Genomic DNA, 72,089 nt, shown 5'->3' with positions numbered 1-72,089 from the left:
GTGATGCATGCATGTATATCACCAGGTAGCAAATATTCCAGGAGTTAGGATTCTTGAGATAGTTCCTGTGGCCATGTATGTGATAACCTGCACTAGAAGAGTGCTGGAGAGGGAATGTTTTGAGCCAAGCAATGCCACCCTCTGGGGTGTTTTCCAACACCACAGCTGACACTATGGGTAATAAAATATTTGATAGTTGCTCTTTGCAGAGGCCATAGTAACTAGAGGTTTATTTTTAGATATAGTGCAAACTGGACCCTTTTTCCTGAAGTTCACACCTTAGTTTCCAAAACAAGAGAAAAATACCTATGAATCTGTTGGTCAAGTAAGTTGTTCTTACTGAGTAGCTCTAAGAGCTGCAAAAAATTCCTTTCTAGCCTATACTAGAGTAGTTATTTCTCTGAAGTTTGGTATGGATAACCACTTGAATATTTAAAATGAATTTGATGACACAATAAGCCATGTATACAAGGGTCACCTGCTGTTCAAAGGAAGAAAAACCCATTCAATCTCACTGGAAGATAACCATTTTGAACCAGTTAAGACCTGCATAGGCAGGGGCTTTAAAGAGAAAAAAAGAAACCAATCCCCAAGCTTTAGGAACTAAAGGAAGAAACTGCTTTTTCTAGGCCCCTGAAGCAAGACTGTCATAGGCCCAAAGTACCCCTCTACTGTCTTTAAATAATAGAATTTACTTGTGAGAGACACTGTTTCCACTGGAGTGCAGATCCATGTTCCTTTCAGACATCACCAGTGAAACCAAGTCCAAAACTGATTGTTGAAGGTAACATTTTTCAGGAATGAATTATTAGGCCGTTCACAAGTCCCACGTTGCAGTTTAGGAGTCTGTTAAAGCAAACTTAGTAGATATAGCTCAGAGGACTTACCTCCTCTGAGGACACTGGGCAGCAAATATATCCCACCTTGGTAATTAAATAAAATGACAGAAATCATGGACTGATACTCAGAACACAGGAAGGAACTTGATATTTTTTATTTTTCCCTCAGTACTATTTTTGCATATCCTACATAGGTTTTTGCTTTCTAATAAATATCCAGGAAAATAATTCAAAGCACTAGAGAGCTATCGATAATCTGTTTCAAACTACATTATAATAATTCAAAGTAGAGTGAAAATAATTCCAAAATTTCTCTTAGTTCTTTCTCCTGGATGTTTTTATACAGGTATATTTGAAAATTGTTGTGATATTTTATTCTGCTGTTTAACAACTTTACATGTCAATGTTCACATGGAGAAACAATGTCATTCATATATATGTTAAATTAGCTAACTTCCCTTTTATGGATCTTGGTGACACTAGAATGAGGCCAAAATCAGTGCTTCCCTAAGTTTCTTAAGCTATGCAACACACTTATGAAATTCCCTGATAGATGTTGCTAGTGATAAGAGAAACACATTTGATTCTTCTGTGCAGCTTCCACCTGGAATCCACAAGAAATGGTGTGCAATAAAGGTACCAGAAAGTACTGTGAAACCTGAATTAAGGGGCTGAAGACCCACAGGACCATACTGGCAAAATGGACAGGAGCACTTTCACGTGTTGCTGTAACAAATTACACAAAAGAAATGCTGCTGGAAACTTAGCATCATTGTTATATATGTGAGAATTTATACTCTGGAAGTTTGTCAGTCCAGGCTTTTCCTCTGCCTCCATCACATGGAGTCTTTCTAATTCTCAACAAGCTTATACATCAAAGTGATGATGTAAAGATATATTTACAAGCTCCTCTAGATAAATAATCAGAAAAAATTGCTATTTTGAATGTAAAAAGGATACTTTGTGGTCTTCATTGCTATCCACTGAATGCTGTGTTAATCTGGTGAATTTTTTTGCCTTTGTGTTGCTTGCACAGAAAATTGTAATTTCAAGATCACGAAGCTTCTGCTCTCGTTATAAATTGGGCCAAAGAGAAGAAAGAAGGGACAAATACTTTAAAGTGATGTTATAATAGGACTATCAACTTTAAAAAACAGAGGGATTCAAAGCCAACTGTTCTCTATTTAAATCCCAGTGCAAATCTAATCTAATCTAAAGAGGCTTTAGGGCCTTGACTTGCATCTTGTTGTTGTTATTGCATACATGTTTAGTCATTAGTAATCTGTGGATATATAGAAGTAGAAACAAACTGGTACTTCTGAAGTTTTCCTGCTCCTAATGCTTCATGGCAGGTGTGCCAGATTTAACTACAAGAGCAATTGCTGGAAAAACATTTGGTGTGGCTTTGTCACAGAGATACTGAAGATGGAAGCGCTGAGTTTCTCCTGAGGATTTCAGGAGAAATAATACACTCTTCATCTTTTTTGACAGAGATAGAATGAGGACACCTGTAGTGGAGCTTTTCAGAGAAGCCACATAAGTTTACAATGAGACTGTTAAAGGGTGCTGAACAGCAGACCTTCCCAGCAGCACTGGAGTGAAGGAACATACGTGTCATGTCACTAAAGAACACGAAACAACACGAGCGCACACACTGCTGCTCTCAAGGTGAAAAAAATGGAAGCTTATTTTCTCACTCCAGCATTTATAGTTTTTTAAAAGACAGTGGATTGGAAGGTGAAAGTGCCACCTCTCCAATGACACTGGACAAACTAACAGTCTATCAAATTTCTCTTCTTCCATAAAAGAAGGCAAAACAATAAATTATTTACAGAAAGTGTATGAGAAAGTTTGCTACAGGAATGTAAACATCAGAAAACTTTAAAAATCTTTAAAAATCAGAGCAACAGTGTAAGAAATGCACCATTTGCAAGTGAAACTGGACATTTAAAAACCTTCCGTACTGCAGGCTTGTTGCAGACATTTTTTCATAGAAATCCTTTCTTTGGGATTTGTTCATCTTCTGGGAAGCTGAGGCCCCAGAAGAAGAACAAATCCCAAAGAAAGGATTTCTATGAAAAAATGTCTGCGACACAGGCTTCCTTACATGTGAATCTGCCACATTAAAGGCAATCCAATTGCAGATGACGGTGACGTGGACAGCTGGGAAGGAATCCCACAGGAGGAGCACAGCCAAGGACGGCTTCTGAACAGCAGTGTAAACAAAGGTTCATTTCTGTAAGACTACTACTACTAGGAAATATTTATACTGTGATACGGGCTCTAAAGGCCAGGATTAAATATGAGTCTTGTTTGTGCCAGGCACTGTGTGTAAACATCTATGAGAGACAGTCCCTACTCTGAAAAAGCTTCCAGGCTAAATGCAGAAAGGTTAGGCTGCTTCACTTCCTACTATTGTTAGAATCACATTTCTATTTATCTTGGTCAAGATTATGAAGGGAGGGGGAATAAATTGCCAACTTCCTTTTTTTCCCACTCCCTCCCCCTGCCAAGATCTGTTATTTGCAAGTTTCTTTTTTCACTTCATGCTCTTTGCCATCATCCAAGTGGAACTGTGATACTGAAAGCTTTGCTATCCATGTGCAAACGGCCAGGGAATTTTCATGGCCACACATATTGGTGGGCAATGCAAGCAATAACAAACATGAAGGTAAAAGTGGCTTTTGAGTGAAAAGATCAAGCAGCCCCAAAACCTTGAAATGTAGCTTGAAACAGATTATCGATAGCTCTCTAGTGACACTTCGAGGCCGTTTTCATGTACTGAAACTAAAATACTTTTCACTCTTTCAAGTGGCTGTTTTGAGCGCTGGCAGCAATTTCCAGCATGGAAGTAAATGTGGGTTTTTGGAAAGGAGGGAAGGTGCCCGTTTTAGGGAGAATATTTGCATTTAGATATATGATTTTTCTTTGGGGGTCTATTAATTCTTTATCAAAAGCTATCCTTCAGCTTGATTAAATATTGGTATGGTAAAGTACAGAAAAGAAGATTCTTTATTGATTTTCTTTTCTATTAAGAAAGTACCTTAATCAGAATTTTCCCATTATAATTTGTGATTCCTAAGAGTTTTAGTAAGAAGTTCTCTATCCAAATTGTATTTCAAAACTACAGATATAGGAAGAAAATGTATGTCTTCCAGTTTACTTAGAATGGAACTACTGGAAAATTGGTTCAGATCCATCATCTGGAATGCTGTGAGTCCTCATGGACCAGCAGATTTAATGAATGTGTATATTGTTCATTAAATAGAAGAAAAACCTGTTTATTATTTCATATTTGTTTTCACATGGCATTGAAAAAAGTGGTTTGTAAAATTGATTGTGTTCACTGTGATTTCTAGAATATTATGCCAAAGTTATCAGAGGCCCTTACCTGAAAATTGCAAGTTAAAAAAATTTGCCAACTTGTCCTCTCACACACACAGGAATGGTAGTGCAGGGATTGCCTGATGACATTTTCACCATCATGTTGCATAAATCAGCTAAAGTGGTAAAAATGCTTGTGGTTTGGCTATATTTATAGTCTCTGTATTGCTAGCCACATGGGAGAGCTATGGGAGGGAATTTCCCTAAAATTGTTTTAGCCAACATAACCACTGGTACATCAAGCATTTGTTGCTACTGAGAGTGTTAAACTTGGAAAACTCTCTCTACAACATGTCGAGGGAGGGGGAAATAGTTAAGAGAATTACATTAAAAAGTACTAGTCAAAGGATTCCACACAGCCTTAGAAAATTAGCTGAACAATTTCTGAGTCATTAGTGAGAGCTTTTGACAACAAAAATGAAATAGGATAATCTGGAAAACTAGATAAGGGTAAATCCAATACCTGCTTTAGGTATGGTTTCACAAAAGATTTGGGTAAAAAAAGATAAAGGAAAAAGAAAAAAAAAAAGGTTGAGGAGTGTGAAAACAAAGAGAGAGGGGCTGGCAGAGGACAGAGAGATGTGTGTTGAGTGGAACCACAACACGATGAAACAAGGACTAGGGAAGTTACAGATGAAGCAGCTAACAAAGATAACTGAACATACACTCGAGAAAAATGTATTTTTAGGTGGATAAAATAATTAGAAATAGACAAGATCAGCTTCACAATGAAAAACCATGTTAATTGCATCTCTTCTGACCGTGTACCCAGTTTAGTAGTTCAGTGGGAGTTAGGAGCTGTAATAGATGTTGACTTCAGTAATATTTTTGATGCTCTCGTGTGCAACATTCTCATAAACACAGCAATGGAAATAAGAACTAGGAAAATAGGTGTTGAGAAAAGTCAGCTAAAAAAATAACCTCAATGTATAACCGTCAATTGTTTGCTGCTATATTGGGAGGACTGGAAGTGCATATAAAGGGAATTTAGAATACTTATAACACACATGAGAGAGACAGTCCAAAATCAAGCAGAAGTTCAGCAAAGTGCTGTGCTTCAGGAAAAGAAATTTAACTCAGAAACAGAAAATGGGGACTGCATAGGCAACAGGAATCTGAGGGTTAAGGTGGTTCACAGGAAATATCACTCAAGCATTAGTCCTCTTTTGAGTGTAATGGCAAGGGCCCAACAAGGTTGTTTTGAGCATCTTTTGAGAAAGATGTACTTAAAGAACAGTTCTAATTTTTCCTGTGAATGCATGATACCAACCACATTAGAGTCTATGTCTTAGACTGAATAGTTAACATGTAATGAAATATCATATTATTAATATTAAAAGTGATTGATTTATTTCCAAAATCTGTTTTTGCATAGAGACCTTACTGATAACTGCATTAAGAATAATATGTAGCTCTGTTAGTGCATGTGTATTTTTATTTAGTTGGATGTTTATACATATGTATCTCATGACATAAATTGTGGACAACTGTTATTGTACCCTCCCTTTCCTGTACTACTTTTACTGAAGCACAAGACAAAGTTTTCCCTGATCTCTCAAGACCTTTTGGAAATCACTACATTGAATTAAAATTATAAAGCAAAGATATATAGGTAGGGAAAGGAGCTTAAGCTAAACATTTTGACTGCCACTGGTATTAAGACAGGATAAATACAGATTGTACCTTTCACATTATCTGTTTTAACCTCAAACCTCCACAGGGTTTCCACACCTTTCCTACTGTGTAACCTGTTAGCCCATTGAACTAGACTTGTAGTCAGAAATCCCTTCCTAAAACCTAAGTAAAATCCTCTTTCTCACAAACTATACTGATTATTTTTGGTGCTCCCTCCAGCTGGCACAGAGAACTGATTTCTCTTTATAATAAAATTTCATGTGATGAAAAAGCCAACTAAACTCCTAGCCCTCCAAACTTCTTGTTTGTAGCATACAAACCCAACTCTTTTCTATGTAATTCCTGTGTATTGCCTTCCTTAAAATCTACAGACTAATCTAAATTTTTCTAAATCTATAGAAAAAAACCTGAAAGCAAAACAACACTGAAGTATTGCTGTGCTGGTTTCATAAGACAGAGCTAGTTTTCCAAGAGGAGTGTCCCTGTCCTTTAGCATCAGCCATTAAACCACGTGATTTTTTTTTGTGGTGACCAAAGGTAAAAAGACAGTCTGCTAAATTTAGCAGTTTACATATCTGCAAGTATAGATATATATTATAACCTATGGTGGACCTGCAGCAAACATGTTACATACCTAAATAGTGTTGTAGAGTGTTGCTGTACACAGTGGCAAACATGTCCATAACATGCTGCCCCATAGAACAGACTAATAAGAAATAACAAGAATAATAAGATTAATAAAAAATAATAAGAAATAAAAAGAATAACAATTCTAAACAAAGAGGAATGCTCATCAATCTTCACTGAGTCCTCCTTTTTAGGTCTGATCTTCAGGTGCTAAAATCAAGCCCACATTTTCATAGTCTGTAGCCACTTTTCTATATACACAGCATGTATGTAGTGTGTATATATAAAGCACATATAAACTTAGTCTGCAGCCAGCTTGCTTACCCCACTGTACTAACTGGATTTGAAAAGACTGTGAGTTTCAGGCTACATATTGTTAGGTGTCTCATCACTATTTTATTTTCTTTATTATGTTTACCCTGAACAGGCACTACTTCATTGTGTGTTTTCTCGTAGTACATACACTTTAACACTCTCCTCCAAGTGTGACTGGGCTTATTTCAAGGGGAATTCAGGCACCTTCTCCTATGCATGTATTTTCATTGATCACTGAAGTGCCAGCAGGGTGAGTGGTAAATTTCCAGCATTCCGGTAATCACTGTGGTCTGATCTAGGCAGACACTGAGATCCCCTGATCTCAGACTGCTATCTGTCTCAGCATTTCAGAACAAATTTGGTTTTCCCCTTTTTTGCTTTTTAAAATATCAAAATTTCTGATTTATTCACTAAAATGACATGCAGAAATTGACTTAAGGATGTTTGTTATGAGCCCAGTTTCTTCTTAAAACAAGGAAACACAAAGTACAAAGCTAAGGTTGAGAAACTGTCAAAAATAAAGTTACATACGGAAACTTAATTTTAGTTTTTTTAACAAACACAGTTTTCATGGAAACTTTAAGAATTTCATCCTAAACATGGAGGTCTCTTTGTAAAGACACCTGCCACAGCCAGCACGTGGATTTTGGTAGTACCTACCCCTCCTGTGCCTGTAACCATCAGAGACATGTTATTTATGAAGTAGATCAGCAAAGAAAAGAGAAATGCAGTGTTCTTCAGAACAAAGCAGAATGAGGCTGGTGTCTCTTACATCCCTATAATTCAGGTAACAAAGCAGGAATGAAGGAGAGACAGGACTCTTGTGTTCCCAAAGCACTGAAGTGGAGTCCTAGGGAAATGTGCTCTTCCACTGTCGCTGACGCTGTTTTGCCACACACCTCGGGCAAATGATTAGTCCAATGTTTTAGAAGTGTTCTGAGAGGGGTGTTTTCCAGATTATATATTTGCCACTCTAACCAAACCAAATAGGAACAGTCAGTCCTTCAGTATTTAAGATTTTTACACAAGAATGAGGAATACAGCAGCAATCCATTTAGAAATTTGGGGGTTAATGTCTCTGCGCTGAAGTTCTATAATAGGGGACATAACAGGATTCCTTGACTTCACACATGGATTTGATGTCTAGGGTCCCTTTATAATGTCTTAGAAAGTAAACTACCTGGGAAAGACATTCCAGTGCCCTGCTCCTAGCTGCCCTGTTTAGCCAGGGGCAAAAAAAAGGGGGGAAAGGAAGGATGTGAGGGATTTTCGACATATGTTTTTATGTACTTATTTTTACAATAGCTGAGAGCTAGCATACTCTTGGGAACTGCTGGCAAGCTTCCATGCCTGGCTGAAGAGATTTGAACACCCATCTCACAGAAGAGTCCTTCCTCTGCTCTCCAGTGCATTCATTCTTGCAGGAGGGAAAGAGTAGGAAAGGGAGAGTTCAGTATTTCTTTCACTGAGGACATCCCAGTGTGCTCCAAATTATTAGATACTTAGTGGACCAGAGAATGAACTACCTTGAGTCTTACTTTTTCCTAGATTTAAGTAGTTGATTTTAAAAGCTTAATCTTTTTCTAAACACGAGCTTTTGTCAAAGTGTGTTGTAAGCTTTATAAGAACATAAAGAGGGTGTGAAGTCTTAGTACTGTTGTAGTAACCTCAGATTCTGTGGTTTTCTGATTTTTAAGTGGTTACTTGTCAGCTACTCTTTTTAGCCTAGGTTTTGTGTGTTATTTATCTTTTTAGGATAAAAAAAGGGCATGAAACAGTCTGACCATACATATGCAAAAATTGTCATTGTACTGACCGAGGTAAGATCATCAGGTCTGATGCGTAAACTGGTAAGAACTGGGAAAGGAAGCTGGCAGTACATAGATATACTGAAGCAATGGTGTATATTTTGTCTTTTTCAACTCCTTTGCTCTTAGCAGCTGGGGTTCTTGACAAATGTATCCATAACTGAGATGTCATTAAAGATATTCTTAGTAAATGAATCCCTGGCAAACTCATTTTAAACAAGGGTTTAAAAATTAAATTAAGAAAAAGGGAGAGGAGAAAATGAAAGAGGTCTACAGAGTATGCAGAAAAAATGACAAGTTGATTTAAAACTGCTTAACCAATTTTCTTCAACCTAAGATTGTTTTCTTGAAGAGGCTATATTGCAAGCCAACACAAAGATTTCTGTCTTGCCATTTTTGACTTAAACAGCTACAGAAGATTTTGATAACAACATATGGAATATATTTTTTTCACATTCATTTAGCTGAAAGAATTTTGTTCTAACTTGTCTGATATAATCCAAGAGTAAAACCAAATATGGAAATCCCAAGTCCCAGAAGAATGTGAGAAATTAATGAGAGCTGCTAAGCTGAAGCTAAAACGAAAGTTGGCACTGAGCTTTACCTAAACAGTCATGAGGAGGGATTTTTAATAGCAGCCATCTTGGGTACTTTGTTAAGGAAGGATAAAACACCAAAACCAAACAAACCCACAAAAATCCTCCCTGGTCACTCATGGATCTTTTAAAGGGCAGTATCAGCTAGCTTTCTTTTTGAATTTGAGATGTTCCACCGGGCCTTTAAAGAAATATCACTTCTACTATATACTTAAGACCCTCTTATTAAAATTACTAGAGAGATTTCTCCGCCTAAATTAAGGTGCAAACAAGATCATACTCTGAATTCAAGAGTATGTAATTTTTTTTAACAGTAAATGAGATGTAGAAAGGGAGAGAGAGAAAGAAATAGGAAAAAGTATCTGTCTAGAAATGGGAAAAGGGGTCTAGAGGAGGAAAGAAAGAGAGTGACAGAGAGACAGATTAAGTACAGAAAAATATCACCCCTCCATGGATCCTGACAGCATCCATTTGGTCTTCTTCTTCTGATCTTCCCCGCTGTGAGGGTCTGAGCTTTCCCAAAGTGATGGCTGCAGTCTAGATCCAGTGAAAGAAGCCCACAAAGCACAGGGTCCACTCAGTTTGTATTTGCCCAGGCAGGAATACCCAGGTACCTCCTTGGTGATCTATTGTGTGAGTCATTAACAGTCCAGTCTCTCACAGATATTGATATATAACCCTGTTTGTCTTGCAGGAGATGACTATTGGCATATGGCGCAAGTGAACGTCAGCCATAACTTTGAAACCAGTATTAAGCAAGCATTATGGTGAAGGGTGGCAATTGTGTATGGGAACTGTCAGAACAGAAATTGGTGAAGGCATTCGCCAGGCCGCTGGTGCATTTAAGTCCATTAAAACCATGGCCTTATGCAATGCCAGAGTCTCCTCATCGTTTGTACACAACAAAGGTTGTATTTATAAATTTGCCCTGTGTGTTGTTTCGCTGGGTTGCCAGTTTCACCATGTCAGTTATACAGTCCATGGTGAGAGCAGAACTTTGCCTGTGTGAAGCAAACTTTTCCTCTCTACTGAAGAATGTGAGGTGGGGATGCTCCCTTGCATCAGTCCCAGTGCTTTCAGGAAGGGTTGAAGGGGGATGCAAGTGCCCAGGGTGCTGCACCCGCATGTTGGGTAACCATGAGGACAGTGTTGTAGGCAGCACCTGTGACAAATGTTCCCCCAGCCCATGGGGACAATCATGAGCAGACAGACAGGGATGTGAAGACACCAATTGCCACAGCAACGCTGACATGCACTGCAGGAGCTGCTTTGGTGGCTGGAGGAGGTGAGGCTCCAGCTGCCCTGGACAGGTCTTCTCCTGGCCACCACCCCAGCCATGAGTTACAGCCCAAGGTTCCCCCAGCTGCACACCAGACCGTGCAGCCCTGGGTGGTGACTGCTCTTGGACTCTGCTCAGAAAAACCTCCTCGGGGATGCTGAGTGCTGCCAGCAGTGTAATGCAGTCTGGCTCCTTGCAGTTGGGGAGCAAAGTCAGCTGGATTTTGGCCAAGCCTTTCATAGGAGCCCAGTAGGGGAGTAAGGGTTCCCTCTGCAGAAACATTCTCTGTGGCTTGCTTGTAATTTGATCTACAGCTGTCGAGAGTGAATGTTGCCTATACTCACCAAGTTTCATAAAATAGCATGTATAAGGATGTCCCTTGTTAAGGAACACCCATTAAGTGCATTAAATAATGGAATGAATCACAATTCTTAGGCAGAGAGCATTACACTAAATCCCTAGCATAAAATATTTTGTGTACCAATTGATTTTATCTGGCTGTGCTTTACTCAGCTTTTGCTGTGATGCCCTGAAATAAACAGCAAGGCTTCAATTTTGCCCACTGTCATACCCAAATTCTGCATGTTTGTTTCATGGGACCCATCTAAGTGACTTCAGTGCCAGTGCACAGAGCTACTTCATGTGACAGGAGCAAAAGCTTGTTCTCATCTACCTCACTGTGGTGGTAAACGCTGATTTAAATGCAGTTAATGATACAAATAATGGACAGACTAGTTGCTTTTCCTTAACTTGTTCAGGTAATAAAACTAATTTCCAAGCTCTAAAGGCATCAGTGAACATTCAGAAGAGTCGATTTATCAGTAACAGGCAGACAAAGCCTTCTGTATCCCTTTCAAACAAATATTCCTTCACAAAATTAAATAAGTATATGAACTGCTATGGAATATGTCTGCACAAAGAAAACCACAGGTCATAAGATAGTTTCTGCTGATTTTTCTCCTTTACCCCTTCAGGTTTTCTCTGTTGTCAGCAATTTTAAACCCTAAAAAAAAACTCATAAGATTATAAATGATTCAGAAAACCTCACTACAGCTTCTAATTTTTACCAAACTGACCATACAAATTGTCTAGCATGGAAGTGAAACAGCTGCATTGCAAATGTCATGTCATGCTATTGTACAAATTAGGAAGCATTATCAGAAAGAGATTTTAGTCTTGTTTCAACTAAAATTATATTTTTTTCTCCAAAATTTGTGTTCTTCTGTTTATAAATTCAATGAAGCACCTTTTGTAATTGGTTATATGTGTTCAAACCAAAAGGCAAAAGCACTAGGGTAATAGCATTACCCTAGTGTGGTATGCTGTCCTTTTATATGGGAAAAGCTGTCTCTGTCTTCTTGAGATGTTTCCATTTTGACTTTCAAAAACCACCAAACACAATTATTTTAAACAATAAAGCACTTCAGACATATTTCAAGCAGGGAAACCATTAAATTAAAATTCTCAGAATGGCAGGTCATTTTTTGAAGTGAAGATCATTAAATTTAATTGTCCCTTACAAGAACTGGGCAAACCAACCTCCTAGGATTAAAAAAAAAAAAAAAAAAAAGATCCAGCTGCTGTGCTTGAGGAAGATATAACTATTCACATTATTTATTTTTTATTGCACAGCAGTAAAGTATTCTGTGTAGTGTTTTAGACAACTGTATTAAATATAACACTCTCTGACCATTTCTGAAATAGAGACGCTGTCATTTTCATTCAAAATAATTTAAGCAATGTAGATCTGAGTTAATAGAAAAATTTTTCAGGATCATAACACCTATAATAATTGTCTTTCACAGAACCAGTATTTTATTTCATAAGGGCTTTGTAGCTGACGTGCTCAGCACAACAAAAGGAGTTGGTGAGAGGTTTCAAAGATACTGTGAGCAAAAGAAGAGCCACGGTCAGCAACCCATCAGGCGAGCAATCCCTGGCTACTGCAGGCCTTGTGTCCCCCTCACAGTGGGGTCTGCCCAGCTGCTCACTGCATTGCTGCTCCAGCAAGGGTATCGCCCCTCCAGAAATGAGCTTTGCTCACAAATTCATAGAGCATCTTAGACTGGCACACACAAGACCCCCTGCACAGTATTTGGGTTGCCCTAGGAAAAACAGCTGCCCACAGCTTTTTACATCATTCTTCAGAAAGGCTCTGTCTCTTTGTACTTGCAGAAGGTTAGCAGTCCCATGCACAATCCCTGGCCTACTATCCTGATTTTTTTAACACCCCTACATCTCATAGGGCTAGAGAGGAAAAAGAAGGATCCCAAAGTTTTCCTGTTATCCACAGAGAAGTAGAGGAAAATACTTATGTGATGCTTAGTGCCTGATCCCTCTCAGTAGGGTCAGTGGAGTGGTGAAAAAGCCTTTGCTGTACTAAAGAACGGGGCAGACCCCACCTCCTGGGCGCTCAGGGTTAGCCCTGCTCCTGGGACCACAGTGCTCTCAGGATGTGAGGTGATCAGCCTGGGGCTGAGGGTTCAAAAAGCAAAAGGCCTCTGCATGTCCTGGTGTCAAGGTGAGCTCTAGCCCTGAAGAACAGAGCGCTGCTTTCTGACCCAGCATGGTGTGCTCAAATGCTTCTTTGCCCTTCCTCTTCCTCAAGTGATCAGCCTCCTTACTTCGCCCCCTCAGCATGGGTGGCAGAGGCTGGGGGTAAAAGGGGTGAGCATGGGGGATTCCATTGGATGATCTGTTCCTAGCCCACAGGAAGAACAGCTAGTTCACTCCTGCTCCTACCACACCTCAGTGCCTCCTCAAAGACCACCCTTCACCCATGACTTATTTGATCTCAGAGACAAGTTCCACATTTCCAGCTTTTATCCCTCCTAGGTCAGGGCTTGGAAGCAGCTCCTCTCCACCCAGTTTGTCAGCCCACCCCAATGTCTATGGCAAGTGACCATGTTCTAGAGGCAGGGCATGAAAGGGTGGTGTCTTCAATCTGCATGGGATAAAAGGGAGGGATAGACCTAAGGGCCTTCCCAAACAGCAGTTAGTCCCAAGGAGACACACTGTGAAACGTAAAAATACTCTATTGTTGTCAAGTGCAAACAAATTTTATTGGCCTCACACAGAGAGGCTGCTGGCAAGGAGTAAGCTCTGAAAGCTAGTCCATGCTTCATAGCCTTTCAGGGACTGCCTTCCCCACTGGGACACTAAAAGAAGAGAAAATATGTATGCACAAGCCAGGCTTTCTAACTAGTCTCAGCCTACTCTGCAATGTTCACAACCAGAAAATATTTCCAGATAGGCCACCCTTGTTTATTGGGGCCATTTGGATACCCTTGGAGTCCAAGCAGATTAAATGCATGTGGAGATCCTTCTCAGGCCATGGCATAGCTGGGTTACTCTGAGAAAAGCAAACATAACACAAGCAGGCTATGTTCTGGCCTGACCCATAAAAACACCTGAAAGACAGCAAGGCCCCCATCCTTCTGAGGACCACACATCCTTAGAAACAGAGTAAACAAAGGCAAGTGCCAATAGCCCTTCCCACCATGCAGTTCTGAGGCACAAACCCAGACAATAGGCTGTCTGTCCATGCACTCATTAAAAAGCATCTGTTATTTCAGGCTATAAAAACACAGACAGGGCACTCTGCTCCTGGAGATGAAAGCAGGCAGAAGGCAGGAAGAGAAGAACTTTATATCCCACAGTGATCCTCTAGCACCCTTCTTCCACACCCACGAGCTCCTTTGTTCCTCAGGGCTACTGGCTCCTCTGCCTCGAAGAAGGGGCACACACTAGCAGCATTCAGGAAGCTGCAGCCTCTCCCAGCAGTGCCTGCAGAACCACAGACACTCCCACTGCTTGCCAGCTCCAAAAAGAACATGCTGGGAATCTCTGGCAGGGTAAGCCCTCCTCCTCATAGCAAAGCTTTGGCACTCTGCCCTCAAAACACCCCTCTTACCACCCCCATCCTCCCCCCCTAGATACCAAGGGGTCACAATATTCCCACTTAACCCAGAGTGGCCTGGAGAAAGTGATTGTAGACACATGTAACACCTACAACAGCTCTGCAGGCAACATGTGAATTGCTCAGTGTAAAAGAAAGTGAACAGGCGAGGTCTGAGCTGCTCCTACCCTTGCTCTGTTCATTCAACTGAAATGGGAATAGCTAGAAAGGATAGCACAGAAATGTTTTTGAGGGATAGTATAAAGACAGCTTGTCCCTCTCTTCATATTGTGTGACCTAGAAAGGAAAGAGAAGCGACTCCTTTCTTTGGCTGTTGCAATTATACAGCTTGAAGCAGTCAGGCTGTCTACCTTCCTGCAGGAGATGTGACAGCTCCCAGCGCCAGAGAGCTGCATTCCTCTACTTTGAAGAGCAGATTTATAATCCATGAGCTGCAAAATCTAAAGGGAGTCATAAAGGTTTTCTCAAATAATAAAAAAGGAAACAACCGCTACAGCCTCAATTATGGAGCCTTTGGATCTGTTTTTAGCATTTTCACATGAAAAAAACCATCAGCTGAAGCAGAAAAAGATGACATGGGCCAGATGTTACCATGCATTATAGAAGATTTCTGTCACTGCCCAGGATCAGGCTGTCTTGGACTTCAGCAGATGTAGCCTTTGGTCAGGGAGGATTCCTCTTGCTTCTTCCTCACCACACCCTCAACAGAGCCAGTGTGGCAAAGGCAGGCTGGAGCTGCAGCCAGCCACTTCAAAGGAGCCAGCCTCACTCAGAACTTGCCTCTGGTGGCCCAAAACAAGGAAGAGCCCAAAGACACCCATTTTACCTTTCTTCCTTAATCGCTCCATTTTGTACAAGTCACATTAATGGATCTCTTTGAGTTCAGCCTACAGTTTTTCTTCATAGAAATAATGGAATTGCAGTTTTAATTTTTTCCTTCCAAAACAGTGTTGAAAATTCATCAGAGAGTCACAAAATCTTCTCTCAATCTGTTTTCCTTGTAAGGGCAAAAGGCTTTAAAAAAATGGGAGCTGAAATGTAAGAACTGGAAACATTCTGGCTGAAACTAGCATCTCATTATTAGAGTACATGTGCAGTGTGAGGGCCTCCCAAAGCTCGTTTCTGTAAGTGTTTAGCCTACCTTTTAAATTAATGACATGACAGACTTTAAGCTTGGCCTTTTCTTAATGATCAGGCAAGAGATTTATATCTTGATTTTCCTAATTAAAAGATGACTGTAGGGAAGTTCTTCCAGCCTCATCATATGCATAAGGTACAAAGTAAGCATTTCTCTTTGCCCTGCTCCACCATTCCATGACATCAAGCTCCTCTTTGGTCCCTGAAGATTTCTCTCCCTCTTCTCCCCAGAACTTGCATGGAAAGAATGGACAGTGAGAAAAGACAGGTCCTTCCAGTTGGCTCCCTCCTGTTCCTTCCTCAAAGCACATGAAATACACAAGGCTCCAACAGCTTCACCATCTGCCCTGGTTGCCCACAGCCAGAGAGGAAAGCTGCAGTAACCCAGACACTGAGACGCTGTCAGGTAGGCACTGCTGTGTGGATAGCCAGAACTTTCCACACAAAACCACATGTGCTTTCACACAGAGTCCACAGAGACACCCCATACAATCTTCTTGCCCAAATCCTGCGTGTCAGGAACACTGTTCTTCATAACTGTGATTTGTCCAGAAAATTAGATAGAAATATTCATAAATCTCAAATAGTAAACAAGGCGTCTTAAATTGTACCTAAACAAACATTCTTTTTTTTTTTTCCTGGAAATACTATAGTTCTACTACAGATTCCTTATCAAAAGCTCAATCAAAAGAAGTAAAAGGACAATATATTTTTATTTTCTGCTTTCCCAGCTTGTTAGCTGTTTTCTTTTTATTAGCTTAGACAATTTTGCTTGACCTGAAAACTAGTCCCAGCAGCATGCCATCCCAGGACTACCTCCATTGCAGCTGGTTTTAGGTACTCATTTGGTTGGGGAAGGGGAAAGTAATTAAATCTTTAAGTATTTATTCCCAGCTGCTACCAAGAGCCTGTCTTTGTCATTTAAGCTAAAAGGAAGCAGCCACAAATTAAATCTGTCTTTCCAGAGGAAGAAGACTAGACTTTCATGACAATTGCTTGCAGTCTTCATAAGAAAATCTAAAAAATAATGTACCATCTGGGTGTTCATCTATAATATAAGGACTGGTAAGTCTGTAGTACAGTGGGGATAAAGTGTGTGTGTGTGGTCCCTGGGCAAGCCTTCTTAAATGGAGATGTGTCTAGGATTTGAAAGATGAAATGTAATATCCTAAAATTTGTATGGCTAAAGAAGAAAACATAGATGTAGCTGCCTTGTAGATATTTTCCAACCTCAATGGGACCTAGAAATGTTTTTTGGGCATTTCTACAGAACCTATTGTTTCATGCAGGTATGATACAACCTCTCTGTGGCCTGTTCCCTCCCTGGAAGTTGGAAGTGGTCTCTTTTCCCCATGGTGGAGTGTTTGCTGGGCTGGTTTCCTGTTGGTGCCTTTATGAATGCAGCATGTTGGCTGGTCTGTCTGTCTGCAGTGATGGCTTGAGGCTGTCCTTCGTGTGTGTCCCCTGCAGCTGTTAAACTGATGGCTTTAACACAATGCTGAGCAAAGGGGAGGAGAGCCCTCCAAAGTGCTTGTTGTGCAATCCTACAGTGAAGGAAATGAGGTTCTCTGGTTTCTCCTGCCCAACACCTCAAAAGGGAATGGATCCTGTCTTTGCAGTTGTTTTGTCCATAAGGAAAGCCTGTCTCTCCCTACGAACAGTCCTCTCTTCCTTGATCCACCAAGACAGAGCAACCTGATTTTCTGCCTTTTGTTACACTTCATTGCTGTGGATGTCTCTCAGGGGGCATCAGGATGCCTCTCAGGAACATCTTAATTCTTTAGGTGTCAGTGACTGTGCCTCACCTCTCAGGTGAGCCCTGCACAGTGTCGGATTTTGGGGCTGTTTAGATGGTCTGGAAAAAGCCCAAAGATGGCCTTGGGCCGCCTGGGTTCGAAAGGACGAGAAGAAACTTCAGATCTGTTCTCGGTCTCGGTGTTTATTAATTGCTTATCTAAAAGATTTTCTCTTGGCCTGACAGAGTTCTGCTCAGCAGTCAGCCATGGGCACACACTGAGAGCCCCTGGGGCAGCCACCTATCTTTATACTTGGAGTTACGTATACAATATTTATCATTTTTCTCCAATACCCTCTACCCTTATTAACCAGTATTCCCCTAGTAAGGTCCAATCCCGGAGTGCCAACATCACCACAGAAGATGGAGGCCTAGAGGAAGAAGAAGAAGGAGAAGGGCACGCCCCAATTCCTCCATCTTACTTCTCTAGACCCCCCTGTACAGAAATCTTAAACCCTTTGTGTCACACTCCAATTAACTTATCCCTTCACCGTTCACCCCGGTGAAATCCTCCTATCCTCATACTGATGTCATCTCCCCTGTGGGATCAAAGTCCAGCCACCAGACATTTCTGGCAACATTCCAGGACTCCCGAGCCCCCCAGGGGTGGTCTTGTTCACTCTGCCCCCCAGTTCTGAGAGGCTGAGATCCCACATCTCCCCCTTCTGTTTGCACCAAAATGATCTCTTTCGTTTTTATGTGAAAACCCCCCAAAGTCCTTAGTTTCTTTTTATTTCTCTTCCGGGTCGTTTTTTGCAGTCTGAGTCTCGACTTCTGTCTGAGTACTCGTCTCTTTGTTTCTCAGATCAGCGTTCTCGTGTTCTCGCGTTCGGAATGGCTTCACGTGCCGCGCCGACACCCACTTCAGACCTCGATCTGTGGAAATACAAGCAAAACCCTTGCCCCAAGTGATTAGTTTGAAAGGACCCTCTATTTGTCCTGTCTCTGGGTTTCTGATCAAAACTAAAGGATTTTCCCTTAGCTTTGCCTGTGTGTTGTTTAGAAAATGTCTCACGATCGGTGGATCAGGTTCCGAGGATGAGCTTTCATCATCTTCATGAAATTCCGAAGTGGATGGATAATCCCTTTGTCGTGTTAACATTGTCTTCTTTGAAGTGCTTTTCTTTTTATATATTGTTGGAAAAAATTGCTGCATTGTTGCAGTCTCGCCCCCCAGTTCTGAGAGGCTGAGATCCCACAGCACAGGACCAAGCTAATACAAGAATATAAGGAAAAGCATAATAGAGATTCTTACATATTTAGGCAACTTTACCTGCTCATAATCTCTTCTCCTCCCTCCAGATGTTATTTTCATCCTTGCATGGACTTCTGCTGTGAGTTTCCTCCTGCTGAAATAGATCCTCTCAAACTTGGGATCTTAAGGCATAAATTTGCTGATATTTGTGGAAGTTGTGGGGCTGAAACTGGTGCTGGGTTGGCTCCATGCTGCCAAGCCACTGCATTCCCCACCCAGCAGCCAGAAGAGCTCCAACCCTGCATCCCAGGGAAGATTACCACCCTCCCCATTCCATTGGGAGTATAATATTGTTTGGTATGTAGCCATAAAGGAGAACCTGAGCCCTAAGAGCGTGAGAGGGACTGAACGATTCCCTTCACACTTTACCTCAGCTGTGTTATCTAATTACTATTTCACTCACATAGTGCTGTTTATTAGACTGGGGCTGAGTAGATGCAACTAAAATCAAAATTTGGCTCTTATTAAATTCTTTCTGCAGTCAAGAGAGATAGTTTGTGGTCCCAGATGATTGAGAAGGAATGATCATGGAAACAAAAGAGTAAAGCTGGGTCATAAAATAGCCCAAAAACCTTCTATAGTTTTTCTTGGGTCATTCAAGGACAGGAGGATGATGTGCATAAAGAAAAATTGATAGAGACCTAGATAAAAGAAAGAGGGAATTTAGTCCAACCTGCATCTCAAACTTGTTATCCTGGAAGCAAATTGAAAATATATGTAGTCTACACCTCTATATGTTTTGATTGAAATGTTTGCACTACTCACTGTAACAAAATGCACCTTTGTGTAACTCTGCAAATGAGGTCTCAATTTTTTTCTCTGTTGCTACTTTAACCTCATTACTTCTGTCCTGTTTTCATTAACTGATGGTAGGAATTTGATTGTAGCCTGATTTTTCAGTCTCTCTGCCACCATAACAATAACTGAAAGGAGGGACCTCTCCAGGTCACCCTGTCCCCATAGGTGTTGGCTTGTTTTCTTTGGAGCACCTCATCTGCATCCGCTGCTCAGACCTTGCAGGCTTTCTGCAAGACCTTTCAAACCTCAGCAAATGGCATTGTCTGTAATGACAAACTGGTGAAGTTTTGGATAGAAATAACTTCCACTTTCACTGAGCTGCTAAAGCCTGTCTCGCTGGCAACAGAGGTCTGCCTTTGCTAATGGACCTGAGTGGCTGCACTGGCGAGTGCTATGAAAATCCCATGGGATGAAGAGGAATAGAGGAACAGCTTTTTATACAGAATATTTGTTCATTTGGGGTGTCAATTAGTGTAGTACTCTGGCTGCTTCAGGCTGAAAGAGAAATGGGCTCACTGCTTTCAGTACTGAGGTGGCCAAACACCTCCTTCAGCAATGGTTTTGTAGAACATTTGTACATTTAAAATTTACCTTGCCTCTGGCTGTTTGGCAAATTCCATGGTGGAAACCAGAAGTCCATAAAAAAGAGAATTTTACAGGAAAAACCCCATGTGTATTAGTTAGGTCTTTTTATTTTATATATTTAAGAGGTTTATTACTTCTTCTGGGAACATTTGGTGCCCACAGAAAGTTGTATTTCTCTAGTTATCTACCCCAGCCTAATTTATCTGGGTAATTAATTTTGGGAGGCTAGAAAGCCCCTTGGGGAGCTGCTGCTTTTGCTGTTGGGCACATGAATAATGATATCTTCAGCTTTGGACTAAGGTGCCTAAAGAAGGACCTTCCACAGAATAGAAGTACTAAAGTCCAGTTCTGGAGCTACTGCTAAAGATGACCAAGTTTAAGACATAGTCCTGTTTCCCAGTTCCAGTTGTTTCACAGGTCTGCATCCCAGTCTCAGACTTGCTTTTGTGGATGTGATTCTCTGAGCTCCCAGAGACCATATACAGACATCTGAAATTCCTCCTAAAGCCATGTTTTCTCGTGGCAGTGTTAAGCTCTCAGAGACCTCTTGTTGGCAAGATACTGCAAGCTCAGGTCAAGGCTAGAATTGAGGTCCCTGAGTGAGGCTCTGATTGCTCTCTGTATAAGGTTCTTACTACCTTAAGAGAAGGGAGGGGAGCCTAGAAGTTAGGGCACTACATGACCCTACACCAATATATTACCTTCTTTTTTGCCAGATGTCCAATAAAATAGTCTGTGGAATGATATCCTCATAGATCAGTTTTAAAATTAAATGAAAATCTCATGTTCTAAAAAAGAAAAATGCTGACCTATTACCTACTACTGCAGAAATAAGAACCACACAGTGTTATAGCTAGGGCATATATATGATACTCTATCAGAAGAATTTTAGATTCAGCAAAAAAAACCCAAAAATAGATATTGCTGGAAACACTTTGAGTGTTCCCAAAGAAATAAACTTTCATAATTATACTTTATCTAAATCCTGTCAGTCAGAGAAGAATAATTTTTGAGGTAGGGTAAAATACTGATCTGCATGAGCTGTTTCTGATTCCCTCTTGTCCCCAGAGAAGCACAGGTAATACACAATTACAGGTACTCTTCCATGCTGAAAGTTCAGTGTTAGATTACTGGTTGAGAAAGTGGGAGAAAAAACCAAGCAGACTTTAGCAAGATTCACATGGTGAAACTAGAGTCAACTGAAATACCTCCAGTCTTTGCAGACATTTTCCTTCTGGAGCACTATTGTTACAAGAGTGTTTTTTAGTTTACCAAAAGGCAGATTGTTTGCCTTTCCCTTTTAAAAATATGCTCAGATTTTTTTCTTCCATTCGCAATTCCTAGTTGCATATTTTGCTGTGTTCTTTTTTAGCTGCTACTTTATTGTTAAGCCTAAAAGACTAGAAATTATCAACCACAAGACAAAACTGTGTTAGTATTGATCAGGTCACCCTGTCTATTTAAAACAGACCAAATGGGCTGTAAGGGACATCTCTGCCACTCTGATAATCAGAAGCTTCTGTAAACAAAATTATTTTTGCTATAACTATCAAAACATTAATTCAGGAAAGCTGGAACTGAATAAGTGGAGTTAACGTGTATTTGCCCTCCTCTTTACACATACATATATTTACAGAAAGTTTCTGTCTCTTCTGGTTGTGAAGATAACCTTTCAAGTATAAACTGAGAGGAATGCTGGCTTGAGTCTGGAGCCAAACACATGGAAACAATAACACTAGACATAAGCTGCCTTCATTCATCTCAGTGGGATTCTAGCAATGAAGGCTCCTTGTGACAATGTAAAAGCCAGACCTGTTAACTCTTTCAGTGCTACATTTTGGTAGTGGAAAGTTTCATGTAGCTGATGTATCCATCACAGCCCAATTGCATTTTCCTTTGAAAGGATATGCAATGTAATATGACTATGTATTTGAAATATGTACATAACCCATCTCTATTTTTGTCTTGACCAAACTGTACTTTGACTGTTTTTATAGCTGATGTTCCGAAGATCAGATTCTGCTCTGTACAAAATGAGATATAAAATCCTTTCTTGAATAAGTTTTCTTTTTCAAGAAATGTTTTTTTCCCCAAGGTTTTCATTTTGTTTTCTTTTTTCCCTTCCCTCTCACCCAAAAGGCAGTTGTGGCTGAGCAATCCAAAGACTAAACTTAAACCATCTTAAAAGCATATGGACAGATCATCTGCCCAATGTCTGTCTGCCCCCTGTTTTTATGCAGAAAGCAGTGTGTCAGTTCCTACAGAGGGTGAACATGGTGTGCTCACTCTATCAGCAAGCAGGCTTGGTCAAAGGAAGACTTACAGGCTTCACTAGCAGGATCTGCAGGATCTGATATCAGTCTGCCTTAAACCCTGCTGAGTAGGGCCTTTGGCTGCAGTTACCAAGCTGGGAAAAGTGAAGTGTGACAAACCTCGAGGCTGAGCAGGAAGCTCCTATGTCAGAAGAGAAATGTAGGTCAATGTGCTTTGCAAAAGAAAATCTCTGCTTTCAATTAAGTGCAGCATAAGGAGAAGCAACTGTCAATTGTCCCATCTCTGCTGCTCCCAAGCAGGCATCTGCTCTTTCCCTCTCTCTCTGCCACAACTGGAAGCAAGGGCCATGGTAGGAGTCAATAGTGGTTCTCCTTATCACCTTGCTCCAGTTTGTACTGAGATTGACAGGAAAGAAATGTATTTACTAATATTATCATTTAATGTTATTTACTTTCTGTTGCTATCTCTGTCCTCCTTCCTCTGTCCCTTGCTAGGGAAACAAAATTTAAAAGAGAACCTGATAGCATCGCTCCAAGGACTGGGCTGGGTAAGAACATCAGAGTGATACAAGAACTTGGAATAGTTAATGCTACAGCAGGATAAAAAAATGCACCCTGGATTTCTAAACTATACTGACTCCCTAGTGCTGAGGAATCAATCCTGTATGGTGTTTTGCAGTTTGTTCCTAAGAAATCATTAATAATCTTTTGTTTCTTTCTTGGCTATTTGTTCCAGTTGCATAAAATGTTCCATCCAACTCAGTCCCACTGGAAAATGAGGAGAGGTTTGGGTTTTTTATTTCAGTGGATTTGTGATCAAGCTTATAATTGAGATAAAGACTATATGAAAGTTGTCTGAGCAAAAGTATTGACTTTTGCTAAACCTCATGAAGCTGAACAAGTTGTCATAAGAATAAGAAAATTTGAAGTTTCTTAGTCTTATCAGAGATGTCTGGTACAAAAGGTCTTGTTTCCAAAATCTGTGAGTTTTTTAGAAATTTTTGTTCAGGAAAACTGCATTTTCTCCTCATCAAACTGTTTAACATAATTCCTAAAATGATTATACATAAATGTTGTGGCATCCTCTTTCTCCAGCTGCAAGCCGCTGTGTTTCAGAAAGTGTTTAGGTCTGTAGCAAGCATTTATAGAAGAAGTTTACTTTCTTAGAAGTATCACTTATCTAATTGTTTTTCCAAGCATGAAACATAATCATGGTCATTGTTTAGTTATGGGTTTGTGGTTTTGTGAAGGCTGCTGTTGGTGGGCCTGAAGGAGGTTCTTCACTTTGGGAGATTTAGAAGATTTCCCCTTCTCTTCTTTTGGCTTTCAGCCTTGATACATTACCTGCTGAAGATACAGCCCTGAATCCAGTTTAGCATGCTGCTTTAAAAAGTGAATGTCTGGATGACTGGGGAAGACCAGGGAGGTTGGAATGGGGTGTGATGCCTTCCTACACTCAGGCAAGTAAAATCCTAACCCTCCAGCAAGTCACTCAGAGCTCTTATCTACATGAGGGCTCTTCAGTACCTGGTGTGAAATATGTAAGATGTGCTCAGCCTAACTCTCAGGGGAAATATGTTTCTCTGAGAAACACATGCTCCTTCTCACTCCCTCCCTCAAGACAGATGGGCAGGGGGATGGAAGGTTTTACTTCCAGCTGTGATTTCTGTTTGGGAATCTGATGGGTGGGTCATCCTCTTCTTGGGCTGCCAGGGGGCTGATTGCTCACATGCAAACCCCCACAGAGGAGCAGCACCTTTGTGAAATAAACTGAAGCACCTCAAGGTAACTGGTGTTGAGCACAGCCTGTTGGAAGCAGAACACAGGTATACTGATGCACAATATGGACTTGTATCTGTTATTTTCTTTCAAATACCTCCTAGATGGAGAACAGAAATTGTAATTTCACAAACATTAAAACCACATTGTTCATTCAAATAGGTAAATGCAGGCACAAATACCAATCCTAGTGTCACAGACTTATTAGCTTTGCACCGTGTATAAACACAGTTTCTTACGTTTGCAAGTAATATTGAATCCCCTGTGCTCCAGTTCCACTACTATAATTACCACTATACACCTGGATAGAATGCCAGTACTGACACTGTTGGGGAGGTTCAGGTCTGTTAAGCTGTCCATCAGTAAGTGATTTTCTCATTAATTCTGGGTGCTGCTGTAAAGAGCCAGATCAATGCGTTTGTTCCATTTCAATTTTCTTTTGTTTTGTACTTTCTCAAATCTTTTAATGGCTTATAGGAAGTTAAACTACAAACTTGTCCATCTAAAATGTGTACTATAATAATGCAGTCCTGGCTGAAATAACCATCTTCAGTTTGTGCTGGGAGAGCAGCATACGTGTACACACGCATGCAAGTATATGGATGACTAAAATCTCATCCATAATACTGGTTTTACAATTGCTGTGATGGGAATAACAAAAACTCCAATGTCCCTCTAGACCTTTAAATGAGGAGAATGCAACAATGTGGTGTTTTCCTTCCCTATCTCCACCCTTGCTTGCAAATGTGATTTGTCTTCAGCAGCAAAACACTTACCACTTTGTCTGGGTGGAAGAAATTTAAAGCTCTGGAAGTTTCAGGGGTTTTTTTTATTTCACAAGGATGAACATCTGAGGGAAGTACCTTACCTTCCCACGTAACCAGGTCTGGCTAAATTAATTTCTTCTTCCTCTCTCCAGCTTAGCTGCTTGGGTTTCTGTCCTTTTTCCAGCACTGACGTCGATATTTTTACCCTGAAACCCAAGCTCTTGTGGTTGAATGATCATTACTCTTTTGTTTGTATATACATTAATTTGTGATTCTCTTGAGCATTTTTTCATGCTCATAATTTTGGTCTCTCTCACTATGGGGCTTTCAGCTAATGCATTGCAAAGAAACAGTATTACCTCAGACTAAAAGAACTGGGGTTTACAAAGCTCCCAGGCCACTAGATGCTCCCTTAGCAAAACTGAATTAAACAAAATTGTATTTCATAGGGTCAATGTTTGTTAGCTCAAGGCCTGGTCATTACACAGTATAGGAACAGCCATTCATTCTTATAATTCTGGGCAGAAAAGAGGATTTTGTTAACTGAACCACCTTGGAAAAGGATATCTTGACTGTGTTTCTGCATATTTTCTTCTCTGCAGTATCCGTGCCCTGGTGCTGTCCACCTGGTGAACCTGGCTATCTCACATCAAAGCTGGCAGACAGCACAGAGCAGTTCCTGGGGCTGCTGTGCATGTGTGTGGTGATGCACAAGCAGAAAGTGCTCTGATGCAGGACATGGTGATAGCTCTGGGACAGCCTTGGGAACACTTGGGTCCTCTCATGAGAATGCTGCGAGCTCACAAGGCTGGTGGCAATGCTTAAGGGGTGTTTTTCTCCTGTAGGTACAGGCTAGACGAAACTGGGAGAACAAAAATATTATAGAGGCAGGTTGTTTACTTTCAACCCATTTATGGTTTGCTTCTCTGAGCTGCTCTGCTAAACGCTGGTTTTACCACCTTGAAACACTGCTGTAAAAGTCAAAAACTCTGTTGCATGGTTAAAAACTGACCTCCCTGTCCCTGCACCCAAGGTTATGGCATTGCTGCAGCTAAGGGAGACAGCAGGAGCAGGACTGAGGGCAGTGTGCTCTGGGGCACCCTGGCTGCCTGGTTGACAGCCCGAAAGCTGCCCACAGCTGGGCTGCCTGTGTGTGCCTGAGAGCACCTGGGGGCACCTGGCGGGGTGCAAGGGGGTTTTGACACAGGGAGTCCCACCAGTGCTGGGGATGACTTCTGCTGTGCATGAGACCAGGCTTACCCAGGCAGAATCCTTGGGGTGAAAGGAAAACACACTCCTATTTTTGTTTTGTTTTAGTTAGAGAGCACTTTGGAAAGGTGACACTCCTTTAGTCATCCCGAGTTGTCTCTTGGAGCTCCTGGCACTCTGCTGGGGGCAAGCACATCCACTGAGTGCATGTTGCTTTGCAGATGGATTGCTGCCCACCAGGGTGTGTTGGGGGACACCTGAGGGAAAAGAGTGGCTCCAGGACCTTCTGCAGACATTACTGCCACGGGTAATATTCCCTTCCTCATGAAATTAAAAGCAGATAGATGTAGAAATGGGGTGCAGTATATTAACTGCAGTTTTTCATAGTAAACAGGCACTTCCAACCCCTTGTGTTAATGATGAATTGTGAGTGAGTGTCTTCAATTTACAGGGCAGACCTTGGCTGTGTGGATATGGCTGGGATTAATGAAAAAGCGTTGGCAATCCAGAGGTTGGTCAGCTGCAATACACACATCCTGGGGCTCAAAAGAAGCTGGGCTTTGATCCAGAAGCTTATATCTATCTCCCTGTGACAAACAGAATGAGGACACTCTAATGGAGGAGACTTTAGTCTGCCTCAGACTTCTTCATTTTCAGCTAAATCAGAGGCACACACAGTTTGAAATGCCAAAGTAAGTAAAACTTCATAGTTACTGCTATCTTTAAAATTCTCTTCTCATATCTTTGCAGAGATAGGGAATGTTTCCTGTCACCTCCATGCAGACAGCTTTTATGTAGGGGAAAAAAGTTAAAGAAGCAGTAAAAATAATCCTCTGTTGGGATCTGCATACAACAGAGTTTGTGACTACAGTTTAAACTTTTATTTTTTTCTGTTTACATAAGTAAAAGGAGAACTGTGACAAGCTCTTTAAAGCATGAATATTGTGTGCTCCTGGGATTCTGTAAAGACCTATTGAAGTTGTAAGCTTTTCTCCAAGCTCAGTATTATTCCATAAAGACTATGGATGGCATTCTTGTTACTGAGGGGAGAAGCTGTGATAATCTATTACGTTTTCTCATTTTGAAAAGAAAATAGTGAATCAATTCTGTTACATCTTTGGATCAGTTTGAAAGCTGGTCAATGGTAATGGCTCTTTCCTTGCAGTTATGTGCCCAAGCACATTATAATGTCAAGTAACAGGCAGTGGACTTCAAAGGTGTTCTTCTAGATTTAAGAAGTATAGAAGTGTATAAGAAGTGGATTTTGCTTATTAAATTTAATACCAATAAATCAGTAGCTCCTCATCCAGTTTCATATGTCGCCCTTGGTTTTCGCTTAAAGATCTCCATACATAATTTGATCACTGCCTTTATGAGGTGTAAAAGCCTGCTTTTGAATTCAACACTTGTAGATGTCAAATGCTCGGCCTTGTCAATGCACATGGCTCACCACTGCAGTCCCTGTTTGGCAGATGAGACAATCACAGTCCACGTGGCCACAGGCACAGGTAAATTCAGCAGCTCAGTGAGAGCCTGGTGGCTTCAGAGCTCACCAGGGCAACTTGGATTTCAAGCTTACCCCCAAAGAAACCCTACAGTGTTTAGTAGACTAGCATAAAAGGGAGGAAATAAATCTATTCCAGCTCTAATGAGAGAGCTGAGATCAACATCCACCTTGCCAAATTTAAAGGTTTGAAACACCTAAATACTGGCATGATACAGGCAAGTTGCGACGTGCTTCTTACTCCTTTTTTGGGGAATAATTTTACTCTGAGCATCCCTAGAAAGTGGAACCTAGATAAGGTAATGGCTTTTCCAAGGCATAGGTTTATGGTTATCATTAAGCTACTCAGCAGTGTTGAATGCTGGGCAATTCTGCCTCAGCAGAAATGGGGTAGTTAGGATTTATTTTTTTTCTGGAATAAATTTAGGAATTGAAACTTAAACCAACTATTTATATACAAAGAAGCAGAATGGTAATTTTTGCAAATGCTCATCTCAGTTTCCCATCTTGCAGAAATACGTGCAGCAGTTTAATGCATGTGGACTCAGCAGAGTTCCCTGCTCAGCCTCAAAACTGAGGCTACTCATGTCTCAGCAATTAGCTGTATTCCTGCAGAACACACTGTCAGGCGTTCAGAGCCACTGTGCCAGACTGTCCTGAGGGAAGGAGACAAAACATAAGGGGACAGAGCTAGAACGACCATGCTGCCAAACTTTTCATCTTCTAGAATATGTTTGGTTTCAGGACATTCACCCATCATAGGTGCCTGAAGGAACAGACCTGCAACCCTACATATTCAGGGGTTAAATCCTCAGAACAGATTGCTAAAACATGTTCTTCATTTGGCCTTAATTATGCAGGAAGGTCAATGTAATCATAGTTATTATTTACACATCTCCTGGCTTCTGCTCAAATCCATCTTTTTTGCTACTTCCTGGAAGAAGTTAAAGTATTTTAATTTCTTGGTAGGGTGATGTTGTGTTAGTACATTCAGTAAGAATGGATGTTCAGGTTGCTGCCAGTGCTATTTTGGATACGTGTATTGCTGAAGCATCCCTTACTGTAATACCATTTCCCCTCCCATCCCAAAATTGGGTAGGCTACTTCCAGAAGTACCACTATTGCATTCCTATGAAAAGCATGATAATGATCCAAATACTTCTTTTGCAGTTACTGTTTTCCAGACCCTAAGAGGAGGATGAGATTTATATGTGACCTCTTCCCCTTTGGCTAGAAAAACAACATGATCTATTTCAGCATTATAAACCCCAAAGTCCCATTGCACTGAGAAATATTAAATCCATCCCATAAATTATCTTTAGGATAAATGAATGCAGTTTGAGCAGATCTTGGAAGACTATTCAGGATTCTCCCAGAGAGCTAATTTCAAAGGAGTTCTGCTCTTCCACTGATAGTCCTGTCTATTTCTACAAGGTGGTTAATTTCAAGTGTAACTGTAAAAGTATCTACCTATCCATGAAAACATTCATTTGCCTCTACATGGAAAGATCCTACGCTGGCACAGATTTTTAGCTCTCAGATAATGAGTTTACATAACATCTAGAAATCATGTCATATTTATGCACATGCCTCCCTTCCACTCCAGAGGCAGGCCGGGTCGACAGCATCTGGAGGACTGGTGGAATTGTATGCAGTTAAAAAAGACAGCAACCTGGAAATGAGGTGCAGCTCACAGATATTCCCATATAGCCACTACCCCTGTACCCACATCTTGCATATAATACTGCATTATATTTGCCCTTGTGCAGATCCTCATATGACAAATGTGTCCTGTTCTTAACTGAGAGAACAGAAAAAGGAATGATCCCAGAACTGAGATAAGTGTACAGTCTTCAGCACCAGAACTAGGACGGTTCACAGGTTTTTCTTGAGTTTTGTTTTTGGATCTTTTTAAAACATCCAAAGCATATTTTTCCTTGACAATAGAAATTATAAAAGCAGTACTCACCACTAATTCAAGTTTACTTCTACATTCAACATTTACTTAAAGGTAGTTATGTTGTTGGAAAGAATTTTTAAAAAGAAAAGATTTTTCAAATTATGTATTTGATTATTCTGCATAGTTTTAGCTTTTGGAAGTGCTCAAAATGGTTTCAGTTGATACTAAGTGACATATTTTGGGAATAAGATCTGAAAAACTTAATCTTATTCTAACTCTGAATGACCTACTTTACAGCTGGAACCAGGATTTAAAAAAAAGTTAAAAATCTGGAAAGAGTTGACAAGTTTAAGAGCTTAAGCAAGGACTATGAGAGTGGATAAGTCGAGCATGTCATGGTACCAACAATGAGAAATGTGGAGCAGTTTTGCTGTGTGCAGAGGACTGAAATCTGTAACTTGTTGCATGTCTAAACAGTCCACTTGAAAAAGCAAATGAAAGGTTTGCTGAGATAGCAGAAAGCCTGAAAAGAATTGGCTCCAAAGCAGGAAGAAACTGCAAAGCATTTTTGATTTTACAAAGAAAAATGAAAGAAAACCAAAAACTTTTTGAAACACAGAATTCTGGGCTCTGTTCTTCAACTGAGAATTATCAACAGAGATACTGGAAAGCTGCATTTGCACCGTGTGGTGTGTTCTGCAAATTATTATCAGGCAGAAATCATCACATAAAGAACACATGCATTCATATGTGAAGCACTTTCACAGCAGTGGAAAGTGTTTCACGTATGAATGTGTTTCACGTGTCCTTTTCCTCTCAAGAACAAACACTATAACAACAAAAAGAAACAAAATTGTGAAGATCATCATTTGGCCTAAAAAGTAAAGCTCCCATTTTATGGCTACCATTTTATTTCATAAAAGCAAACTTCCTCCTGCTAACACAGATGAAGTGGTGGAGAATTGTACAACTTTTCCACTAAGTCTCTTATTCCAAGCTCAGTGAATGAACTTGATCAAGGATGTGCTGCTTCAGTAGTGCCACAGCATGGCTATCAGAACAGATGTATTTGTGTGTGTGTACATACAGACACACACAGAGCTATGTGAAGCTACAGAAAACTTGGTGTCTTCCAAAAATGTACAAATCCTCTTTTCCCATGCAAGGCTGTAGAAGGTAATAAACACCACGTGCTAAGTTACCAGGCTATAAAAAAGGATATTGTGGGCTTTTGGCACAGATCAACAGAGAGCCTCAGGTAGATTGGTAAAGCATTGAATGCAAAAGGTTTTGAAAAACAAAACCTCCAGGCAACAGAGAAAAAAAAAGAAGGAAAGGAGTATTTTTTAGGATTGTGCCAGGACCTTAGCATTTGCTAACATAAATTGATTTTGAAGAGGGAAAAACGTGTTTTCTGAATAGAGGGAAAAGTTATATGTAGGACTTCGGTATTTTGAAAGCCTTCAGTTATTTGCCAAGCCTGGAATGAGAAGAGAACCCATCAGTAATGGAAAGAATGATGTTGTCCATAGATATCTATGTGAAATGCTAGCATAAAATCACACAGGGATCATTCTTTCTTAAAGCAGAGGGTATATTTTTCTCTAGGCTGAGGAGCATTTCTTCAGTACCTACCTAGATCAAGTTTGTGTGTAAAACAGACCAAAGATGAGCTCGAGGTGTTCTTCACAACCAACACACATTTGCACCCTTACAGCCTTGTTTCAGTACAACAAGAAAATATTATCTGTACATGCAAGCTGTTGCAGGCACTGAGTGTTTTCTGGGAAAAAAACAGTCCCATGAGAGCATCTCATAAGATATTTGCATCCAAATACAGTCTTGTGTAAAGAAAGATCTTATTTTGCTAGAAAAAAGAGCAGGTTATTGCACATTCGGCTAAACAAGACCATTGATGATGGATTGGTAAGATAATTAAAGCTTTTATCCAGGCCTTTAAAACCCTGACCTACTGTAGCCTACAGAGAAACAGTGAGCACAAAGATTCTCACTGAATCCAAGATCAAGCAGTCTCAGACACCCACAGGATTTTCACATGGAAGAGAAAGTCTTCGTGGAATAATCCTGAGCTAATACACAGAGGCCAGAAGTGACACCTAGAAAGAAATGCATCTGATGGAGCTGAATTAGTGCTCAATGCATGGGGGAGGGAGCCAAAGGCACTCAACCCATGTATGTGGCAGAGTATTCTTTGCCCCCTGACAGTTCTGAACAATGCAGCTTCACTGTCTTCTGTGGAAAACAACACACCCACACTCTGCTACCAAAGCAAAGACCTGTGTATTTGAGGGCAGTAAATAGCTATTTAGTGAGCAGATGTATCAATATATTTTTTTGTGTTCTGAACAGTCTGTAGCAACAGAATGGTTTCAACAGGCCTGATGTCAGTATGGCTGGGTTTATAGGCATCAGCTGAGAATTTTCCATAATGACTGTCATTCAATGCACTTTTACCACAACTTCCCAAATGAGGTATTTCCTCATCGTGTCTGTTTGACCTTTTAAAAGATGTGTCTCTGCAGTTTCTGTATTACACAGACACTTAATTTTGAATTATTTGTCCCTTTTTCATGAATAGTTACTTTGAAATATTGTGATCAGTTAATGCAGAACATCCTGTATGTTAAAGTAATACATATACCCTTAGGGGGAATTCAACCTGAGCATCAGATTGGTAAGATAATTGGCAGATGCTTTAATTGAATTGTTCCTCTGTCTTAATACTACATGAGGTTTATAATTTTCTGTTCTTTTTTTTTTTTTTTCAAAAAAGTGTTTTCTTCACCATGGCCATTCCTAGGATGAAAAATGAAAAGGGGATTATTGAGTTTATCAACAGAGCTTCTACAACAATTTTCAGAAACTGATTTTTAAAAGTGTCTGTTTAAGCTTTTTAAGACTTATCCTTCTGATTTCAAACATGAACTGAAAGATCCTACCAGCTGTGCAATGGAGAGCAAACAGAGATGTGCAGCTACAGCACTGCATGGGGACAGTGTTTTTTCAGCTAAATACAGATCAGCCTGATGCAGAACATGGTTCTGCATCAAACAAGTCCTGTCCTTCAGCAGAACTTAATTCAGGGGAACATTTTCCAATATGATTATGCTGCACCTAGCTCCAAATATAGCTCAGGAATTCCTCATCCTCACTCTAGAATGAGATGCTTATGTGCCCTAAATTTTTTTTCTTGAACTCGAGACTCTTTAATAACTACAGGTTTCCAGTCCTATCCCTTCTCAACATCTAGTTTTTTACTTTTTTAAAATTCAAAACTTGAGTACCTACTTTCAGAAGGTCCAAAGTAAAGAAATTGAAGGGAAAAGAAGCATCTCTTTCTATCTCCCCAGGAGAGCTTGAGAAATATTTCAAAAACAAACATCAACTTTTATTAAGGCCTCCTTTAAGAAACTCCGTGTTCAGAGGGCATCCAGTGGAATTGCCTCACTTGTATCACAGAAAAGTTGGGAACAACACTTCAGAATCTGCATTCCTCTGGACAATCAAAATTGAGGTACAGTCTAAATTCACATGCTAAAATTCACAACACTTAGATTCAGTTTACCCATGTAACCCTCAGCTACCCCATGCAGAGCACAGTTTCTTGTCTGCTGAACAGAAAAGAGAAGTTTACCTGAAATAAATATACATAGTTAAAAAAAGAAAGTCTTAAATTCTTTTTGGTAGATTTTCATAGGGAATTATTTCACTAGAGCATTCCAAAGGATGGATCCAAACCACACAAATAGATTGCCATACCATTTTAGCTCTTTTGGTCTGCTATTTTAATATGAGTTTTCCAGAAAATTTTGGGTCATGGAGAGAAGAGTTCAGTTTGCCTCTACCAGGCCTTTTAAAATCTCCAAAATGCATTCCTACTCCTGTGTATAATGTGTTTCCATTTCAAGAAAATGACAGTGGGACAGTGGGCTGGAAGTGCTGCTTTTTTAAAATTTTTTTTTATAATGAGGGTGAAGTTAACAAGAACTGGCTTATTTCTCAGTATGCTTTCTCAGTTTTTGAGCATCTTGGTATTAAAGGAAAAGGTCAGCATGAATGTATGTGTTGCTAATATTTTTTACCCTGTGCAATGCATGCTCTTTCAATGTCTGTCATGTCATGAGTGCTGCCATTTTCCCTGGATCTTTATCTATTTTCTGCTTCAGATCACAAAAAGGACACACAGTGGTGGTATGAAAACTTAAGAGCTGGGATGGAAGGGAAAATAAAACAGTAAAAGAATGTCTTCAATTTGCACTGGCTTAGTCTTACTGATTGTTGCCTCTGATTTTATCAGTAAGAGGAAGCAATAGAGGTCAGTTCAGAAGGGCTCATTCAGAAGTACACAACGTGCCAGCTTATCCAAAGAAGTTCTACAAAGAAACGATTTAAAGAAGGAACTTTACATTGATAAGTAAATAGTTCCACATAGTCTCCATGACTATTACATTTGGATTTTATGATGAATCAGGAAAAACTGAGCAGTAAAAGTAGGGATAGGGGAAAAAACCCATAAAAGCAGCTGCAAGAAGCCTAGGACAACAAACATTTGAAGGACACATCCAAGTATCTTTGGCACTCACACACTGAACACCCCACCCCTTGCAGAACTCACCAAGCTGAGAAACTCCAAAAGAATTTACAAACAAACCCTCCATCCACAACAAAACTTCAGGCAGAAGTGAAACAGTAAACAGGACTACACATAGTAGCAGGACCACAAGTTTGTGTTTATAACAGCTCTTCAGCTCCTCACAGGTGATGTGCAGCAGCATTTCCCTGATTACCACCTGGAGAACTGACAAAATGAAGAAGAGCTGAAATAGTGAAAAGATCAAACAAGACAAATTATTTTGCAGTAGACCTTTTTTTTTTTTTTTTTTTTTTTTTTTTTTTTTTTTTTTTTAAGGAGGTAAGGTTTTACCCTGATAAAGTAGTCATGTTTTTATCACAGATTTGACAAGATGCCCTTGCTAGAGCAGTGGCCTAGGAACTTAGTGGGAGTTAAACAACAAATGTTCAAGTCTGCTTTAAAATGGAAATAATAAATTGGAAAGGAGAATATCCTTTTAAAAATCAGGTGGTATTTTCCAGTAGTATTATTAAGAAGGACTCATTTACTCCCTATTTGAACATTAATACTGAAAAGACTGGCCACCTTCAGTATGGAATATTTCCATAACACTTTTAAACTGATGTAATTTGTACCCTGGGAAGTGAGCCCTATGTGTAACAAGGAGAAGGAACACCAAAGAGAAACTATTAAGGTTTTCTTTCAGTACTGGTACCACATTAGGTAACCTTTGCCTCTTCCCATTTACCATCCACACTACAGTGGTGGCAGCCTTTAAGAGAATGAGTGCACAGAACCTTTTTGCTGGGTCCTTCCAAGTCCCAGAACAATTCTCCAAAGCAGCTTATTATGTCACCTTTGACTGCGTTACTGGCACAGGCTGAGGAAGTGTAAGGGCAAGAAAAAGAGCAGAAATAAAGAAAACAGTGCTGGAGCTGACACTATGGAGATGAGTGCTCTCAGTCTCTGGGACTGGGGTCTTATTCCAGCAGGGTGAGATGGGGATACTCTGAACACATTTTAGCCTTGAGAAACACACTTCAAATTCCTTAAACGGGGCAACAGTGATTTTAATGACCATTCAGGAGTTCAGGAAAAAGACTGCAGGATTTTACCACATATTTTCTGAGCTTCTTTGCAAAGAAATCAGAAGCATGTTAGTTAAGTGCTTGGTAATGAGGCTTTTGGCTCTGTTCTTTTGCTGAACAGTTTCTCTATGGCCTAGCACATCTTTTATATGAGCTGTGTTTAGATTAACAAAGAACTATCACATGCAGGCAGCCCTTGTTTACGGCATTTCATTGCAAAGGAGCAGAGCTGACTGAGGTCATACCTCCTCTGTTTGTCCTGGAGGGCAATGTCCCCACCAGGGCGAGAGCCTCCCATATAACTTCCTGCACAGGGAGGAGGGAAGAGGTGGAGCCCCTGATTCCTCTTTTGCTGGCTCCTACCCCCTCAGAGGCAGCAGTTCATGCTTCCCAGAAATGACTCCAGGTTCTGGTTGGGCACAAAAAGCTGCTCATGTCCACAGGCTCAAACAGCACAAGGACTACATCCAGAACTAAGCTGCTCTCTGCTCTATAAAGAGAAGTGATCCACCAAAAGAAAGGGAACAGAGGAGTGCGCCCTCCCCAGCCTGCAACATCTGAAACTCTGTAAACATCTTTACCCAAAGGCCCTTCTTGCAGGGTTCTGTGCTCCTGGTAGCCAGGAAATCCCATGGTTGGGCTTGCACAGGCAGGACTCACTTGTTTTTAAGCAAGCAGAGATGAGATTGCTGCGGGGGAGAAGGAGGCAACACCGGTGGAGTGAGATCTCCAGGACTAAAAGCGAAAGTCCCATTGTTGCACCCTCTGATAAGACCAGCAGCAGCAAGATTTCCTTTCTATTTCCTTTCTATCCTGTGTAACTCAGCCTTAACTGAATTAACTGTTTCAGTGTTAACATTGGAGTTCAATGCCTGCTGCTGGAATTCATTCAGCCAGCACTGTTACACTTATACACAAGCTGAGCCTACCTGAGACCTAATATTAAATTAAACCCGAGCTGAACTCTGTCCTGTCAAGACTGCTGCTGAGAGCTGAGCGAGGTCGTTTCAAGGCAGTTTCAAGGCAGCGTGTTGGAAGAGACGCGCCTTTGTTTGCGGTCTGTCTCAGTGCTTGTCCCTGCAGGAGCTGCCCCAGCCATCCATCAAGGTTTGTGTCACTCTGGGCTTCAAAGAGCCCGTGCAGCCGTGCTATCGTGCCCTGCTGCTCCTCTGTGGCATGCCCAGGCCTGCTCAGCACACGCTGCCAATGGGCCCGGTGGGGACAAGCCAAGGCCTGCGCTGCAGCTCTCCTCGCCCGCCTTCCGGAGACAGCTTGGCAATCTGAGCAAGGAAAACAAACAGCAAACTCCTACCAAAGGGGATTTGTAACAGTACTGGAAATACTTTTGGCGTTTAAAATAGAAATTTGTAAAGGAATCTTTCATGTCATCGTGTAGACAAGATTTACCTTGATAGGCAAATATGTAATAGGTAGTCATTGTTGCTGTCACATAAAGGCTTAACTCATGCTTCAAAATTTCAGTTCATCAATTTAGCAACTACAAGATGTCAGGCTCTCCATAGTAACTTTCATTGGGGACATTAATTTGCAGAAATGCTGTTCATCTGCCTCTCAACACCAAATCCCAAGCAGCTCTTCCCCTTTAGGAACTCAAAATAACTCATAGTTTGAATTTACCTCATGTTTTAAGCCTTAAGGCACCATCCATCTGAGAACAGGAAATACTAGTAAGGTAAACAGAACAGAAAACACTTTTGTCAGACTTTACAGATACCAAGGGCTGGATTTTTCCTTTCTGCAAGCCTATTTCTCTCTAATACAACAAACATAGCTTTAGGCAGAGGCATGTAGAATGGTTTCCAAACTAAATAAGTTTCAGAGGTTATGTGAGCCTTAGAAATGTCTCTCAAATGCAGTCCAGGCTAAGCAACACCTGCCTGTGAAAAGCAAACAAGAGAAAGTCTAAATTAGGCTGAACAGAGACCTGGATTACGCCCCTTGGACTGCTTCTGAAAGCTGAGCAAGTGCAAGTGCAAGTGCACTTCCCTTGGGGCTGCAGAGAAGCACAGCCTTGCTGGGATGCCACTTCATCCCAAAAGTCAAGCACAATTCCTTACTTCTGCAAAATACTAAGCTCTGACTGTTTTGTTTTTGCTCTGTGTGTGCATGGTGTCATGGACTCCTGCTGGTTGTGGATAGAGAGATTGAGCATCTGTGTATTATTCCCATGTTGCTAATGGTCTAGACCAACACTTGGTTTGAGGAAAATCTACCATCTTTAGTGATTTTTATGTTTCTCTCAGGTGGAAGAAGCATGTAAAATTCTGCAGGGCAATTCTAGAAACATTCTGCTTTTTTCTTTAGGAAAAAAAATTTTAAAAAGGAGACAAAAGGCTTTTTTAATGTTCAGGTGCATAGCACAATTTTTTGGACTGGTAACATATGTATCTGCAGGTACAGAAGCACTGGCTATTCATGGATTCCTTTTGTGTTATCATTCACTGAACAGAGAATGAAAAAACAGTGCGAAAAATAGCAGGGGAAGGGGACGAAGGAGGGAAGGGAAACAACACAAAAGCCCTGCACAGTAAGTAGGGAGACATGGCCCTTTCACTCACATAATGAAAAGGTTAACATGAAGACTATTAGCACAGAAAGGTTCCATTTAAAAATCCATGGTGTTTAAGTATTGTTCTTCCAATCTCAGCTGTCAGAAATCTCCCTCATAATTACATTCTCCACAGAAAGGTACTAAGCAGAAACTTTAGAAGTATGTTGCTATTGTGTTTGAAAACCTTCCTGACCAAACAAGGTCTCAGTCAGCCACACAACAGCATGGCTTTCTGACTCATAACCCTTCTCTGATCATAACTAACTCTGATCTTCCCTCCACTCCAAGCCCAAATGTCAATTTGCCTGTCTTCAATTGCTCACTAGCCTGAAAAAGACTGCTTTTAAAATACTGAGTCAATTTTGTTCTAGGCTTAATACCGCAGCACGATACAATCTGCAATGATACAGATTTTTTCCCTCCACTAGCCAAGTCTCTGGGGCATTTTATGGAATCAAATATTGCTAAAAAGCATCACATAAAGAAAGTTTTAAAAATAGATTTAAAAAACAAAAGAACAATTCAGCATATGCATTACCCATGTGGAGATGGTTTGGCAAATGCGACATGGAATTGCTTAAAGTTTGCCCACAACTTTTTTCTTTTCTTTCCTTTTTGGGGGGCTTTTTTTTTGGTTTTTTTTTTTTTTGGTTGGTTAATTGGTTAGGTTTTTGGTTATTTCTACTTATGGCAACATGGCCATAGAAAACATTAGGCCTAGACTGTTATTAATACAAGTTTGTAATCTAGGAAGTTATTCTTTATTTCTGCCTGCTAGTATCCAGCTGAAATAGGTTGTTTTTTGCCAGGTCATCTGTCTAAAATGAATGCCATTTCAAAGATGTGGTATTTTCTAAGGTAAGGTGGAAAGAATTGAACACTTCACTAAATTTACTGCTGAGCGTGGTATATAACATATTTTAAAAATAAGCTCATATAATTCCCTGTTGTGTGTACTCTTCCAGAGATGATATGACTAAACAAAATGACACAAGTGAGGCAGAAAAAGAGATAAAGATTTTGAAGGTTTCTTTTTTCTAGCAAAAAGTAGCAAACCTGTCACTTAGAAGACAACATTTTCAAATGGCTGCATCCATTCATATTTTTAGTTAGCTAAAGAAACATTTTCAAAAGTGAAAAGTTATCTCATTAAAAAATTATTAACAGAGAGCTGGCTAAATCAAGACACAGCCATAGAGGGGGAAGAGAGTGCAGCTACCCTCTTGCCATGGGATGGGGAATTTGGTGGGGCTGAGGAAACAAGGGTGATTGCTGCATTTCACCAAATCCCCCCCTCTGCAAATACATCATTCATGTTAGTGCTTCAACCATATCCAAGCACAGATGTTTACATTTGCATTTACAATTCTATTTGTTGAAGTCAACTTTTATACATTTGGAGTAAATTATAATACGACCAAATATGGTCACACATTAATCTCCATGTTCTATGTCTTCACCTCACAAGTAGATAATTATTACAAATTACCCTTAAAAAAAATCCCATGGTTGAGAACTATATTGATAATAGGTATGTTTTCTGCTGATATTTTCTAGATATTATCTTACAGGCTGTATGTTTGCAACATCTATTAACCATAAATAATAACCCTTTCTAATATGGTTCATTTACAGATTTCTAAATCACATTGAAAACCTGGCTAAGAACAGCCACATCAGCCATCTTCAACCACTAGCATAGATATATGTACACAAGTAAGCAATTCTATGCTCTGAGCAAAAGAAATTCTGAATTCACTTTCAGATTTTCTTTCCTCCCCACACATTCATGTTCCCAAAATGCAACTCATCGAAAGAATGTGAAGCTGCAAGCACATGAATTGTATTTTCTGTGGGGCTTGCAAACACATAAAAGCAAACCATGTTATAAACTCAACTTTTTTTGGCCACAATTACAAGTTCATTTTGAAGAAGATTTGCTAAAAAGGAACGACTTGTGCCTGAATCCATGGTTCAGTCATGAAAAGGAAAATGCAGCAATTCTTCCTCAAGACTGTTAAGATCACCAAAAGCATCTCTGAAGTTCTAGGTGCTCTAAGGGGGCATATATGATTCACTGAAAGATTAAATAAGTTAATTTTCACAGCAACCATTCAATCCTCTGCCCAAACATTCTTCCCCAATACTCACAGAGGTCAGGCATAGACCATGACCCTTTTACAGCACACAAAGGTTGCAGAGGGAATGTTCAAAATATTATATAAAGCACCTTTCCTCTTGGAGTGGGTTGTACTTTTTTGGTGGTTTCATTTGGGGTTTTTTTGAGGGGGAGCAATGTCTTTGGTTTTGTTTGTTTTGTGTGTGTGTTTTTGGGTTTCTTGGTCTGCTTCTTTGGGTTCTTTTTCAGAAAAAGTGAGCTGAGAAGTAGCATAAGACAAAAGGAAGGCAAACAGACCATTTGGCCAGAGCATGGCCCTACAGCATTTGCACCTTACCTACCTCCATTCAAATGAAAGAAAGAAGCAACCCTTCATCACATGGGTATGTCTGAAGAGGTTCTCAGTCTAGCAGAAAAATGTCATAGAGTCCACTGCCAGCAACAGTCTAATCCATACAAAACCCCCCACTGTTTTGTCCTCTTAAATACCATACAAATTCTACTCTCATACTTAGTCTTCATTTCCAACAGAACCAGCAATTAATCCACAAATTATTTAAAACTGACAGCATCTTAAATGACAAAGAATTGCCATCCTTTTCTAAACTTCAGACAAAAGGGTAACAAACACTTGAAGCAGGAAATTAAATACTAATTTTTGTAGAACTGAATTGTAAGTATTCTCTGTAGTCATATATAGGAACAAGTTAGCATAATACTTAAATCACTGGGAAAATGTACTTTTAAAAGATCATGCAAATAGCAGGGGATCACCTGTCAGCTACACCAAACTGCAGTAAAATTTTAAACGTAATTTTTCAATAGAGTGTGACAAACCCTAATGGGAGTCTTATGGGTACTTTCCTCAAAGAAAGAATATAGCAACATGGGTGTTGAAAAAACTTTTTATATCTCTCCCTGCATGTTTAAGAATCTAGCCCTTATTAAGTTTACCTAAGTGCCCAAATTAAATATTCAGAAAGATCAAAGACTAAAAAACACCAGAAACCAAAGCATATGCTAAAAAGGCATTAAGAAAACAAAACTTTCTCCTCAAACAATATTGAAAAGTATCTGAAAGATAACTCAGTCATTGGTCAGAGCCAGCATGGCTTCATGGCAGGAAAGTGCTGCTTATCAAACCGGATTCCTTTTCACAACAAGGTAACCCATCTGGCTGATCAAGGGAATCCAGCTGATGTAATCTTTTTTAATTTCAGTAAAGCTTTCAATACTTTCTTTCATAGTATCCTTCTGGACAAAATGTCAGGCACGCAGCTGGATAAACACATCAATCCATGGGTGAGGAACTGGCTCACCAGTCAGGCACAAAGGGTTACAGGGAATGGGGTGACATTGGACTGGTGACCTGTCACTGATGGGTTTCCCACAGGGCTCCATCCCCAGCCCTGTGCTCTTCAACATCTCCATAAATGCCTTGGATGCAGGACTGGAAGGGACACTAAGGGAGGTCACAGATGATAAAAAACTGGGAGGAGCTATTGATTCCTTCGAGGCCAGGGAGGCCCAGCAGAGAGACCTCGACAAATCAGAGGACTGGGCAATCACTAACCATGAAGTTCAACGTGGGAAAGTGCTGGATACTGCACCTGGTTTGGGGCAGGCCTGGATGCACAGACAGACTGGGCAATGAGATGCTGGGAAGCAGTGCTGTGGAAAGGGATCAGGGGGTACTGGTCAATGGCAAGTGGAACATGAGTCAGCTTGCCCAGGAAGGTAAGCTTTGTTCTGGGGTGCATCAGGCACCATATCAACATATACCACAACCACAGAGAGAAAATAGGTTAAAAAAGCAGCAAGAAAAATTTATATTTGAAAAAAAGAAAAAAGACTGAGCAGCAGTGCAGTTCTGCTAACTTCTGTGTTCACTGCTCTGAAATCTTGATTTCAAAACATACATTTCATTAAATATTAACCTGTAAGACAATTGTAGATTGAGAAAAAAAAATGGGGAATGGGGACACTGAGGTCTCTTCAATTTGGGCACCAGAACTAACTCACGAATTAATGAAGGGGGCAGGCAGTAAAATCCTTCCTCTGTGAGGGTGAAAAAGTTTTATGTTGCTCATATTTGTAGAAAAACTATAATGAATTTTAAGTTAAATCCAAATGTTCTCTTGCTATATTGCAAGCTTTGCAAGATGACCATACACTGATTTCATGAGCAGCAAATGAATAATTTTTTTAGGCAGATTGTGATGATGAGAAGTGTTCTTGGACAGTACAAGGCATGTGACTGCAGAGCTTTAAACATTCACATTAAAATGTGAGTTCATGCAATGAGGTTATTCCAGCATCCCTTCACCAGTTTATTCAGCCTGTTCAAATCTCACTTGTATACCCATACATGTGTTTGCACCTCATGTAGGAACTGCTGGAATGTGAGGAGTCAAGGAAAGCAGCACAGCTCAACTTGCCTGTTTGCCAGCTGCCCATTTAAACTCACTAGGTACTCACACATAAGTCTGCCTAATTTATACAGTTTTTCCTCTTTGGAGGGCAATGATGGACAAAAGACAACCACGTGCAATTTTTTTTTTTTTTTAATAAAGATAAAATTACAAAAAAGGTAAAATCAGCTCAGGAAAGGCAAATTACTTTAATAGATCAGTTTAGACATTTAACATAATAACTCACATCCATTTTTAAATACTATTACATAAAGCATGGTGAAGAAAGGAATTTTTGCCTCATAATTAGAAAACTCACAATACAACTTGCCAAAAAACAGAACAAAGCCGTTTGAAAATAAATACAGTCCATGCCAAATAGTACAAAATGAAATCAGCAGTCTCTCTCCATACGAAAACTTTTCTCCTTTTGGGTATTCTCAGACTCTAGTATTATGTTCTGCAACTGATGAGAGGCTATCTTTTGTTCAAGGGTTGCTGAGCTGTTCTGATTTTGCTCTGTACAAAGGCAAAAAAAAGTATTGTTTTATTTTTTTAATTAACTGATTTAGAAATGCAATTTTAAATTACTAGTCATAATTCTAAAATATTTAGTATTATGAGGAACTGAAAGTGATCTCCACAGACCTGAAAAATATGACACAGTACTGACTTAACAAACACTCTGCACAAAATGTCATTATTAATTAATTAGTGCTTACCCTTTGGCATCTGTCTTTTCACCACTGCTGTCCTTGGCTTTATCCTCCTCCTTAACATCTGAAAAATCACAAGATTTTAAATACACCAAAAGATGCAAGAAAGCCTTAAAATACTTTAGAGGTAAAGACCATGACCACGTTTATTATTTTGTTTGTATTTCTAGCCAGAGGAAACTGGCTTTTAAAAGAAGTCACTAGTTACATATTAAAGTGTAGTGTTAAATGCACCCATCCAAAGGAGAGGTCTGGGCACAATGCCAAGTGATTCAGAATGCCTCAAGGCAAGGTCTCTCTCACTGGCCATAATGATGGCATGCAGTAATGAGATCCTGAGTTCCCCTGAGATCAAGATGTATCCAGTTCTTAGAAAAATCAAGAGTCCTTGGAATTACACTGTCCCCAGAAGCCTGTCTGGTTTCTGTTTCAGAGAAAACCAGCTGGCTTACCCCACAAAAGCAAACAGGAAAAAATGTTTTGTCCAACGTATATTTTTTCATCTCTATTTTCATTAAGTCATACAAATCCCTAGCTCTAAGACTTCAACTTGTGGGGAAGAAACAATAACCCTTGCCTGAAAATATTGTACTAGTCTGAATAACTGTATCTTGAAACTGATTAATTTAAAATAGATGATTTGAAAATGATGGAAAAGAATATGTCATCTCAATAGCAAATTAACTGTTACCAGATAAAACATCTCTCTGCTGGCAGGACTGACATTTGCAGTTCTAAAATACAGGATGAAACCTCACTGCAGTCCTACCTGCTTTTTTGTCCTCAGTCTCTTTTTTGTCTTCTTCTATTCTGGCTTTCTTCGCTCCTTTCTTATGGTCTGCAACATTTCGTCGTCCACCTTCCCCTTCATCTTCAGAATCTGAAAACTCTTCATCACAGGCTATGCGCTTATCAGACGCCCGAACTAGGATTCAGATTTATGGCATTAATTAATCAAAAAGTCCAACTACAACAGGCCTAATAAAAAACTATCAAATTAAGAATGAGTAGTAATATACTGTAATCATTTAATGCTGATAAACTAAATTACAGTCAAAACCACTTATTTTTCAAGATACCCTGAGACTCACACAATAACATCCAAAAAACAGGTTTGCAGAAACACAGGGGGAGGGTGGGAATATTTTAACCATGTATCAAATAAAACTTCAAATACTGAAAACTAAATCACAGGAGAAAAAATTATTTCAACAGTTCAGCAAATGGATGGTGCACTAATAAGAGGTTATAGAATTATTCTAATCTCCATCAAAAAAGACTAAAGGTAGCAGGAAACTCTTGGCCGTAGCTCAAGAAGAACTCAAAGTTCATGGAAAGGGTATGACTTATAAAGTCAAGGATAGTGTTGCAAATATGGAAAATCTGTCTCACAACAAAGAAGAGAAAAGGCTTTTTTTCCCTTTAAACATTGTATCTCATATTACCTCAAAGGGAAACATAGTTTCTGTCTTTTGTTAGTCACAAAAAAAGTAGATTACTGTTTCTTTAGTTAATACTCATGAAGCCTTCTGAAATATCTATTATAGATTTGAAATAGCCATGCTGTTCCACAAGATGCAAAAAGACAGGGCTCTTCCAGCACTTCATTAGACCCTTTAAGAGGTTCAAATGTGCATGTGGATGCCACCTTAAAAACACCAAAAGTGGCAGACCGGAGGCAAAATTTTTTATTCAGTAAACAGAAGTGCCAGTCTTCCAATACTGCACATTACTACAACTTAGGTTCTGAGCAATTAAATCCATAACAACTATAGACATGTTCTATCATGAAGAACATAATTTCTTACTAGAAATGCGTTTGTCTGGATCTTCTCCATCCTCATCTCCACTGTCTTCATGAACAGCATCTTCAGGAATGGCCTGCATCTGTACGCCAGGTGCGTGAGGTAACATGCGCAAGTTCTCAAATAAGCGTTGCCTGAGAGTAACAGACAAGAGAAGTTATTACTACACAGAAGTAGCACTTCCTTGGATTTCTATGAAGGTCTGAACTCTGCATTCAAAGTTAACCTGGCTTTGCTTTAGAGTCAGCTTCATTTTTCAATTAAAAAAATTAGATTGCCAAGTTCAGGAAGTTTTCCATCCCTATGAGATCATTAGTATCCACAGTGTACTTCTTTGTACTTTACAGATACTTATTTCAATCAACTTCCATTGTTAATTCTCTGCAGGGTCAAGTACAAGTACTGCCCATGTGGGCTAAACGGGTGTCAGCACTACTGTGTAATAAGCTAGAGTATTAAGTTAGATAAATGCACTATTCTCTAATTTCTTAGAAAACAGTCAGACACTTAAAAGCATGAAGACTTCCCAACTGTGAGCAGCAATGACAAAATTAATTCATCTGGATATGTTTCCTTTTTGGCTTTTTCAGGAAGAACAGAGACAAGTTCTGTCCTGTCTAAGCAGCCTGATAGAGTATATACTCCAAAGCACCATGTGCCAGAAAAGAGGATACTGGGCTTCTTTTGGGACTCAAAACTATCATTCCAAAGTACAAGTAGAAAGGCAGGCTTGGGAAGCATCAAATATCAGCATTTGCAACAATTATCTTAGCATTCTTCTACACAATTTGAAGGGCTAAAGGGTAACTGGTGCTTTTTTTGAATCATTAGAGTCTCTGCAGCTGTTTAAATCACATGACCTGGCAAAGTAGTTTTGCCATGCATGGGAGCTCCCTAAAGCCAGGTGTCTGTGAAAGCACACAATGAACTGAAGGAGGAGTCTCCAAAATGAGTCTTTGATCTTGTGGGTGTTAGTACAAGACAGTGAGACTGTGTTTTTTCTATTGACAGAGAGCAATCTCTGCCTGGGATTGTAGAAGCAAGTTTTGCAGCCTACTTGTACCACAAAAGTTCAACAATATATACCATACAGCAAGCAGCCTGGCAGATCACCAGCTGGAAAACTACATTACTGCTGAGAAATTTTGTACAATTATATTAACAAAAAATAAATGGGCTTTTTCTCCCATCACACATTATAACATCTGGTTATTTGCCACCTGGTGCAAATCCTTTCATTTGACTGTAATTGATATAGTTGTGCTACGAACACCCATCATAGTCTGTATACCAATCATTTAAAAATTAGTATTTTAACAGCTTTGGTGAAATTTGCAATTTGACAGTTTTAAAGGTTATAGCAGATGTTGGCAAACTTATACATGCAATTTCACATCTTTATTCAGCTATTTTTAATTATCAAAAGAATTTGTACCGTTAACAGCCAGTTAAAACTTGGGGCAGGGGTGGAAGTTCATTCTTTTAAACTCAGAGCAAGGACAAAGCACAGTAAGCCAAGAGTACTTCAGGCTAACCAATTGCATCCTACCAGTTCAGCACAAAATTGGTTTTATGTATGCATTACTTCACCCCTGAAGTAAAATATTTGTTTCCAGTGAAAATGTCGAGATGAGAGGAGGAATAAACTAAGTATCAAAAATGGCACAGCCTAAAAATACACAACCACCATAGCTTATCAATGAGCACTGATCGAATCTTGTGGATTTGTCAAATCAACTGCCTGCACACATATCACTGTCTTTCCAGAGTTTTGGATTTTCGAGCTCACATATGACTTTTTATTTTTGCAACAGACAGCTACAAAGAATAACATTCTCAGTCCATGTTTAGACATGGAGCTGAGAATTAGAAATCCTAGTCATCATGGCACACCAGCTTCTTTCCTGGCAGGATGAAGTTTCTGCAAAATTAGAATGGGAATCTAAGTAAAACAGTCATTTTTTCATATGCTGGAAAAAGAAAAAATCCAAGCTGGGTCATAAATTTTCATTTTTATAGTCATAAGACTTCATAAGCATGCATTCTGTTGGAGGAAGAGACTTCCAAAAAACCCCTGACAGAAATGAAAAACACGTCAGCTCTATTCTGGTACTTATTTTTAGTGAACAGGGAAAGGCATACAGTTTTCAAAACTGCCTAATAATTAAACCTGTGGAGAAACATGATCTACATGACCTACTTGATAGATAAGATAATCATTACTTACTTGATCTTCTCCATATATTCTGGTGTATTCTGATTAGTCATATTTGAAGGACTAATATGAAGCTTGAAGTCTGGTCCAAAATACTCAAAGTAGTCATTGTATGGCAACTCTATAAATCAAACACAAGGACAACTTTGTTACCCAAAAAGAGATTTTAAACATTTTAAATACAACAGTAGATTTAACAGGATTTTACTTAGAGAACCATAAAACCCTAAGCATTCAAACAAGCAATACTTATCATCTGGACTCCTCAGCAATATTCCTCTAAATTATTCAATACATGAACTTAAATTTGCTGGCAAAATGCAAAGAGAAAGATCTACTGCAATTACACACTGAAAAACTCAATAAAATTTTGAAAAAATAATTAAAAATTATACTTCTGCAGGAAAAAGAAGATTAATTGATGATTTCTTGTAGGTGTTTTCAAAGTTAGTCCAGTTTGAAAGGTTTAAGTGAGCCATTCAAAATATTCCTTCAGGACAAGCTTTAATACTTGTAATTAGGCAGTTCAATATCCTTGCTAAGTGCTGGACATTGGTTCAGTGGTGCTGACTGGTTCAGTCTGTCTGTTTCCCTCCTTACCCCACTTTTAGCATTTTCACAGAAAAAGGTCCCCTGACTAGAACACCGAACCACCAAAATGAAGTTGATGAAGACTAGATAGCCAAGACAACAGCTATTTTACACTGTTATATTTTGCAGTATTTTGTATTGAATATATCTGTATCTTTCCAGATAAAGTAAGAGAAATATAAAAAAAAATCCAGAGAACCTTTAAGCAATAAGACACTGAAATCCATCTTTAATTGTGCCTTTTGTCTTTCTTCCTTTATGATTGTTACAGGATAAATCATATTGGTTAGTGGATAGAGAGCAGACATTGCAGCTATTGCAACATTTAGAAATGCACGGCTATTTCTCAGAACAGATTAAAGATGACAGGGACACAAAAAGTAGAGAGGAATGTTAAAAAAAAAAAATCCAAAAACCGTCATATATATATGTAATCCACTGAAAGGGAGATGCTAATGGAAAAAAGAAGTCCCAAGATAAGGAACTGCTACTGAGTCTTCAAAAGCTTTGGCTGACAAAGAATATATTTTGACATTAAAAATATGTATCTTGAAAGGCACATTCCAAATAGTCTTTTCTCACAGACAGAAGCATTCTGCTGAAGTCAGATAGAAACACTGAATCCACCAAGAGATACATGAACAGCAACAAGTTATCAACAAAAGTTGCTGTTCAACACGCAAACCGGCAGTGACTCATTTGCAACAAATCACTCCAAACAGCAATTTTCTGTAAATGACATTCCAAAAGCATGTCCAGGAGCATATTTGGTCAGAAGTAAAAGGAGTTCAGGATCTTTAGGGATCTTCCTCAGAGAAATTACTTCAGTATTTAAGTATTCTAAAGCAGTCTATTTGTTTTATGCGGTTTTAAATTTTAAGACAGCTTGTTTAGCCAAAATTGAGTAAAATGGAAGAGTGGAAGTCAATACACTTTCACAGCTACTTTTGTCAGATAAAATGAAGAAACAGTACTTTTGCTATGTAAAATGGACACTTGCACAGTCAATAATTTCTTAGGTACACCATATGTGTTATACAACTTACAGGTTGACACCAGTACAATCAAAATGCAGTATATATTCTTTCATAATGATGATATTCATACTAGAAATACTTACAAGAAAGGTTCCATAAGTTTTGTATTTTGAATTTTCAAAAAGTGATTCAGTCATTTAAAGCTTTTGCTAAGGCATAAAAAAACCCCCTAAATACTTATGTTTATTTGGTGCATAAGATACTGAAAATTTATGGCTAAAACTAGCAATAATTTTCTACCTAGTTTATTCTAAACTGATGCTTTACAGCCAGATACACAAATATCTGCTGTTTACTTAAAATCTCCCATGATTGTTTATATATAAAATATTAATATTTACCATTAGGAATTTCACAATCTAAGGCAACAGCAGTTTCATATGTCCAGCATCGAGCAACATTACGAATTGTGTAGCCTCCTCCTCCTAACATCAGCAATGGCAAGTTAAAAGTCTTTACAACTTCCACACATTTAGCATGACCTGCAAACAAAAAGAGGGTTGATAATACATGCAAGATATCTATTAAACAGAAAAATATATAACAAACTATTTAATCAGACATAAGCAGTCACACTTAACAAGTAAGAACTGAATTGATTCAAACAGAGATGTTTCCCCCTAGACCTAAGCACAACCTCACAAGGAGTCAAGACCTACAGATTAGAAATGCACAAAACACAGTGAACATCATCTACCCCAGGCTTCAGAGACTTTGCATGATGGTTTATTGCTGTTGTTCTGAAATGCTCCTAGAGTAAGTGTTTCGTCTTTTCATAACTGATGTCATACACAGTGACAAATTTAGGGACAACTTCTCAGTCAAATGCCATGGGGGAAGAAGGGAAAACAAAATCAGTACTTGGTCCTTCCTACTTCTAAACTTGAACCTGTATTAGTGGTTGCTAAGTCTTGCTTACAGAGTGAACTGGTGCAAAGACAGTACACACTCCAGGGAGATACAGCATACTGAAAGGCATCTGTAGGAGGCAGCAGCTCTCTTGCTTTCCAAGATATGTAAGATGGGAAAAAATCTGAGCTGTATGGGCAACTGAAGTAGCTTTGCCACCTGGTGCAAATCAAGAAAAGAACCTGAAACACTGCAGACCCAACAGATACTATACTGCATTTTGTTGCCTACAAAACTCTAATTGTCACATTAAAAAAAAAACATAAAACAAAGAAAACTCATGATTTAAACAGGCTGGATTGAAGGCATACCAACAGTTTGTCATACATTTATTATTTTGTCATTTAAAATTATAATAACAATAATAATAACAATAACAACAACAACAACAGTAACAGTTTTGCTACTTGCTAAATAACATCCCAATTTAGAGAATTAAAATTGCAGACAGCAACTTAGGTAATACTAAAATAAATGAATTCCATGAGAATTAATTAAAATTATGGTTAACATATAGCTCAGTATAACAAACACCATTACAAATTTAACAATGCAGTGAAGTATTGTCATTTCAGTAATACCTATTTACACCCAACAAGGTGTTTGATGTTTAGCATCTGTAGTCCTACTAAGTTGACTACTAACTAGTTTATTTGCCCATCATTGTAAGTGTTGATGCCTTGTAAGTTGTAAGATGACTGTTGTCCTGTCATTCCAGGACACTTTTAAAGCTACAGAAAGCCTGTACACTGAAGAAAGGGAATCACTTGAGTGGCTAGGAAGCACATGGAAAAGCACATGCTTCTTAACTTTTTTAGATGGACAAAAAGAAAGTGGCAACTTCTGCGTTTCTTTTGGCCATCCCTGTATAGCAAAGAAAGAAGTGATTAATCATAGTAATGAACAAAATCTTTGTGACTCCAGTCCTCATCATGCAAGTGTCTTGAAAAACAGTATGAAGGGCAGAGGTTTCTAATAAGTAAAAAGTTACAGACAACAAACAGACACTTCTCTGCTTACCTTTAACAGTAAGATTAAAGCATCCCAGTCTGTCCCCAGACAGTGAATCTGCTCCACACTGCAATACCACAGCACTGGGCTGGTACATCTCCATTACTTTAGATATAATCTATAATCAATATAAAACAGTGAGTCATTAACTGACATAATGAAAACAAAAAACCAGTAGTTTTCAGAGAGCTTAAAAACAAAAAAGAAAGCACTCACTGGTTTGAATATCTGTCCATACGATTCATCATCTATACCATCCCTCATTGGAAAGTTGACAGCATAGTATTTGCCTTTTCCTGCACCAATGTCCTACAAGCAAAGATGACAAATGCTTTAATACAAAACACAGAAATACATAGTATGGTATCATGAAAAAAAGCCTACACAAGTCTGCTGAGCTATTCTGTACCATTACACATGTCTGCGAGGGATAAGAGGAAGAGTTTACTCAATTCCTGTTCTCCCATAAAATCATTTTAGAGTGCAGTAGTTGGACACCAAGATTAAAATAGCAATAAGTACACTCAATTTTTTAATTCAAAGATTTAAGACAAAAAGACAAATCATAACCAATCAGTTTAATCTGGTAATAATAGCTAAGCAAACAAAACTATGAAAACCAAGAAGAGCAAGGTCCATATTTTCAGTGTTGCATATAAGATTTGGTCTTGGATAGGTTTTTAAAACCATGTTATTGCCCTAAACATAGGATGAGGAAGTAGCTGCATCAAAAGGGAGAGAAGAAAAATTCAATAGGGGCCACTTACAGAAGGGCTCTTGAAGAAACTGAGATGACTTAAATGAACAAAAAACCGCAAAAAAACAAACATGCAAATTATTCTCAGTTCCATCAGGGGTCAAGCCAGGAACTGTAGTAGTTTATCTTATCAGTTTTCCTAGACAACCTATGTATTAAGAGAACAGGTTTATTGCAAAAAAAACCCCAAACAAACAAAAAAAAAAAAACAAACAAAAAAAAAATCAAGTGAATACACCCTGAATCCGACCACTCCTATTTTATGATCGCCTTAAAAGTTAAAGATCTCAGCTTGACACACATTCCCATTTCTTCCATATATTTCATCACCAACACAGATAGACAGAAAGCAATGCAGAGCATTTAAGTGGAGCAGACAGTGAGAATTAACCTGTTCAGTCTGACTGTAAGCTATTTCTGCAAACAGCAGTTCTACAGAAATATCCTAGAAAAACTCCAGGTCATGTGTAGCATAATCCAACAACACAAATACTAAACTTCTCAACACTACCTATTGAAAGTTATTGACTTTTCCCTATTCCTGAACAAAGCCTCCTTAGCAGAGAATGTATCAAGAATGTGCCACTTCCAGTAACCAACTTTTACTGAGGGTGTGAGGGGGAAAGGACAAAGATGAGGAGGGGGACAAGTGGCCCAGCGAAACACAGACACAATGTTAACAGTTGACTTTTTTTAGCCATAACACATTACTAACATTTCATAGTATTGCAAGATGTGTGACACTGAAGACCCCTGCTGAACTCAACTCTGCCTGATTTGAAGTACAAGTTACCCAGAATTTCCCAGAGTGAATCATCTAGACTTTCACATGCTGAATTTTCTGAGGTGATCACAGAATGGCCAGAATTGTAGAAAGGGACCTCTGGAGATCATCTAGTCCAACACCCTGATAAAGCAGATTGCACAGGATCACATTCAGGTGGGCATTCAGTATATGCAGAGGAGACGTGACAACCTTGCTGGACTACTTGAGTGCTTTTGTCACCCTTAAAGTAGCTTTTCCTCATATTCAGATGGAACTTCTTGTGTTTCAGTTTGTGTCCATTGCCCCTTACTCACCAGATCCCATTCTTTTGACTTTCACCCTTGAGCTATTTGTAAGTATTGATGAGGTCCACTCTGTGTCTTTCCTTCCGGATAAACAGGGTCAACTTCTTTAACCTTTCCTCCTAAGAGAGGTGCTCCAGTTGCCTCATCATATTTGTTGTCCTCCACTGGACTCACTCCAGGAGCTCCATGTCTCTCTTATACTGGGGAACCCAGACTGGACACAGCACCCCAGTTTTGGCTATACCAGGGCTGAGCAGAGGGGCAGAATCCCTTCCCAAAACCTGCTGGCTATGCTTTTCCTAATGCACTCCAGGATACCATTGGCCTTCTTGGCCACAAGGACACAATTGGCTCATGGTTAACTTGTGCACCAGGAGCCCTCTTTCTCACAGAGCTGCTTTCCAGCAAGTCAATACCTAACCTATAATGGTTCATGAGGTCATTCCTCTCCTTGTCTTGTTTTACTGATTAAAAAACCAAAAATCATTAAATTGATCTTATCCTAAAACACAGCAAAGTCAAATGTACCGACAACTTCCATCTAAACAGAGTAATTTGAGCTACTTAATGGACCTTTGCTGTAGCTGATGCTTGCATAGTTTTAAAACTTAAAGAAACAATATAGCATTCTGGTAGCCTCCCATTCACCGACAGATCAAACTGCTGCCTCACAGAACCTGGGCCACTATGGAGAACTATGGTCTCAACTGATCTGTGTGTACAAATGGCAAAATTTGTGCTATCATCCAAGATATGCAAAAGGCCAAATAACTTAATGAGGACATTGGAAGTTTAGACTGAACAACATATTCAGCAGAAAATGGATGAAAGCTGCTGAACTAGAAAACCTCAGATTCACCTACACTGACAGAGCTGCAATCACAGTATCATCCTTTGACACATGATATGCTCCCGCATCAAATAAATGTAACCTGATCAGCAAACTACATCAGCTAACTAAAGAATTACAGAAACAAGCTGTAAAACAGCCCATTGGAAAAAAACCAAAGAGATTTGCCTGGAAAAGTTGATAAAAATAACCATCAACGGCAGATCAAGTTCGGCAGAAGGAAGCAACACAATACTGGCCTCTAGAAGGAAGCACTGACTTTTCAGAGAATTAGCTCTCCCTTCAGTTCAGTTAGCTTTGCAATCTCTGGAGATAGGAAAAATCCCTATGGCGATGCAATAATCGCACTAAAGCCAGCTAGAGCCTGCATGCAGACAATGCTCATTTCAAAACCCTAACTAGCAGCTCAGGAAAAAAGTTTCCATGCCTGAGATACTGTTTTTCACTGACACTGCTGAAAAAATAAATCCCCAAACCCATAAAATAGTCTTCCATTTATTTCAACTATGCTATCTTTTAATTCTTTGTTCTGGGTGTGGTGAGGTGAAGAGTCCACAAACTTCCCTGTAAACGGGAAGTGCTGCTTCTAAAACACCAAGATATCTAACCCTTCCAAAAAAAAAAAAAAAATCTAGCCAAATTCAGCAACAACAGCTTGACATGATAAACAAACATCCTGGTCTGAGCTGTTTAGTTTGAAGCACCACTACCCCACCTTGTGGCCAGTCGAGTTAAACCACCCAAATAAAAATAATCTGATTTCTTCCTAAATCAATTTAGAACACAGTTTAATAGAATCTAACAACCATAATAACATTCAGCAACAACAACTACACTGAACTGAATGCTTTGCACCCCACTGCTCAACTTCCACTCACTCCTGTGCCTTCTGGGAATCATCAACAGGCTGGGAAACACAATTTTCAGGAGTATTAGTTGAAACACGAATATTTGTTATCCTATTAATCAGTTTAAATATATTAGGAAAACAGTGAATTCTTTCCCAGAACAGCATTTTTGCAGGCCAACTTGTTAGAAGTGTTCACAATTTTTAAAAAAGGTTTCTAACTGTATGCACAAACTAATGTGCAAAGTTGCTAACACCAGAGGAATGCCATATCCCAGGAGTGCCTCTGATAAAAGAGATTTAATTTATGAGTTTGAAGCTAGGAATATATTAATTCTAATACTTCTAATACTCTTTCAAGCTGTGAAGTGGAACAAGTTCCTGCTCTAACAGACAAGTGTCTAACATGAGCAATGACTAACTTAAAATTAATATGAAGGGCCAGGAAAACTGGTTTCCTGTCTCAGCTTTGCCAGATATTCTACAACAGCTTTAATGATAATTCTTCATGGGCAAATGCTCCCTCCTCTCTCAATCTAGCTATAATGATCAGTACACAATTCCACATGGGGCATGCTAAAGCTCTTAGGTGGTGAGCATCATGAGAACTCAAAACACACTTCATGACATAAGAAATATTCCCAACATGAGTCAACTGTATTACTAGTCAAATAGAACATGGTAAATTCAAACTGTAACTTAAGCCTCGTGACTGTTAAAGGGTAATCTGTAAACAGATACTTTTCACTGTAGCACAGATAATCATAAATATACCACATTGTCCCTTCTTAGAGACATCTCCAAAATCTGTGTGAATTAAACTAATAATAATTGAAAAAATATTTCAGCATATTTATCCAGAAGCAAAGGTGTTAATTTCATAGAAATGAACATTTTAGTTCTCTACTATTTAGTATTATTTTTCCTAAGTTTCCTTAACTCATACATCACTCTAGGCTAACATTTTTTCTGAAAACTTACTGTTGCATACCATTATTGGACATACTTATTTTAGTGAAGTGCAAAAAAAATATCTACAAGGAAGGAAGTAAGAGGGAATTTATCACCTAATGAAATTTTATATTCAACCTTACCCTAAGGTCCCCTGTGCCTGGAAAATATTCACCATACTTATGGAATGATACTGTCATGACGCGATCTGTGGTATAAAATGCTTCTTCAACACCATCACCATGATGGATATCAATATCAATATACAACACTCTTTGGTGATACCTAGAAAGAACATATACGAAATCATCACTATCTGTTATACTGAGAGCAAACAAGAAAAACAGTAACAAAAAACCCCCCAATCAGACACAAAAATCCAAGATTATGATCACAGTGATGATTTTGGTTGATGTGACCATACGCTCTTAGAATTCTTGGCACATTTGAAAAACATTAATAAGTTTATCTTCATCAAAATAAGGAATTTAGTATTCACCCCAAACTGTCTCATTCCGTAGAAACTATACCTCATGCTTCTGCTGACATTGCTTTGTTGTTCACATCTGCTGAATTCACCCCCTTCATTAACCCCAAGGCCTTTCTTTCTGCCTTCTCAGTAATTACCAAAACAGTCTGTGTTCCATAAGCTCGCAAAAAATAAATACTTATTTTCCACTGACTTTTCTTCTTCACCTCTCCAGCTTGTAGAGAAAGGCACATTCTTATTTTCAAATGTATTGCACTTTAATTTGCATAAATTTATTACACTACTGTCTATGGTTTTCTTAAATACTGCAAATTTCAGGACAGTTGGAGATGGATAAAGAAATCAGTGTTTCATTTTAAGCATTGGAGCACTAGAAACAACAAGTATCCCTTAAATTTTATGTTTTCCAGTAAAGAAGAAAGTCTGTCATCAGAAGATGCATTTTCATCATGCTTTGCACAGTACTGAGAGTTTGAGCACCCATAATTTCAGGGACAGTTTCCCATGGTTACACAACTCATAACTATTCACAAGATTCTTTCCTTCCTTCACAAGCACATTAAGCTAAAAAATTCAAGATTGGACCACAGAAAATTATATTTCATAGACTGTAGACAGCTCCTGAATATATGTTGCCCATTAAAATGAATGTCTTAATGTGCTAATATTAACTAATCTTAGTGTCTTTAGAAACATTTTCCATCTCTAGATTTCCAGGTTACAGCTACTTCCCTCATTCCTCACCAGCAAAATCAGCTGTCCTACTCACAAGAGTGAAATACCTTAAACATTTTTTCTAATAAATGGGATTTATGTGTTATTAGTAGGGATACAGTCCTCTGAAGCAGTAAAAGCAACACTCAGGACTTGAAATTTTAGTGAAGCATTACTGTTTCAAGTCAGTTACATGATCACTCTTCATTATTCCTCACTTCTTATTTTGCAGTCACAGCACCACAGCTGCTACTTCATTATTTATTAAAACTAGTCATATTAATTTATGTAATAATCCAAGGAAGTTCAGTGCAAGATCTTCCCTGAATATTCCTGTTTGATTCAGTAACAAATCAACTGACAGGAAACAAGAAGAGATATTGTGAAACCAAATGGGTGTAAGATTATGAGTACAAATGACTGCCCTAAGGGATCAGGGTAGTGATCCATCTAGCCCACTATTCTGTCCCCATGTGCAGCAAAGGGAGACTTTACAGAAATATTTAAAGAAAGCAAGTAAGCCTGTCCACTTTCTGAAGTCCACTACTCTAGTCCTTCCCCACCATCTAGAATTACAGCATATGGTGTTTTACAGGGTGCATTGTTGCTTGAATTTATCTCCTATTAGTTATCTTTTCAGTTTGCTGTATTTTATTTTGAATATCTTGCTGAAGTCAAACCAGGCAGAGCTTGGAGCTTTCTTAATTGAAACTGTAAAAGTTCAACATGGGCTATGAAAACTTACTCAAATAGTAACTACAATCCATACCTTCAAACATTTAAATAGCTGAATTTAACACTTTCTATAACTTTAACTCGTGCCTATCACAAACTTACTTCAGTAACTCAAGAATGGCAAGCACAATATCATTGACATAACAGAAACCAGATGCCTCCGATTTCTTGGCATGGTGAAGTCCCCCAGCCCAATTGACAGCCATGTCTGTTTGTTGTCTGTTCAATTTTACTGCTCCAGCTGTAAGAAGACACACAGAAGAATGAAAGCAAATGGAGTCAGAAATTTCTGATTGCCTTTAAATTTGCTATATAAAATCATATTTTACTTTTTAAATAAGTTGATTTAGAACAAATCTCTTACTGATACTGAGCGAGATACTTGATATGTGTCATATTTCACAGTCTGTAACTGATAGGATTATTTTTAAAATATATAGAAAACCCCTTATATTTACTTCATTTTTAGATGAACAACCAAAATTTTAAGTTGCTGATATCAACCCAGTAAAGCTATAAAATAGTTGGCAAACAACCTATACTCACCAACAGAGCCTCCAGTTGACAGCTGACAAAACTCAAACAGGCCATCAAACACAGGACAATCCTCTCCAACATTAACTGTATAAGAATTGTAGTATTTTTTAAAAATACCATTGCAATAGCATTGATATACACGTGGATAACACAGATGCATAATTCATTCAGCATTTTAATTACTTATCCCCCATCTCATTTATCAGGCTAATTTAAACACTGAAAACAATGTAGAGTCCAAACAGCATAACTCCAAACTAGTATTTTTTTATTTTCTTTTAAGATTATTTTTAGTTTCTATTGGAAGGTTTATCTCCTTGTTGAAAGAAGAAGTTTGATAATTTTTAGATTTTTGAAAAAATGCTGATTAACATAGGTCATGTTAAAAAGAGTACAATTACTTAGAAAAATAATTTGCTGGCAATAAGGCATCATAAAGAGGTTACAATACTGCCTTTAAAATTGATATAATAGCTGTCAAACTGCATTCCTAACAGTACTTGGAGCTTATTCCTATAATTAAAGGAATAAATTAATAGAAAGGGAGAACAGTGAATGACGTACAATTTTTACTATCTTTTACTACTATTAGTACTGATGTACTAATTTTTACCAAGAGGAGTGAGTTCTTTTCTTGACTTAAACACATTTTCACACATTGCTTTTACTCCTCTAGTATTCTAAAAGTCATTTTTTAAAGCAAGATTTCAAGGCACTTTCACAAACAGTTCACAATCTGCACGTCAAACCTTAGTATTAGCAGCAGTATTTCACATCTAGAATACAACCTGTGAGAGGTAAAAATCCTTATATATGCTTAAAGAACACTTTTGTCAAGATGCTGCTTTTCATGGAAAAGTGCAGCTAAAGGCAGGCACATGCTACTTACTCTTGTTACAATTTCTCAGTACTGGTGGATACTGAGCTTCAAACAATGCTAACCATAAAAGCATGTACACATAGACTTAGCCTGATGTTGGCACTTACATCTCTGCATTTGCTTGCTGTACTCAGACATATTGTCAGGCCTTATTGATCGGAGAAATTTGATGTATTCATCACTATGGTACTTGGTCATTTCCTCAGCAGTTGCTTTGTGGGGTCGCTGATAACAAGAACAAGTTAAAGAAACAAATCAGAGCACTCTGCAAAATCAGCTGTGTTAAAAGAGACAATTTGAAAGAAGTCCCACCTACTTTGAAGGGAAAATGGTGAAAGGAAAATTATACTAGTAGTGTTTTACATAAAGCAAGGACTACTCTGTTGCGATATACAACTGCATTAAATACTGCTTCACTTCTAAACAAAAGAGCTCTGAATACACTATTTACATATTCTCTATTTTCACTTCCACCTCTCTCCACTTACTTGCGTGACAATACTTGAAGCTCTTTAAAAATAACTTAAAACGCTTCAGTGGACATCATGTTGCCCATACTTACATAAATTTCCATTTTTCTGTATAAGCCATAGTTTAGCAGCAAGTTGTGAGTCATTCGGATTCTGTGAGGTTTCATTGGATGTCCTTGTCCATAGTAATAGTTTCCAATATCACCTGCCAATAATACACAAAAGAATAGCTATTCATTTTACAAAACAAGTTCCATTGCCCCTTAATCATTCTCAGAAGATAAGTAAACAGGTATGATTCCAGAAAACAAACAAACCCCACAAAGGGAATACTTCAAAATGAACACAAGGGAAAAAAACTGCTGTATGTCAGAAACAGAGGGAAAAAAAGAAGCCAAATCTAACACTTTGACTACAAGCAGACAGGAGTGGGAGAGCAAAAATATATGTAAAGACAAGGTTTCAAAACAAGAGTGAGGTTCTGGCCCAACACTGGGCTAGAACTGAACAATAAAATGGGAAACAGAACTGAAATCAAGAGGAGACACTGATGACATTGCCACATAGCATCGCAGAAGCCCACAGTTTAACAGAAGCCCTAATAAAATCTACCATTTTGCATGAGCTGAATTTATAATACAATCCTCAGCCTGTTCTTATCTACTAACCCTGTTAAATCCAGAAGTAAACTCCAGATCCATTGTGGCAACCACATGCACACTTTCACCAGACACCTGCTGCTGGAGATCCACAATAATTTAACAAGAACCTTATAATCCAGATTAGCCTGATACATTGGGAACCAACTAAGCACACAATTAAGATAAAAAATTTCACACTCTTTTCCAAGAAAGGAGTAGCTGCTATCATGGGCTAGTAGTAAGTTTTCTTCTGAGCTCAGCTATTGTTAGAACATACAAAACCCCACTTTGAGCACTGACATTCTCAACACATGAACCATTTTAAACAGAACTGTCCCTGGAAATATAAACAAGCTTATAAATTAAGTCCATGGCTTTGTCAATGGCTTTCAGCTGAAGATTTCTAAAACACCTCTTCACTTTTTGACCCAATTTCCCGATAGGATTGCTGAACTTTACCTTCTTGAACTTTTTATTTTTCTTTCACATCCTTCAACATGCTCTGCCTTGTCCACTGGGAACAAAAGAAACACTATTTTCACAATGTCATACTACTTTGTAAATTTTTTCAGTCAGAAGTAAGAAGCAGCACTACTACAAAACAACTTTAGTTTCATCTCTTCAGCATGGGCTTCATGGAGGAAGGGTAAATGTCAGCTTGCAGTAGCATCACCAGCTACCAAGAAAAACAAGTATTACAGTAAGATTAAAAGTTTCAAAGCATTCTAAAATCCTTCAAGCTTTCACTTTTCAAAGAGACAAGGAGAGTAAGGACACTTAAGAAAACAGATGTAACCCAATGTACCATAAGAAGAAGAAGGAGAAAAACTACCCTTCAATACCTAGCTCTTAGCCATCCCATAACAATAGAAATACCAAGTTTTAAGAACTTTGAAGAGTTTGGACTTTCTAACATGGGTACTAAGTGGAAGAATAGCACTTTTTGTCAGTTACTTATTGCAAGCCTATAGGTTTGGTCCAACACAGGTCAAGAGAAAAAGTATTAAGAGTATAAATAAACTCCTTCCTTCCAACAAAAACATTTTCAAGCGCTTTACAAAAGAATACCTTATATATTTGATGTTTAGGAAAAAATCTATCACAGCTCTTTGAAACTAATGCCTAGAAGATGAAAACCAACCATTTGCTAGCTCCACTTTACGTTTTGAAGTTACTGTTAAGTCCCAGATTTTAAAAAATCTTCAGACTAGTAAGAGCTTTACATTTTGAGATTTTTAGGACAATAATGATTATAAATACAGTGGTATTATTGAGGGAACTTCATTACAAATGCATCTGTGGCTTAAAAATGGAGGTTTTTAAGAGATCATTTCAATTTTAACTCCTTCAGTTTCTACAGTCATCACTGACATTTTATTCAGAATGCTGATGGATGGGGAAGCATACAATTAAGAATTATTTTATATCTTATGTATGATGTAATTATATTATTTTTCTCATATGAAATAGAAAAAAATAAAATTAACAAATTTTCCTAAATACACTTGCAACACATCCTTCAATATACTGCAATTAATCAACTAAACAAATTTTAGCTTATCCATAGTCTATATGCCATACACTGCAGCATACAGTTATTTATATAAATCAAGCACACTTTTTAGCTTTATTTTTTTTTTACCAGAAAAGAGAATTTTAAAAGAATTGGCACATTGGTAGATTTAATGGGAGTTTATTTGTCAAACAGAAGATCTGTAGGTGAGTATCGGGCAGAAGAATACTGGTCCTTCTGTATTAGAGGCCAGCAATAGTGACTAACAATAGATATCAATATAATACACTTTAGTAACAGGCAATACAATACCATTTTAATTTTTCAGGTCTTAGTATCACCAACAAAAAAAGGTTTTGGTGTTAGCCTCATAAAAAAAAAAAAACTTAAAGCATATGGACAAAAAGCCCATCAAGTATCAAGGGATTAGTGATGCCTATGTAGGCAGGGGTGAGGAAGGAAAAGATCAAAGATCCTCTTTCTTCATTAGTACCTTGATTTTTCAACCAACATCATGAAGGGGACCCATCATGGAGACATCATACTGTGATGAAGATAAAGTTGTCAAAAGTGTCTCATCCTTTACCTAGTGAAGAATGTGGTGCACTTCCTGGTACAAACACTCCATCCACTGATCCTGAAATTTATATATCTCTTCTTCATATGTCACAGCCTTACTAGAGCACTTTGGGAAGAAAAGCAAGGTGTAGCAAGAGCTAGTATGCGTGAGGATGGCACACCTCACTCACTGATGGAGCTAATTAGCTCTGCACAAACCTCTGCCAGAGTAACTCTAACTAAAACTGTACATAAAACTGTATATATGAGGAACGGGTACAGAGAAGCCAAGCTCACAAGATCATTACTGCAGATAGCATGAGTACTTGACTTTATACTTACAAATACAAAGGTAAATTCTCACTAACATAGAAGTAAAAATCATACAGAAGAGTTATGAGTACAGTGTATCACTTACCAGTGTGGGAAAACATGGAAAACACCAAAAAAAATAATGGAACTGAATGAGGAAGAGAAGGGAAAAAATGCAAAGTAAATGTGTGAAATGTGTAAAAAGTCTGCAAATCTATTAATCTTTCACAGGCTTCAAAAACTGAAATTTAGTGTTTTATATCAGTAAAAGTGCCAGCTAAATGGCTCCCATTGAGAAGTAGCAACATATAATCTCTGGAAAGTTGAGTTCTTAATTAAGGAGAGACAAACCAAGTGCCCATTTAATACTATAGAGTTTACTGCTCCACACTGTTCACTATGTGATACAGAAGACCTACCTGAAAATGATTACACACATTGTCATGCTTTGGGTTCAATATATGTATTTATTTTTTAATTTTCTTTTCTTCTCAATTCATGCAAGTTACATGCCAAATGATGAGAACTATCAAATAAAAATAAACCCATGATTGCTTTGATGAGCAGTTTTAGACACCTGCTTGTCTATCCAGGACTTGAGCAAGGCCTACAGAAAATATTCTAACACAAAAAAATACAAGAGGCTACATGTCCTAAAGGAATTTTAATTCTGCCCCAAACCACACAACTAACAAAAGCTATGTCCCCAAAAAAGTATTAGTTTCCCCAGTTACTATGACATACAGAAAAATAACACCATTAAATTTATGTATTACAAAGCAGTCTGAAGTGACTGACTTAAGAGACAAGAGATGACATCCACACTAGTTTTTTTATACTTTGTAACTTGTATGTTACATTACTTTATAACTTTTAACTGATAAATTGTTATGTACATGGATCCTGCTTATTTTAGGTATAGTTACCATGAAATAATGAGGTATTTCAGAACTGTACTATGCAAAGAAACCTAATTGCCACAATGGAAACCACATGGAAAAAACATATCTTAAGAGCAGCAGTTACACTGAATTGACTTCAGCGATACAAAGGGGTGAACTCATGTAAAGCTGAATGTAAAATAAAACATCACCAATGCCTGATGAGTCAAACAAACAGCTATTCAAACAGGCCTAAAATTATGGCACTAGCTTCTGAAGGATTGGGCATTTTGTTCCGGTTTTAAAGTTAAGCAGACAGCAGAAGAGTAGCAAAAATCTGACTTTTGAGCCCTGAGCAGAGACTGGACACCACCACCATGTTTGAAAGGCACTGCACAAAGTACTGATGAATTTCCAGAAAACACCCAAGTTCATTTTATCTGCAGATGTAAGCTTTAACTAGAAGTACTACTCAAACAATGCCCCACTATAGTAACACACTGCTCTACTAAAACAGGTTTAGTCTCGTCTTTATGGGTGGAACCAACAAACTGATGCAGATCTCTCAAATTTTTCATGAATGTAGAGCCTTTTGAACACCCACACTAAATTATGCACAAGAACCAATCTAAACAACACTGCTAGTGCACTGGCATGGAATAAATACACCAACTCACAGTAACCACACCAGTTGCTGCACGATTCTCTAGAGCTGTGCTGGTCTGTGCAGGAGCACAGAGCTGGAAAGATCATCTGGGGCCTGTTCTCACTGCTGTGGGCAACTGTACAACACCTTGGAAGAGCTAAACTACCTGAGTCACAATGCTGCAAAACCATGACAAAAACCTGAACACACATGGTAAAAGACTAAACTAAAAGCTATGATAGCCTTCCACATCTAGCACAGTTCTAAGCAGTGTGAGGAGCACACTTTGCTAAGCTGCATCAAGACCAGAAGCATTTATGAAAAATACTTTAAGTAAGATCACAACAGTATTTTAATTCATATTTTAATTAGTTTTCCCCATAGTATTCTGGTTTCAATTTAAGCCAAATTCCTGACCTGAGCATGATCACAAGCAATGAAGATTCTGCAAACTGGATGTGGTTGACTTCCTATTACAAGCAAACTCAAGGTAATGAAATCAGGCTTTGTCTACTCAAAGTTTATTGGTTCCAAGTACAGTATGAAGGCTATTAAAAGCATAGATTTAGGAAAAAAAACCACCTTAACAGCAATACACTGCAAAAGTGACAGGCTAATTTAAAAATTCAACCTTAAATGACAATCTCACCAAGTTTCACAAAAAGCAGGAGGAAGTTTATTGTATCTCAGAAGACAAGCATATGTGCTTTTGCAAATTTTCAAGACTTTTTACTCTGTAACTTTTAAGAAACAGTAAAAGTATGTGTGGAGAGCCAATTATGACCCAAAAAAGGGGAAATTTACTTCAGACATTACATTCCTTTAGAGATCTACCACTACCTCAGTATTTTTTTGTTTTGGGTTATTTAAGGCTTCAAACACTCCCGTCACTGTGATTCAATGGCTTTGCTGGTACAATAGTTAGAAATATTCAGAATTGTCAGATGAACCACATAGTAGCATCAGGGTATTTATTTTAGGTATAAACTCTAAAATTTCTTCTAATAACCCTTTTTCCAAAAGACATGTAAAATAATTGGTGGATTTGGCAACACAAATAAATGAGACATCAAAAATATTCCAAAACTGTTTCTGTCACATATAAAATATTTATTTTAAGGCACAACAGATACTATTTTCTCTACATTATTAACTACATTTATCCCAGTCTACAGATGAACTGTAATTGCTTTGAGTCACCATTATCCTGTCACCTCCAAACTTGTTCCTCTTCCAGTTTCTCCCCACTCTTCACAAGCACAGATTTTTTGGCTGTTAAGGGAATCTAATGCTAGCATCGAGTACCAAAATCCAGTAATCACAGAAAAACAACATATCAACATCTAGTAAGCTACCTGATTTTATCAAAGAAAAAAAAAACAATTAAAAAAAAAACAAACAAAAAGGAAACTGCTTTTAAAAAAGGCAAATATTTTCAGAGAGAAAGCTTCTAAACTACCACGGTTGTTTTTCTTTCAACAAGGCGAAAAGTTATTCCTCTTCCCTAGGAAAAGTAAGATCCCAGCCTCAACAGAAGTATCCCTAACAGGGGCCTCCTTTCCCCTTTAGGCTGAACAAAGAACCAGTGCTAGCAACAAAGAGAAGGGGGCGGCAACCACCACTCTGCCTCCTTTAGTGTGGTTTAAAAAAAAGCCAAGACAGGCCCCACAAGATCTGCCATTTCCAAAGAATAGCAGGTTTGCTACAGCAACACAACCTTTGTTATCTCGAGTGGGTTTAGCCACTTATCTTCACTTCCAAAATGGTGAAAACACCAAAGGTCTACGGCTGAACATCCTCAACCTCTGTTTCCTGGCTACTACCAAGACCAGCCTCAGATGCAACCGTACAAGATTGTTACAATAGGAGGCAATTTAATCAAATCTGTCAACTAATCTGCCCATCCAGCTCACCTCCCAGTACAAAAACGGCTAAATAAATTCAAGCTCACGGAGAAAACTAAAAGTTGTTGCTGCTGCGGCCAGAGAAAACCGCAAACAAGTTGCTGAAAATATCTCAAACCAAGCACTTTTTCGCCACGACTGACAATGCAGCTCGCAAGCCTCCGTATCCGCATCATACAAGTGTGCAAACTCAGAGGGCCTGCATGCAACTCAAATTCCACTATTATTAAACACCCACGCACACAACTTTCCGCGTTTTGCGGGAAAGGAGGCCCGTGGGAGCCAGAGCTCTGCTCTGATCCGTGCTGGCTCTGGGGATGGGGGCGGAGGGGGCAGAGCGCCCCTGTCCCTCCGTACCCAGACCGCGGTCCGAAAGCCCGAGGCAGGGAAAGGCCGCAGCTCAACAATCACCAGGTGCCAGAACTACACATGGCCTGGACTTTCTTTGCAGGGGAGGAGCCAGACACAGCAGCGGCTTCAACGCCGCCCTGCTCAGCGGATGGAGGGGAGTGTCTCAACTTTTCTTCTTCTTTTTTTTTTTTTTTTTTTTTTGGGGGGGGGGGGGGGGGGGGAAGAGGGGGGTGTGGGGGTGGCGCTCGGGCGGGTGGTGGGTATTTTCGGGGTGGGCAACAATAGCCACAGCACCCAGCCCCGGGCCCGGCAGACCGGGCAGCTCCCCGACCCGCGCCCCGCCCGACTCCACCACCACCGGCCCCGCCGCCCCACGGGGCTCAGCACAGCCGACGGCGGGAGCGGGGCGCGGCGGCGCAGGTGGAGGCGGCGGGGACCCCCGCCGGCCATGGGGCCGAGCCGAACCGGCCCGGGCCAGGTGAAAGGGGATCTCGTCCCGCGGGGCAGGGGCGGCCGTGCCGGCGGCGGCCGGGGACACAGCCCGCCCCGGGCGGCCATTAGAGGGGCGCCCCCCCGCTCCTGCACGCGCGCTCCCGCGCCGGCCCTGCTCACCGTCGTAATAATAGCAGACTTTCTTCTTGCCGCCGCCCTGACTGTACGCCATGGGGCTGCCGCGCCGGGGCCGTGGGCAGGGAGCGGGAAGCCGAGGAGAGCGCGGAGCCGGCTCGGAGGGTGGGAAGGAGGGGGCGGGAGAGCGGGAACTCGCGACGCCGGGACCGCCAGCAGCGGGAGCGGGCCGGACCCTTGGCAGCGGGAGGGGCAGCCAGCGGGACGCGCCCAACTCGCCGCCGACGGAGGGAGGAGAGGGAAAGAAGGAAGAGGAGAGAAAGCATGCGAGCGGACGTGGACTCCTGCCCGCTTCTTCGTGGTAGCTTTCCTTAGTTATACACAAAACTCAGGGAAGAAGTCGAGGAGGATTGTTCATAAGCGAGTTTTTGGAGAAAACTCTTTTCTGGCCCACCCCTATGGTGCGCAGTGGTACGATCCGCCGCGGGTGTCGGGGCTGTATCCCCGCCCCCAAGAGGAGTAGTTTGGTGCATGCGCAGAGTCTCCCTCAGTGGCTGCGGCGGGAGTGGGAATGGGGAGCCCCGCGCTCGGGCCGCAGCGGGCCCGGCCCCTGCGGAGCACCGGGACCACGGCGAAGCCCCTCAGCCGCCCCCAGCACCAGCCGGGGCCGCGGGTGCCTCGTACCCTGCCGCGCTGGGGCCCGAACCTCAGCCTCACGGGGCGCCTGCAGATGTTCGGCTGGCTGCGGCGTCGCGTCCTGTCCCCTCCCCAAGTGAAAGAGTCTACTCCAATTCGCAACAAAACTGGTTTCTGTTTTGTTTGCTTTTGGTTTTTTGGGTTTTTTTTCAGTACTGCCGTCTGTCAGTACTCAGCCCTAGTAGCAAGTGTTGCCCCTCAGTATCCCTGTTCTAGAGGAAGTTGAAAGCATGCTTCACATAGCAGTTCTCCCAAAACATCAAGGCATGCCACACAAGAAGCATTTAATATCTGAATAATTTGTCTTCAAGATCTATCAGCCGTTTTCTCTGCTTGCTTCAGCTCAGGCACAAACTCAGGAAGGAGAGCCATGACTCCGTTCATGCTTAGCCAGCTTGCTTGTATTTGCATTTATACAGGGGTCAACACTTGTGAGGCCTGATAAGCTGAGTCTGGGGATACACATCAGTTACACTAAACTTTACTGTTTCTTCAGCTGACACCAAAGGCCTATATTTAGAGACTTCCACTCATACAAAGCTTGACCAAGCTTTGTTGATTTGCTTTGTTGATTTAAAAACCAGGGGGTTTTTTAAAGTACCTAAACCCCCTGGTTATTGCCATATGTACTTCTCTATTGGACAACAAGGCATTTGTATAACCTATGTCACACAACAAAACCAGTACGTGCCCGAACACAGGTTTGGTCTTTGTTCCCAGGGTTAAGTTGCTTTCACTCCTAGAGGTACCTCATAGGAGTCTGGGTCCTTGTAATTGATATTAAAAAATAATTTTATATTGTTAGAGACAGCCAACTGTAAAATAAGTTTGTTAAGCACATGTACACACAAAGGCTAGCCTTACGGCGTCCTGAATTTTCCCCCCTCCCTTCACCTTTTAACAAAAGGATACCATATTATGATGTAGTCAGGAAGTATAACATTTTTAAATAGTTTTTTTCATATTCCATTTGGAAATTTCTCTCTTAGATATAACATACAAAATTGATTTCTACACCTTATAATACAGCTGATGCTTGCTTCTTGGTGCAAAGTGCAGCAAAATATCTGCATAACACTATAAGAGGCATGACATTATCCACTTACCAATAAATTCCTTTTTATCTCGGCCTTAGTGCTGACACTATTTGAACAGACTTAGATTGGACTCTAGAAGCTCCATTATTTTGTATTGGCTAATCACTGCATTATATGCTTCTTTGACCACTGAAATTCCATGTGTTTATGAAGTTAGCCGACATTTTGTAGTTGCCTGATAATTATTTCTATCAAAACAGTACAATAACACATCAGCCGGCTCAATATCAGAATACTTTTATTGCACCATATAGGGAATTCAATAAAAGCAGTGATGTATTGTTGAAATTTTTATTAGGGACTCCATGTAAGGAGTTAATTTAAATTAGTTTCAAATGGATATGCAACCTCATATAGGAATAACTTATTTTGGTTTAAATGTGCTAAATCAAGAGAAAGTATGTTGCTTTCAGGGCAAAAATGACTATTCCTGGTCTTCTAACATCGAATTCAGGCAATTGCAGCTCTCATTTAGAGAAACTCCTCAAATACCAACTCATACCTGAAGTGAGCAAGCATCAATAAGCATACAAAATTATCCTTTAGTCAAAGGGGTAAGAATTCCTTCACTGAATTCACAGTAACTCAGTATGACAGTAAGGACACCATTACGTGTAAAGGTCAGTAAAGCTTAAATACCAAGTTTCACAGGTTGTGTATATGAGGGTGATTTCCTAGACCAGTCCTCCTTCTAGAAATGTGGGTTTTGCAGATGTCTTCAAAGCTGCTTGTTAAGGAACAGCCCAGCAGCCATGCTCCACAAAAGCTAATGGCACAGGAGAAACTCTGGAGCATCACTTGCTAGGGTAAACAGGAATGAACACCAGCCAGCCTGGCTCAGGACCATTATGGAATAGGCTACATAACAAAGTATCCCTGGGAAAGGCTGCAGTTCCTTTTACTATGTTGCAACATGCAGACACTTTATAACGTAATGATGATATTTTTTTATACCTTCCTGTAATTTCTTGTTTCTGTTACTGGGTGAATGCTAGCTTTATTTCACCCTTTCTCTGCCTCATTATATTAACATTAGCTTGCTCTTTCACACTGAATTTATGTTATGCCTTAGATAGTAGGGGTTTTTTTGGGACAAAAAGCAGCAATAAGGATCTTTTAAACAGAAGAGTGGCTTCCATCTTCAACATATACATCTAGCACTGCAAGAGAAGGTATTGCTGTTTCTTACATATTAATCCTAAATCACTTCTTCTTTAAAAAACTCAGGAAATGATTATGCAAATAATGAACAAGAAGTTCTCTATAGGCAAAAGTTCATCCCTTAATTGTTCTTATCAAAAAGCAATCTATAATTCTCAAATTCCTTCACTCTCCCTACCTCCACTACCCCAGAGGTATTTTAAAAACAGAGCTTAAATGGAGGATCTAGAGCACCTATTTTTTTTTCTTAACAGCTGCTATAGAAAAGTGGCATTATCTTGCACACCACAGAAATGATGAACAATTCACCTTCTTTCTCTCTCCTTACATAATTTAAAAGCAGAATGATACAGCTAGAAATCTTGCCATCACCTAGCTTATTGCTCATCCAGACTGCTCAAGTCCATGCACACATGTAGATATAGCCACCTAATTCTCTCTAACAGATCTCAATGACCAATAGAATTAACAGGGAAAAAAAAAATTAAAATAAAATTGCATCAAAACGGAAAAATGAAATCCATAACAAAGAAAGAAGAAACCCCAAATAACCAACCAAAATTAAAATCAACCAAAAAGCCTTTAAGAAGCAACAGAGTTTCTCTTTAAAAAGCAAAGAAAATTTTTCACCTAAGAATTGATGAATCTCTGCATTAGCAAAGGCCAGAAAGGGTCTTTAAGATTACTTAATTCTAGACCATACACTCAAAAAGAAAAAAAAAAAAAAAAAACCACAAAAAACCAAAAAACCCCAAACAATCAGAAAACCAAAACTAACTTAACTTAGAGAAACCAAATATATTTACAAATTCACCTCCTCTTATAAGAGTTATGTCTTACACCATTAAGGACAACTCAGCATACCCCACCTACCTCCCTTGCTCCTAACCATACTCTTTTCTCCTCCCATCCTCTTTTTGCCTGTGAAAGCAGCATTTTCAAGTGATACCTATTAGCAGCATTCACAGCTGCAAGCTTGTAATCACACACACATAAATTTAAGGAGAAAAATCACAGACAATGCTATTGACTTGCTTTGTTCATGCTGTTGATAGACATTACATAAGCTCTGGAGAGCATAAGAGTAAATAAGGTTTTGGAGTCACTTTCCTGAAAAGAAAACAGTTTTCATCATGCAGATACCTTGATAATGAAGGCACTTTGTGCAGAATGTCAAAATCATTGAAGAAGACATAGATAAAGAGAACTAAATAGAAAATTAACTGTGAGATTCATATTTGCTCAGATTCAGATTGCTTATTTGTGCAATAAGCACTGACAGTATTGCTATCCACTAACTGCTTTTGAATTTCAAGAGGGTAGGCTGCTGAATAATCTTTCTTAATTGCTGCTGGAAAGTGCTAAGACTAATAGTGGTTTTGGTTTAGTGCTATACAATGGTCTGGGAGCTGGGGGAACTTGTCCTTCTCCCAAATGCTCATGTTGATAGTAATATGTTGATAGTAATGGAAATGACTTCATTTTAAGTAATAGCAGGCCAGCATATTCTCTTACATGCCTATCATTTTTCTGTGCAGTGTCTTCATGTCTATACTCACGTGTGTAAGTATAATTCATCTGTTTCATGTTGTGCCTGGGACAGATGTACCCACTCACTGGATGTCTCCTGCAATTGCCTGAAACTGGTTCCCTCTGCAGTTCTGTGCCTGGTAGTTTGATAGCCAGGGAAACTGTCTTCAGTGCACAGCACAAAAATGCAAATGCAGGTTTTATGGAAAGTGGCATAGTTCAATAGTTCTAATGCTTGTCTTTAAATAAATGGCTAGAAACATCAATATTCAAATATTTTCTTTTAGAATCTTACCTTTTAAAGAGTTGTTAAGAGGAGGAAGGTGGATTAGAAGAAAACTGAAATGGTAGGTATAGTATAATGAGAGCAAAGTAATTAACTTTTCCTATTTGTATTGAAGGTTTTAACAGACCTAAGGAAAATGGTACATTCACCTTTAAAAGAACATAGATGTCTCACACTATCTTTTTTTAGTTTAAATACCATTTATTGGTGACTGCTAAAATACCTGGTATATAGACTTTTTCAGTGGTTATTGTTTGCAAAGAGAGATCAATTTAAATAATTCTTGCTTTCAGTGGGAAAACTGAATTATATCCTCTGTATCTGGTAATGTCGGAAGAAAGACACTTTTTTTAGAAAATCCAACAGATATTTATGACATTCAAATGACATTCAAAATGACAGATTATAAAAGTTACCATCCTTTATAATGTATTTCCCGCAGACACAAACCTGCATATCAAGCACAGTACTTGTAACTTACTCATGTCTGCTTTACTTGGTTTTATTCTATCTACTTCTAAGCTAAATATTGAAGTTGAGTTAAAGACAAAAAGTAAAAAGTAGCAGATGGGCCTTCTCAACCTATAAATTAGTATGTATTAGTATGCTTGCAAACTGCTTGGGTTAAATATTTTTGTTCTTAGCAACAGTATAATTTACAGAAACCTGTATGCACATAGAACAGATAAGGGTTGGTTTTCAGTACGTAGTGGGAAACTTGTGTCATGCTAGTGGAAAACAGTCTGCTGGTAGAAAGTCCCCAGATGAGGACCATTACAGGACATGGATGAGCATGGTGAAGAGTATCATAATTCTCCAACAAATCCTGAAGAGTGTGTCTTGAACTGCCATAACCTATAAATCACTTCCTTATTTCTTCTGCGTCTCAGCAGCTGAGCAGGTCACAGCTGATAAGACATTCTAGTCCCTGCATGATTCACTCTTCCTCCTGTCTCCTTGATTAACCCTTGATCTCTAAAGCAAGAAAAACCAGTGAGCACTGGTCATTTATGCAAACATCTCATCAGTGTTAGTTTTTGCGTATCTAGTCTACCAAGTGTAGTGTTAGTAAATAAAGATGTGTCTGCAAAAGGGAAATGCACCAATTTATTTTAAATCCAATTGAAATCTAATTTATAGTGTCATGAGGCTTTGTATAAGCACTATTTCAA

General features: G+C 39.3%; 1 protein-coding gene across 1 annotated transcript; it reads right to left on the bottom strand.

The window, feature by feature from the left end:
• Nucleotides 1-42,378: 42,378 nt before the first annotated feature.
• On the bottom strand, nt 42,379-66,383 carry HDAC2 (histone deacetylase 2). Its single transcript, XM_054280158.1, has 14 exons — nt 66,193-66,383; nt 58,867-58,979; nt 58,412-58,529; nt 57,434-57,508; nt 56,990-57,128; nt 55,092-55,233; nt 50,689-50,781; nt 50,482-50,590; nt 48,894-49,034; nt 46,937-47,045; nt 44,713-44,843; nt 43,674-43,829; nt 42,911-42,968; nt 42,379-42,707 (listed from the first exon to the last, which is right to left on the bottom strand). Exons 1-14 carry the CDS (start codon nt 66,242-66,244, stop codon nt 42,677-42,679), a joined length of 1,467 nt encoding a protein of 488 aa, XP_054136133.1. The 5' UTR covers nt 66,245-66,383; the 3' UTR covers nt 42,379-42,676.
• Nucleotides 66,384-72,089: the final 5,706 nt, after the last annotated feature.

The sequence above is a fragment of the Melozone crissalis genome, unplaced genomic scaffold (assembly GCF_028551555.1).
Source record: "Melozone crissalis strain CALT ecotype California unplaced genomic scaffold, PUWL_Pcris_2 ptg000027l_1, whole genome shotgun sequence".
Lineage (NCBI taxonomy): Eukaryota > Metazoa > Chordata > Aves > Passeriformes > Passerellidae > Melozone > Melozone crissalis.
Note: the sequence above shows the minus strand (reverse complement) of the source record. Positions and strands in the feature narration are given on the sequence as shown.

What these genes read in the sequence shown, in the direction of transcription:
- HDAC2 (XM_054280158.1), bottom strand. Translation starts at nt 66,244, where the DNA reads ATGGCGTACAGTCAGGGCGGCGGCAAGAAGAAAGTCTGCTATTATTAC. An exon ending in AGTCTGCTATTATTACGACG is followed by an intron (nt 58,980 to 66,192) that starts GTGAGCAGGGCC and finishes TATTATTGGCAG; the next exon opens with GTGATATTGGAAACTATTAC. An exon ending in CAGCAAGCAAATGCAGAGAT is followed by an intron (nt 57,509 to 58,411) that starts GTAAGTGCCAAC and finishes ATTCTTATACAG; the next exon opens with TTAATGTTGGAGAGGATTGT.